The sequence below is a fragment of the Euprymna scolopes genome, chromosome 40 (genome assembly GCF_053919585.1).
Source record: "Euprymna scolopes isolate OS-2025 chromosome 40, ASM5391958v1, whole genome shotgun sequence".
In the NCBI taxonomy this organism is placed as follows: Eukaryota; Metazoa; Mollusca; class Cephalopoda; order Sepiida; family Sepiolidae; genus Euprymna; species Euprymna scolopes.
The window spans coordinates 16,988,019-17,060,107 of record NC_136521.1 but is presented as its reverse complement, the minus strand read 5'-3'; the positions used below and the strand labels follow the sequence as shown (position 1 = coordinate 17,060,107).

Genomic DNA, 72,089 nt, shown 5'->3' with positions numbered 1-72,089 from the left:
GTTCTCCAGCAGTTTGGAAAGCAAGATTCATTAAGGCATTTGTTGTAAAGTTTTGAGAGAACTGGAGCTACTTCGGCGGAACGCTTTCATAGTAGCACAGCCGAGATGAGATCAGGTCCACATGCTTTTGAATTGTCAAGATTTTTTATGATAGCATGCACCAGAGAAGAGGTGATTTTCAGATCGTTTAGTGTGGTCTGTCCGCAAAGGAAATCAGGGAGGGGGTGATTAACAGGGTCCAGTGTGGAGTTTGAGGCAAAACGAGTGGCAAGCATGTTAGCCTTTTCGGTTGCTAAGCAAACAACCTCATGATTGTTGAATAGTGGAAGAATTGTTGATTGCCCATTATTTACTACACTGTTGTAGATTTTGCAGAAGTCACAGATTCCTAATTTCTGTGCTTTGATGCGTTTTTTGGTGGTTTCAGTAAATTCTTTCTTATAGTTATTTCTGGCTTCTATATACTTCTGTCTGTTTGACCTGGACTTATGTTGGCTAAATCTGCGGTATGCATGCTGCCTTTGCGCGATGTCTGCTGCACAAGTAAAAGTAAACCATTCAAGAGAGTGGGGCTTGCTATAAAATTTCCGCGTGGGAACATGTGCTTCAATTTCTGTTTTGAACCATTCAGTGGTCTCATTTGCGCACTGTTCAGCAGGAATTGAAAAGATATTTCGCTATGTGGCGTCTCTGATGAGACCCCTGATGGCTTCCCAGTTAGCCTTTTTATAATATCTCGTTGTTTTGAGCAATGACTCTTCCGTTTTGGCTCTAGAGTTTAGGGCGATTTCAACTATTATCACTACATGATCAGCATTTCCAGGTGGGCTGTGGGCATTCGTAACACAATCATCAGAAACTGTGGTCAGAAACAGATCTAAAAGTGATGCGAGTTGTTCTTGCTGGTCTGGGAAACGGGTTGGAAACGTAACCATCTGTGATAGAGAATGAGATAGAGAGAAACTATGTGTTGTAATACCAGCTGCGTCCGTGTAAGTAGAAAATCTCAGCCTGTTGTTGTGGTGGACATTGTAGTCACCAAATACATGTACTTGTGCGCTAGTGTCGAGGCAAAGTGCTGTTTCTATGCTGTCAGAGACTTTGTTTATTATGGTGCAGTCCTGGGTTGAACACAGCGGTAGAGAAAATAACAGTAACTAATGTTATGTTGCATGTTAAGTCTAAAGCACATAAAGGCTTGGTCGTCCGATTCTAGTTTTATTTTTTTTTAATCAAGGGAGGGTGTTTCGAATATAGACTCATAGCCCGATGGAACAAGCTGAAATTAATAAACTTTCTCTGCATAAGTGTGTTACTGGTTTAAATAAAAAAAAAACTAGGTATAAAGATTTAAATTGAATCTTAATACTTTTTCGGAAAACAAAAAAAAATACTTGGGTTGTGTAAACGAATCCTATTGCTTATTACTCAAGAATAATGTTTTTGTGTAATTTTTATTTATAGCATATTGTATTCATGTTGAGAAAAACTAAACTACTAGTCTCTCTCAGAATAAAAAAGTCCAAATACCGGAAGTGATCTTATACCATCTCTCTAAATACGAATCCCTAAACAATTCTGTAATATAAACTTTTATCAATTAGTTGTGTCATTATATTTTCTCCGAACACTTATACCTTTCTTTACTTAAACCGTGAAACTTTCATGAGTTTGCATAAACAACAGTTTAGGAATTAATTCGTCTTTGTGATTGCTTTAATTCGTTTATGCCACGTTGCTTTACGATAATACTTCCCGTATATATATATATATATATATATATATATATATATATATATATATATATATATATCAACATTTTAATAACAAGCGTGCTAGACCCTTAGGTTATTTTAGTTATTCGTTTTCAGGTGTTCACTTATTAAGTATGAAAAGTGCACTCACTTTTATCCATATTCTGTTTCTTCTCGTTTAGCTTAGTACTAAACGGTATAGCTTGAGATGGTATTACGGGTCAAGAGAGGTTGGTTGCTTCCTTAATTTAGCTTAGTTATTTATGCTAGCCTATTCCTCGAAATTTTCCGGTGGGTATAGTTATCAATTCGTAAGAGGTGTGTCGGGTTTTAATAAGTATAGTTATTAATTTGACGTGTATCGGGAATACTTTGTATCCTTTCATTTCTTCCATTTAAGGACACCAATCGCATCATTGAACCCAAACGTTAACTAAGTCGTCTAAGTAGAGGGCCTTGGGAACGGAATATTATGTACTCGTTTACATGTATATGGTCTGGAAAACCTATCCTTGTAACAAAGCATATAAACCTATAAAATATATTTATAGTCTAGTATTAAGCAAAAGATAAACAACTGAAATAAAAGAATGACAATCATCGAAATTAAGTTTATATATAGATTTGAAAACCATTTCTAGCTGTAATTACTTCAGACTTATACAGACACATTGACCCTGGATGGTCTCAGACAGAAACAGGAGCATCTCGCCTGTTAAAGATAACATCTGTATAGCTCTAGGTTTTATAAACCTAACCCCTAACACCAACAGGAAAATGAATAAAGTCACCGATAAATAAGTAAATAAACAAATACTAAAATGAATAAACTAACAAATTCACACCAAATTCAACCCTGTTCTCCGTGAATCTTCACACTCAGAATAAAAAATTAAAAAAATAAAAAAAATTAAAAAAAAAGCCTTCTTTTGCTGAGAATTAATTTTCGCTCTTCATTTTGAATTCTGTTTTCGGAAATAAAGGTTGTTGCCTGATGAGGTCTCTAGTTGGTAAATACTGGTAGACCGAAACATGCTCATGACTGTAGCAACAAACTACTGCTTATGTAAAGACAAATGTAACTTGCTCTACTTCTGTATTGAGCACTCTCGTATGAACCTCGTTATATTTCACTGGTTAACCTACCTTTGGAAAATAGCAACCTCAAATTATTATATATATATATATATATATATATATATATATATATATATACTCGTGTTTTTTCATTCAAAAGTAATGGACTAATGAATTCAACGAGGTTGTTAGATAGTGCTCAATAAAAAGAGCTGATAATACTTGTTTATTGTTATATAAACATGGTTACATCCTGCTGCTACAAATAGCCACTTGTTTCAATCAAACAACAGATATCATCAGGCAGCGACTTGGCTATTCAAAAGTTCAATGAATAAAGTTATTCATTGAACTTTTGAATAGTCAAGTCGCTGCCTGATGATATCTGTTGTTTGATTGAAACAAGTGGCTATTTGTAGCAGCAGGATGTAACCATGTTTATATAACAATAAACAAGTATATATATATATATATATATATATATATATATATATATATATATATATATATATATATATATGAGAAAACGAGAGCGTCAAATAATGTCAAATATACAACACGGACGATACAGAGTGTTATCCACGTAAAAAAGTATCAGAGAAACTGCACTGATAAATTTTTAACAGTTGCATTTATTTAACTCCCTGGTGTTTCGCATATAAAACTAATTAATCAGAATCGCTGTTATTTCTCTTTTTTACAGGCTAATATTTGATTGCTGAACTTCTTTCAAACAAAGGTCAAATATCAACGTAGGAATACGCTTATCAAAATATCGTTGAACTTATTCATAAAATCTCCTCATGAATACCTGCGTAGCTTACTTTCCACAAATATATTTTTACGTATTGACCACTGTTGAAGTAATTACAGTAAGTTGTTACACAATATATCATATCACTGTATAATAGTGTACACGTATGAATAAAATAATATAGATGCGTATGTGTACCAGTGTGTCATATAAATATGTAATATTATACGTATATGAATAGAACAATATATGTGTGTACGTGCACGTTTGTGAGTATGTGTGCCGATGTATAATATCACCCTATATTATCATAGATTAATATAAAAAAAGTATAAATGAAGTATATATATGTTAATAAGAAAAAATTGCTAATTCAATAATATTTCACCCTTTATTCATACTAATGTTTTAATCTATGAAGATCGATGTAACTAAAGAACATATACAAATAAATGACAAAATGTCTATATTCCAAATTTCAAGATGTTGCCCAATCTTGCCGTTCATTTATTTCAGCATGTTAAAATGTTCGATTCTTGACAACACCTGTCTCGTAGCGCAGAGTCATTCATGTAATTATGATGTAAGTTGTTGAATTTATTCTGCCTTTGAAATTTGGAAAATATACTTTTCATAATATATATATATATATATATATATATATATATATATATATATATAAAAAAGAGAATGTGTGTGTCTGTGTGTGTGTACATTTCCCTACGCAATAACTCTGTCAATTTTCAGTCTACAAACTCGAAATTTGATATATAGGGTACCGAGATTCGGGAAAATTTTCGTGATCGGTTTCCAGTTAGAAATTTTGCTGTTAAGGGGAAAGTTCAACGATTTGACCTTTGGGAACTCTACCAAACTCCTCCGACAATTTTGGGTCTAAACACTTGAAATTTTAGATATAGGTTCCCTGGACATGGATCGAACTTAATAACTTAATTTGAGCCCAAAACAATAAATGGAAAGGGTAATAAAAGGGGTCAAAGTTTAAAAATTTGACCGCTTCTTTTTTTTTTTCTCAACATACACCTCCAAACATCCGAGCAACGCCAGGCTGAAATGCTAGTATATATATATATATATATATATATATATATATATATATATATATATATATATATAAGAACAAGTAGTTAATAAAACATGTTAAAAACACTTCGGAAAAGAGTTAAAAACATATTTAATTTTTAAAAGGAAACACTAAATAAATGGATAGTCCTTATTCCGCGGAGTTTCGAAAAAATACTTTCCTTCTCATCAGAGGGTAGGATTTAGCAAAATACGGGATCGGATTTTGCTTGCAAAAGTATTAAATGAAACTACAAGTAAGTCATAGATCTTACTTGATAACAAAAAGTGAAGCAGATGGAATAGGGTGATTAAAAAAGTGATTTCACGTGAATGGATAGTTTGGTGAAAGGTAAAATTTCCAATGACGGTAAAATCCAAAGATGCAGAATATATTTATTTAGTGTTCCCCTTTTAAAATTAAATATGTTTTAAACCTTTCCCAAAGTGTTTTTAACATGTTTTATTAACTACTTGTTCTTATTATAAGCTCTATCTCCTATTTGGTTTTATCGAGCTTTTACATCTGGTTGAGATTACTTTATAAATATTAATTCTTTTATATTTATAATTTACTTTAGTTTCACCATCTTGGACCATTTTGGTAAACTAAACTGTAATTCTTATTTCATATTATATATATATATATATATATATATATATATATATATATATATATATATATATATATAAATGGAACGTCTGGTTTATTCAAAATCGATAAACTAGAAATTTACAAGTCCGTTTGTAAACATATTTTGAAACAATGACTCTATCTAACCTAACTGTGTTTTTGAATATTAAAAATTAAAAAATATTACCATATTAAAAAAAAATCTTTTTTTCGACACCGTCACTTTCCGTCACTTTCCGTTTTTGGCCAGAACATTGAGTGTAAATACTTCCGGTTTGTTCCACGCGTTCATAAGTATACAATTAACCTGTAGCAGAATTAGCAGTAAACAAAATGAGAAATAGAGAGCTTACCTCGGATACGTCTGTTTTGGGCTGAGCGGAAGAGAGAGTTCCAAGATGGCGTCCATGGGCTTTTATTCGCGTTTACCCAATGTAAGTATCGTTGAATCACGTCTGCTCTCGCGCGATTATGCAAATACGTCGTTCCCGGCCGCTATAAAGAAACTACCTCAACTTGAAGAACCACCAGAACCATTAAAATCTTTGCTTGCTGGATATACTGCTGAATCAAAGCATTTTCTATCGCACATCAGGAAATACAACTCATGCTTCCAAATGACGTCGTTCGGCGCAGAAATCATTACAGCACAATTCATGCCAACTTTTAAAGTTAAGGGACAGATTTACCATAAAGTTGGATCTCCAACTATAGATGAGGTGGCAATTGTTATAGTTGGAGATCAATTTCAACCGAGGGATATTGTCCTTCATAAGAGAAATGATCAATTGACAAACGTTGCAGAAACTCATCGATGCTATGATGCTCTGCAATATCCAATCATTTTCTGGAATGGTGCTGATGGATACCATTTCAATGTTAACATGATAAATCCAGTTACTGGTGAGGAAACAAATAAAAAATGCAGCGCAATGAACTATTATTCATACCGATTAATGATTCGGAGAAAATGAAACCAATAACATTCTGAAATGTTGCCAATTGTTCCACCAATACATCGTAGACATGTACGCAAAAATTGAATCTGAACGTTTGCTATTCATACGTTTGAATCAGTCCAAACTTAGCTATGAAGAATATGTTCACTTGTGGGATGCAGTTCAAATTGATGGTAATACTACAAACGTTTGAAGACTAACAATTTTGCCGTCTTCATATATTGGTAGTCCACATCATATGCATGAGTACACTCATGATGCTTTTTAATATGTTCGTCAGTATGGCCGTCCTGACCTGTTCATTACATTCACATGCAATCCTACCTGGAATGATATACAGCAACTATTACTTCCTGGACAATCATCAGTGGATAAGCATAATAATGCAGCACGTGTTTTCCGACAAAAGCTGAAATCGCTAATAGATTTCATTGTTAAGCATAAAGTATTTGGGCCTGTGTGCTGCTTGATGTATTCAGTGGAGTGGCAAAAGAAAGGATTACCACGCTCACACATACTAATCTGGCTCTATAACAAAATCCTGACATTGATAAAGATTTGCATGAAGTTGTGACAAAACATACGATACATGGACCTTGTGGTATATTAAATCCAAATTCACCATGCATGAACGATGGAAAATGCTCTAAGCGATATTCTCGGGCATTATTATCAGACACAGTTACAGGAAATGATGGATATCCTTTATACAGGAGAAGATCTACAGATAATGGCGGTAAATTAGCAATCATACAAATGCGCAATGATGATATTGAAGTTTTTTTTTTTTTACATAGGCATCACCACATTATCAAGGCCCAGAGGCCACTCAAGGATAAGGGTTAAAAAGTGTACAGTAGAAATTGGACAATATACTAATCATTAGTAATGAAAATTTGGTAAATTTGATAACTTATATGGAACGGCTCATCAAGAACTTATTTACTTTAGACTTGAACACAACCATATTGTAGTCAGCCGGAAAGCAGGAAAACGGAAGACAATTCCACAGGCGTGCAGTTCTAAGAAAGAAACTTTGTTCATGGAATCTACGATTATGTTTAGGCACAGATAAAGAGTGGGGGGGAATTATTGATAGTGTTTACAGCTAGACGAGTGTTTCTTGTGAAAGTTTGGCGAGGGGGTACCATAGATTTAAGCTCAGTCGAACACTTTCCATGAAAATAACGATACATCAGAGACAAACTCGCAACATCTCTTCTGTGAGATAGAGGTTGCAAGGAGGAGAAAAGGACATCTTCTACGAGGATACGAAGTCTATTTTGAACTCTTTCAAGGCAGGACAAGTCCTTTCTAGCAGCTCCTGCCCAGATGTGGCAACAGTATTCCATCCTTGGACGTACCTGGCTCTTATATAGATAGAGAATAGCATCAGCAGTGAGATATTTACCGGATCGATAGAAAGATCCCACCATTTTTCCAGCGGCCTTGGCAACAGATTTGATGTACGTGTTCCATTTAAGATCAGGAGTAATGGTCAAGCCCAGAAGCTTGTCAAAACTTGAGGCCTCCTGAAGACGAGAGCCATTCATTTCAATTGATGCCAAATGTGGATTAGAATGTGGATGATGTAAAGAGAGAAGTCGATAACCGGTGGGCTGTTCCATATTCACCTTTGCTTTCAAAAGCCTACAAATCGCACATTAATGTGGAATACTGTAACTCAGTTAAGTCCATCAAATACATTTGCAAGTATGTGAATAAAGTCAACGATATGGCAGTTTTTGGTGTGAAAACTCAAGGCAATGATAGGAATGCAAACATACATATCGATGAAATTTCACAGTTTCAAGCTGGAAGATACATAAGCAGTAATGAAGCTGTATGGCGAATTCTTTCATTTCTCATACTATTGTTCACTTATCAGTATATTTAGACAATGGACAACGTGTTTACTTTACAGCTTCAAATGTGCAATAGATAGCTCTTAATCCCCCGGCGACAACATTAACGCCTTTTTTTCACGTTATGTCAAAATGACACCTTTGCATCAACACTGCTCTATTTGGAAGTGCCCATGTATTACACATGGAATAGGAGTAGGAAATTATTTGAACAATGCAAACGAGTTGATAGAGTAGACGGGCACCCTGGTATTTACAAAGAAAACACAATAGGCCGACTTTATACTATTCATCCCAAACAAGATGAATGTTTTTTCCTTCGCATGCTATTGGTAAATGTCCCTGGTCCAACATCTTTCCAGCACTTAAAAATTGTCAATGTTGTTACACATGCCACTTTTCGCAGTGCATGTCAAGCACTGAATTTATTGGAGAATGACGGACACTGGGATGAATGCATTAATGATGCATGTTACACATCGCATCCAATTCAAATTCGTGCATTGTTTGCCATCATATTGACAACTTGCTCCCCTTCATCTCCATTAGAGTTATGGGAGAAATATAAATCACACATGGCCGAAGACATTTTGCATCAAAAACGCAATGAAACTGAAAATACCTATTGGATTTTACATCAGAAATTTACAATGAGGCATTGACATGGATTGAAAATTTGTGCTTAGAAATTGCAAACAAAGTTCTAAGTCAATTGGGATTGACGTCACCGAATCGATCTGCTGCGACTTTGTTTGATGTAGAATTGCGTCGGGAACAAACTTACAACACAGGTGATCTTTTGTTGTACATTCATTCAAATATTACAAAACTAACTATTGAGCAAAAACACATTTACAACGAAGTAATGGAAACAGTCAATAATGGGGTGGGAGAAATTTTCTTCTTAGATGCGCCGGGAGGAACTGGTAAAACCTTCTTAAATTAATTTTGGCAATCATTCGATCATATTCTGACATAGCCTTAGCTCTTGCATCATGTGAAATAACTGCAACATTACTGTCAAGTGGTAGAACTGCTCATTCAGCTTTGAAACTACCATTGAATGTGCAATTTATGGAAACTCCATTGTGCAACATTTCCAAAACATGGAGTATGGGACAGTTATAGCAGAAATGTAAACTTATTGTTTGGGATGAACGCACAATCGCACACAAATAAATCACTGGAGGCTCTTGATCGATCATTGCAGGACTTGCGTGGTAATGACCGACTCTTTGGGAATGCAGTATTATTACTAGCTGGCGATTTCAGGCAAACACTACCTATAATTCCTCGATCAACACCAGCAGATGAAATAAATACTCTCATAAAATATTCCACTTTTTGGCAATATGTGAGAACATTCCATTTGATTAGAAATATGCGTGTCCAGCTGCAAAACGATCACTCAGCAGAGTTATTTTCAAATCAATTACTTTCTTGCAAATGTAGCATTTTTTTCTTCTTATAAGGGCAATCCGATTCCCAATGTCTTTCTGCGCATTTCTTACAGTTATATCTAGGAAGAGACTTGTTATATTCTTTACTATAATTATAATTATTATATTTGGAATATCTCGTTCCGTTTTCACTGCTTTTATTTGTATAGTTCTTAGTTGGTGTGTATGGTTTTCTAACCTTTCTTACATATGCCACTCCGGATTCTTCTATCTTTTTTGAATCCATTTTTAGTGTAATGGCCCTTTCACAATCCTCTGCTAATTTCCGAAGTGTTAAATCTTGCTCAGATTCCAGCTTAGACAACACTTGTCTGCGTATTTCTGCATTTTTCGTGGAGACTAACCCTTGTGCGAAGATTAGGCATTTGAAATCTTCTGGTGTTAGTTCCGCTAACTTAAAATTATCACAGTTTTTATTGACAACTGATGCGTATGTCAAATAATCTTGGTTGTCCATCTTCCTTAGATTCATACACAACCATCTCTTATGAAAAAGAGATATATCGGATTAAATAATTCTTTTAGTAATTTTACAGCTTCCATGAAATCTAATTCCGTAGTTTTTTTATGTAGTATATAATCTACGAACTTGCTGTGTTCTCTTACACCCAACTTCCTGAGTAAAAGGCTCACTTTCTGGCTATTTGGCCAACTTTTGCAGTCCAGTTGAAAGACATCCTCGTATCTTGTATAGTATGCTTCAAAAGTCTTTTCTTCCTCCGGCACATAATTAAATGTGTCCATGCTATTAAATATAGTTGTATGCGAGAAATTAGTACTGTCGACATTTTCTCGATTAGTCTTTAATAGTTCCAGTGTTTTAGCAAAACGTTCATTTTGCCTTTCTTCATATTCAAATTGTAATTTCTTCTGCCTTTCTTCTTGTTCAAGTTGTAATTTCTTTTGCCTTTCTTCTTGTTCCATTTGCCATTTCAATAATTTCTCCTCTCTACGTGCATCTAGCTCGGATTGCGCCTTTTGTTGCGTCTGCAAAAATTGCATTAACATTCTAGATAAATCTTCCATGTTTTTTTTTTGCGTGACGTTTTACTGTCTTATATCCGTTATCCAGTGACAACTTTAGTTAAAAAAAAATCTTTCCTTGATATTAGTTTAACCGTGGTATTTTTTTTTTAAAATACCGAAGAGAAAAATTTGGTTTACCAAAAAGTCTTTAGTTGGTATTTACAGCAATTTAGGAAATCCACTGGTCAACTTTTTTTCTTCGTATGTTACTTTCCTTGTAATTTAGTATTACGAATCTGTTCTTCGTAATTTAGTAATACGAATCTGTTCGTCGTTTTACAAAAAATCACTTTTACAGTTTGTTATTTTTTTTAGATGGATTCCACGGGAAACGGCGTAAATCGTTGCTTTTTTTTTGCCACGTTCGAGTTTTTTTTTCTTTGAGACTGCAATTAAATGTTTTGGTTTGTCTCTTTTTTTCGACTAGTATTTTAGTAAATAAAATACTATTAATCGAGGTTACTTTTTTTTTTAACCTGAATGTAGTTTTTGTTCTTGGAATTTGGGAAACAACCGTTTCTTCCTTTTAGTGTTGTACTTCGCGAGGAAAATATTTTACAGTTTTCTAATGTTCGCTGAATTATTCATTTTTTCCGCTTGAGTCGAACTTCTCTTTAGCGTAAAATCCGTTTTTACGACTATTTCGTTCGTCAAAACTTGTATTCCTTAGAAAGGTCAACCGTTGCGTTGTACTTTATTTTTTAGTGAGTTCTTTCCATTTCTTCGTCAAACTGTTATATTTGACGTTCATCCTCGTCGTCACAGTTTGCAGGTTGAAACAAGTAACGTAGAAAGCAATATAAATGACGACTCAACAAACAAAGGTAGATCAAATAAGAAGTGTATTAGGAAAAGGTATATTTACAGGATATTTACATAATGGTGTCAAATAAGAGAGTCTTTGCTGGAGAAACATATCTGCTCTCGGCGGCCTTCGGTGGCTTCTGGTGAACACACACTAAGACTAACTGAGTCTTCCTATTTATGTGTAATTACTATCCACATATGCAAATGAATATGTGCCACCACAACACAAACCATGGTACACTGGGGAAAGAGGTGGCTGGTTACTTTTAATGCATCTAAAACCAAGCTTTTATCCTTACATCTTCAACGCTCTGATCCCCATCTGGTATCAATTGAAATGAATGGCTCTCGTCTTGGTGACGTTTTATGCTTTGACAAGCTTCTGGGCTTGACCTTAACTCCTAATCTGAAATGCAACACATATATAAAATCCGTTGCCAAGGCCGCTGGAAAAATGAGAAGAAATGGTGGAATACTTCTACCGCTCCAGTAGATATCTCACTGTGGATGTAATTCTCTATTTATATAAGAACCAGGTACTTCTAAGGATTTAGTACTGTTGCCACATCTGGGCAGAGGCTGCTGGAAATGACGTATCCTGCCTTGATAAGGTTCAAAATGGACTTCATAGCCTAGATGCCCTTTTCCCTTCCCTGCAACCTATTTTTCACAGAAGAGTTGTTGCGAGGCTGTCTCTGCTTTATCGTTATTTTCATGGCAAGTGCTCGTCTATCTATGGTCCCCTTCGCCAAACTTTCACGAGAAACACTCTTCTAGCTTAAAACAGTATCAATAATTTCGCCTACTCTTTATCTGTGCCTAAACCTAAACGTAGATTCCATGAACATAGCTTCTCTCTAAGAACTGCACGCCTGTGGAGCTGTCTTCCGTTTTCCTGCTTTCCAGCTGACTACAATATGATTGTCTTCAAGTCCAACGTAAACAAGGTCTTGATGAACCGTTCCATTTCACTTAACAAATTTACCGAATTTTTATTACTAATGATTGCTATATTTTCCAATTTACTACTGTACACTGTTTAAACCTTATCCTCAAGTGGCCTCTAGGTATTTATAATGACGATGTCTATGTAACAATAAAAACAAAGAAAAGGTCAAGGTTAAGTTAAGGCAACAAACGAAAATAGATACAAATAGAAATTCTAGGAAAACAGTTTATTTTCAAAAATACACACAGCTACATACCAAGGATCGTTTCATCAATGCTCATATCGTTTTTGCCTACATTAATCTCCAGCATGCGTGTTTCTTCCCACCGTGCGCTACTTTACTTGGTTCTTTTTGTATATATTTATAGAAGTGAGAATCTGTATGGAGGGGCACTTCTCAACATATATCCTCTACGAAATTTGGATCTACTGACATGAAATTTTGTATATAGGATATTCAAACATGGAAAACTTTTTAATTGTTTTTCACATAGAAAAAAGTTTGCTAAGGGGGCAAAATTAAAAAATTGGTACATGAGAGAGGTCAAATTTTTATCTGTTTGCTGTTTCACAAATGCGCATGCGTGAATAGTTCACATTACAGATTACGTATGTTAAAAATAAGTTGTTTGAAAACATTTCTTTAAGATCGTGTCAGGCTGATCTAATAGTTATCGTACTTGACTTGAAACTGTGCTGCATAAATAATTATACCCGTTTATAACCGCCTGGCGGCGACGTGACGCGAGTGGAAGAACTTAATGATTAGAAAGCGAAAGTGTTTGCTACCGTCTTTGTGAGATTACATACGTGAGAGATACATTTTTCCGGAAAAAAATGTCATATTTTTAAACGGTGATTGCTCGCGAAGGACGTTTTATGAAGTCTTTAGGTTTTCGTTTCCATCTCAGTTCGTGTATTTTTTCTTTTTTACTTACAAGAACTGAACTGTTTAGAGAAAACATAATACTCGCATGCACATGTACCAGTTTCTTTCCGTTTTTTTTCTAACTTTCTTTATTTTAAAGGAATTTAACGTTACGTTTAATACCTTCAGTATGTCTGCTTATAATAAATGAGAATTCCGCATTAATTAACATATAATATATATGCGTATTTTATGACCGGGCAAAGCCGGCCAACCTCCTAGTAAGTAAATAAAAACTTGGTCTACAGGTAGGCATTAAAATATAATATCTGTTCTCTCCCCAAAAGAGGATAGATATTTGTCATAATGAAGCAATTTTTATTTTTCCCATCCGGCGTGATATTTGGGGGTGGGTGATAAATATCCTTCTTAGTAAAACGACATTGTCACACATGTCGTCCTCATGAGAAAACAGTGAAAAAAAAGCAGTTGTAATATTTATTCTTTAATCACCAAACCATTTGCTTGCGCGCGTTTCATCGTCAGGATCGCTGTTTTCTTGAAGGAAAAAAAACTCGTAATTCTTCAAACACGAGTTGTGTTCCATTATAGTATAAATCCGATCATATGGATTTTTTTTTATTTTTTCAATTTCGTCTTTTGTTCTTTTGAAAAAGTCCGTTTATGCAAATTATGTTAATCTTTGCAATATCACTTTTAGCGGAGTGTCTTTATTGTGTTTAGTGAATCGAAAAATGGTGTTGCTAAAAGAAAGTGGTTTAAAAGGCACAAAATAAATATGATCTAAATTTGGATAAGAACCGAAAGTATCAGTTTTGGAGAATCATGAATGTAAAAAGTGTCGAAATAAAAATGTTAGCTCGGACAAAACATAGTCGTCATCTAAACAAGCAAAGTAAAAGCTAGCTAAGGCAGAACGATAACTTGAGTTTATAAGCATGTACTTTTTAACTAGAAAAATGTAAAAGAAAGTTATCGTCTTTCACTTGCTAAAATATATCTAGTCCCTATTATTATATATATATATATATATATATATATATATATATATATATATATAATTTGATTGGAGAAATTCCCCTCTGGACAAAAACACCGTAGGTTTACAACAGCAGATGGCACATAATAATTTATTATATTATTAGCTAATATCTTATGTAACTATAGAACGACATTTTAGACAAATTAATTCGATATCATAAAACCCTAGATTTAATCCTAGGAGTAACATCATCACTATTGCAAAGATCTACAATAGAAGTTGTTGTTATTTACTCCTTCTAAAAATACGTACTCTTCCCGCTCCCAGTGATGGCCAAGTAAAAGTATACACAGTACAACTTCATTAACTGCATCATACACTTACAAATACCTATTCGAAAATAATTATTTCTTCCTACTTTCAGTCCGGGTATTCTCATTGGCTGAAAACATAAAAAATTGTTATTCCGGATTGCACATCCTGATACTAAAAACGGACACTTAAAATCTTCACCAACATGGCCTCTACGTCTACGCGAATCACTATCTTCCTGAATGTTAAAGTAAATAAAATATTCTAGAAATCTCATAATCATAACTATACGAAGTTACACCCCCACATTTAGCTACACACACATTATCGCCGCACATTTTCTATTTACAAAAAAGTGCTTTCTTATCCTTGCATTTTCACTGTTATTGACCATTCTTTTTTTTCTTCAAAAAATAATACTCTTTTTGAATGTTTAAGCAAATAAAAATATTCTAGAAATCTCACAACTATACGAAGTTACACCATCACATTAAACTACACACAGATTATCGCCGCACATTGTTTGCAGAAAAAAAACAAAAAAACTTTCCGATCGTCGTATTTTCGCGAGGTTACACACAAATGTTTATATTACCTTTCCGTAACATTTACTTTTTCCTTTCCACAAAAGTATTCGCAATAAAACTTTGGAAATAAGTTACCCGATCTTCTGTCTCAACTGCTAACACCTCCTTTTTTATGTTTTGGTTTAATCGCTCAGTATTATTATCATACTTAATGAACGCATTATACTTAACTAGATTAACTTTTTATGCCTCGTTTCAGCGTCCTAAATTATGATGACAAATTGAACGACAAATAAACAAGAGCTTTCTTTTCTTTATGTCTGTTTCAGCGTCCTAAATTAAGAAGGCAAAATGATCGCATCTTAGTAAAAAAGACGGACTTTCTTTTATTATGTATGTTCAGCGTCCTAAATTATGCTGACAAAATGAACTTTCTTTTTGGAAGCTTTGGTTTGAGCGTCATATTTTATAACATGATTAATTGATGGAAACTCTTCACACTCGTAAGATGGGGTATCTATTGCGAGAGCCGTTCTTAGTATGAAGATGTTGCGGGTGATCAGAGGAAGTTGGAGGCGTCCGTTCTGAAAGCTGTTCTTACAATGAGGAGCTTGTTGGATGGGCAACAACAACAACAACAACAGCATTGGCAACAGCAACAAGAACAACAACAACAACAGCAACAGCAACAACAACAACAACAATAACAACAGCAACAACAACAACGACAACAACAACAACAGCAACAACAAACACAACAACAGCAACAGCAACAACAAGAACAACAACAACACCAGCAATAACAACAACAACAACAACAACAGCAACAACAACAACAAAAACAACAACAACAACAACAGCATCAGCAACAACAACAACAACAACCACAGCAACATCAACAACGACAGCAACAACAACAGCAACAGCAACAGCAACAACAAAAACAACAACAACAACAACAGCAACAGCAACAACAACATCAACAGCAACAACAAAAACAACAATAACAACAACAACAGCAGCAGCAGCAGCAACAACAACAACAACAACAACAGTACTTCATCCTTTTATGAGGGGGGCTACTAATTATACAGGGTGTGGGGGGATACATTTTTAATTTAGATCCACCTACACACTTTCCTTTGAAATGTTTTCCTCTATGCTGATTAATTTATATTTCGCAGATGCAAGTAGTTTTCGCCATATAAAGCCTGTATTATGCACTATGTACATCACTGACCGCCAGATTAGTACGCACGAGGATCAAATGTAATTATATCCGACCGACACTGCCACCGCATAACTAACTTCATTGTTTATAGTATTTGCGCTTGGAGATCTTGACACCGACTATCAAAGTCAAATTTGTGGCAAATATTTTGACAGCCACCCCCAATACAAAGATGAAGTGTCTATTCCGAAAGCCGTTCTTAAGATGAGAATGCTGCCGGTGACCAATCCCAAATCCGTTCCTAATATGAGCAGGTTGGGGGTGTCTATTCCAAAATCTTTCTTAACATAGGGAGGTTGGGTGTTCAGCAGCAGCAGCAGCAGCAGGTACAGCAGAACAACAGCAAAAGCAGCAGCAGCAACAACAACAACAACAGCAGCAGCAACAACAACCGTACTTAAAATTTTTCTACGCGACAAGAGGGGGGCATGCTCCCACCGGGTAACGCCGGCTAGCGGATCCTGCAAGTTGTTTATAAAGATGGCGACAATATCTTTTCTGTCCAATTTTCATTTCGGTGGTTAACAAATGACACTTGTTTTGCTTTTATATTATGCAAATAAATAAACGTGAAAGTTTTTTTTTCACTAATTCTAACTATACTAACATTAATACAGTCTATACTAACATTAATATAGTTTATGCTTATTTAATTCAGTGTAATATACTTTCTTCCGTCAGAATGCATGCCTCCCAGGCATTCTATCCACTCCTGAGGGAGCGTAAAAGTGATTTATTTCTTATGATACGTTCCGCCCAGAATCACCTTCTCCTTATTGTGTGCAGGTACAGCGCACTATCTTATCATAGGGCGGGCGTTCCTTCGTAACAATAATAATAAAAATAAGTCATGAACTCTTTTGAGTATTTTTAGAAAATTGCAAAACGATATTGCTAAAAAAGAATGTGATCTAAACAACACAAAAATAACCGCATTGGGATAATATCAGTTCTTGTAGATCAATGTCGTCATCTGTGCGAGCATTCAACTTAAGTTAGCGAAGTTTACTCTTCAGAGTCCAAAATAAAAATGCTTAAACTTGTTCTTGCTCGACTGATTCGACAAAATCAAATAAAAGCATATAAAATATATTCGAAGACAACGAAGTGCATTACCATTTTGATCCATCCTCAATACATATACTAGCAGGACTTGTGGGAATTCCACAGCGAACCCATTCATATGTAATATATTGACGTTGGCATTCTGTAGATGTTCAGCGTGATTGGAGACGCTCTGATATTATTGTAGATATTTTGCTAAAACTGCAAAAGTGTTTATTTAAGTTAACAAGGACGCCCAGCACAGACCGGTCGTAAAATACGCTTAAATATCATATTTTAATTCTTGCAGATTTCGTATATATTATTATAACGTTAATGTTCTAACGATTTTTTATATATTATACAGTGGGGATTTCAAAAATAAAAAAAATATCTCTATATAACTTGGGCGCATAAGCTTGAATTGAAAGCGCAACCAAAACTTATGAATATATGTATAAATAATTTTTATTTTTTAATTTTATTTTTTATTTTTTAATTTTTATTTATTTATTTAATGTTTATTTATTATTTATTTTCTATTTATTTATTTATTAATTAATTTATTTTCCATTTATTGTCTTCTAACAACTCTTGCTGACATTTTTTCAAGTGATGACCTGTACATTTCAGTTGACATATATTATGTTGCCCTATATACTTTTTTCGCGTCTTTAACATTTCCTGTCTGGGTCATTTTGACTTTTGTCTCTCTATTTACTATTTAGCTCTATCACCATTTTTTTCTTCTTATTTGTATTCGTCTCAGCAGTAGAGTGCAAAGCATATCTTATTTTTCTTTTATTAATATTATGTGAAGTTTTTCCTTTATTCCTTGTACACATTTTTGTGAATTATTCCATGGATTTCTGCCTTTGGATTATTATGGACTATCTTCTTCCAATTACGAGATTTCCTTGAATTTTACTTGTACAAATGGAAATTTTTTTAACTTTCTTTAAGTTACATATTTGGATTTTACCGTCACTGGATTATTTATCTTCCACCAGACTACCCATTCATGTGTAATCACCCTTTTCTTCACCATATTCCCTCTGCTTCACTTTTTTGTTATCAAGTAAGATCTTTGACTTACTTGTTGTTTCATCAAATACTTCTGCATGCTAAATCCGATCCCGCATTTTGCTAATTCCTACCCTCTGATGAGAAGGAAAGTATTTCTTCGAAACTCCGCGGATTAAGGACTATCCACTTATCTAGTGTTTCCTTTTCAGATTAAATATATTTTTTAACTCATTTCAAAGTGTTTTTTAACATGTTTTATTAACTGTTTGTTCGTATATATATATATATATATATATATATATATATATATATATATATATGGGTGTGTGTTTATGTGTGTATGTATATATGCATATATATATATATATATATATATATATATATATATAGCTTGAGTTCCCTCAGCTATAATCGAAACCGAAACCAACACTTATGAAGAATTCTTAATAAAATTATTTATAAAAAGAATAGAATACTGGAGTGCTATCAGCTATAATCGAAACTGAAACTAAAATTATGACGAATTCTGGGTAAAATTGTTTATTACAAGGAATGAAATCCATAACAATTAAAGGACTCGGGTGTAAGTGTAACAGAAAATATATAAATGACAAAAACGCTATCGTATTAATATATAGATAAGAGATTTTTCTTTAATAAACAGTTGATCCACGACAACAGCTAACACTTATTGTTCTCAGCTTTTTCCCCCCATCTATCGGATTCACTGTCTCTATCTCAACTCACGCATACTCACAATTGTAAACATACATTCGCTCATACGACCGCTCACACATACAAACTATTAATGAATATTTTCTAGGTGTCATATGTTCATAAAAAACAAATGTATAAAGTTATTTTAAATATTACTATCACTGGACATTAAACATTCTACAATGAAAATTAATAAACATTTATTCTTATTAATAAGTTTTAATCAAATGTAATTTGTGTAATTAAATAAATTTTAGTCGAATATATATTTTTTTACACGGTGGTCACCACTTATCAAGGCCCGGAAGCCACTCAGGAATAAGTGTTATTGCAAGTACAGTACGTTAGTGTGGAGATTTAATGAAGTGTTTACTTAAGGGGGAAGTTCATTAGAAATTTGTTAACGTTGGACTTAAAGACATCCAGGTTGTAGTCAGGTGGGAAGCAGGCAGACGGAACAGAGTTCCACAGGCGTGCAGTTCTAAGAAAGAAGCTTTGTTCATGGAATCTACGTTTTGACTTAGGCACAGATAAAGAGTGAGGAAATTTTTTCACAGTGGATTCAGCTAGACGGGTGTTTTTAAGAGAGGATTTTTGCAGAACTCTGTATAATTAACATCTCTTTAATTATCGACTTAAGATTTTCAGAACGACGGACACATTCACGGCTCCTTAATTATCGACTCAGATTTCTGCTATATATGAACTAATGAACCCTACTTGAGTTACAAGGTCTGTAAAAATATTAACGAAACATTCTATGTAAATTCATATTTTAAACATGTAGAAAGTATCTTTTATGTGAATTTTCTGCTTTTGAACTCGTTATTTTGTGTTGCCAGAAAATATTTCTTTCCCACATTCAAGTATTAATAACAGTTTCTATTAAAAACGTCTCTTTAAAATTGACGCTTACCAAAATTTTCCTCTCTCAAAACAGAATCCCTAATATGGAGTCTCTCAGCAACTAAACGCTCAGACAAATCGATTCCATTAAAATAAAAGAGCACACAGCTTGTTAACACCAGATAAGATGAAAACACAGCAATTACGAGGAAGGAAACTCTCCCATGATTAGTGCGTAATATATCAAATTGTAGAGTTTGGTATGATACCGGAATTTGCAATTGCTATAACCAAATGAATTGTGTTACAAGTGGAATATTTTGCAGGTGTAGTTGCACAATATTTGGTAAAGATACACGTCATAATCATGGTGACATACTGGTGCTCACCGGATCAATGAAATTAAGCAACGATGATCCTGGCTAGATGTGTGACCATTTGGGAATAATAGACGCTCTAAGTGCTCTCTGCTTATCTCGGCATTGTTTTCAGTCATCCTGTACTTATATTCTTGCAGCTGGAATTAAAACAATTTCGACTCAGGATGTGGTTGGAGTTTGTGCATCTCTTGCCACAAAAATTTCCCGCGCAGACGCCTTTCAATGGGTATGCTTGGTCTATCAAAACAGATCGGATCCTTGTACTGACTAAATACTGGAACCTCGTTGGAAAGTTATCGTCACATTTTAACCAATTTATGTTCCTGGAGGTATGCAAATTATCAAGTTCCAAAATTAGCAAATACCATTCACTTCACCGGTTTTGTGAATTATGATTCATCCTGTATGACGTCATGCAGCTGAAGCGGCTTAACATTTTATCCCTTTTAAACTCGCACGGATTTTAAGAACTACAACAAATCCTTTATGACAACTTTTATCGCCTTTTGCTTCATGCTTTGTGACGTCACCCTTCTTTTCCAACCACAAGGTTATTTTTTTTGCAAAGGTCAACGTTGAGCTCAACAAGGCAGGACGATTATCGACAAATTGAAATCGACCAATCTGTCATCTGTTTAAAGGATTTCTAGAATCGCTCCGCTGCAGATCCGATCCGATAGCGAAGGCACAGCGTGGCAAGTGGAGCAATAAAAATCGTCATACCTATTTGGACATCAAAAAGTGCTGCAGCGACTATCATCTCGCAAAAGCTTTGTCACTATCACAGACCTCGGACGAACAGCACCAGCGTCCTTCCGCCTGCATTGGTGAAATGAGTTAATCAAAGACAATAAGTTTCTTCCGGTACCAAGAGAAGACCCCCAGAAGGTTCTGAACTGCTCCGGAAAGAGTGGGTAAGACTCAACCAAGCCCACGAAACAACTTGCACAAGTGGGGCTATATATAGGACGCTCGGTTTCCCTGCAGCACCGACATGCAGACTATCGCATATATCCTCACAGACTGTTACCTTAAGCGAGGCATGCTCCGATGTGACCTTAGGGATGCTTCGGACATTGCTCGACGATGGGGTGAAACGCTATGATGATGACCTTATCCATTGTCAAGTAAATATATAAATTTTTAAAAGTGTTCTGATTTAAAATGAATAGTAAAATATGCACAAGTCTGTATTTTGAAACCGGATGTACAGGACACTAGAAACGCTGGCTTCCCAACGACTCTGTTGACACTTTAGCACCTTCTGTGTATGAGAAGAAAATTTCAGTCTCAATTTTTAAGAAGTCGTGGAAGAATTAGAATTAAAAATTGAATATAATCCGAATAAAAGCAGAGTTTATAAAATTTGCATCCCAAAATTTATTAACATCATTATTGCTGTTTTATAGGAGGCAACCGTTTAAACTACAGTATATCATAATATCCGTGACGTCCTTTACATAATATATTTTAATAACTCGTTAAATACACCTGATTCTATATATGGTTTGTCTTTCTTTAATGTTCTAATTGAGATTTCACTCTATTTAAACAAAGGTAGAAAATATCTAATATAAGCAACTCTGTGCACAGGTAGCACTTTCACTTACTGGTAGATGCACACATCGATGGGTGACCAAAAGTTTATCCCTTAAATCTTTCATGCGTGACCCCAAGCGTCATACCTTAGTATACTGCTTTAGCTACCTCTCCAAACCACGTGAAAGAATGTTATTGACATTATTGACATTCCATGGCGAAACAATCAACTGAAACTTCCGTTTCTAAGCGACCCACATCTTAATCAGCAAGTCTACCAGAGATTTCTCGACGTATTCTTTTTCATAAATATTTTGGGCTTAGTTTTGGGTCTGCTACTTGTACTTATAAAATATTTTTGCTACGAAAACAAACAGATGCCAAACTCAGATTCAAGTTATTAGGATTTGCAAGTGTCTAACGGAATGTGTGAATCTGGCAACAAATCGAATGAGATGGATTACGTTATTAAATAAGTGTAAATTGTTTCATAAATTATCTCAGTAGTTTTTTATTTGTTATTCTAACTTCAATTGTTACTCTATAAACAATAATCCTAAGATGTAGAGACCAAACCTCTAAAATGAGAGAGAGAGAGAGAGTGAGAGAGAGAGAGAGAGAGAGAGAGAGAGAGAGAGAGAGAGAGAGTAGGGTACAACTAAAAGAATACTTCTTTTCTTTATCTATTTAGAGATGTGTCTCTCGACAGTTTTGGGGATTTCCTTTTAGGGTATTTTGTAATGAAATAAGTAGTTTAGAGATGAATCTGACCGAGAGAAATATTTTCAGTGTAAAAGGTTTTGTGTTTAATTGGATATGAGAATATGAGACACGTTATACGGTAAACAAAACAAAACAATGAATTCAAGAGGCATATATTCTCAAAATAGATATTTTATACAGTGCCATCAAAAAGAAAGTCCGTACTTTTAAATTTTTCAAAAGCTGCAAAGTTAAGCTAAATTTAATGTAACTGCTTAAACAAACTATCCCTCATTTGATTCGCCTTTTATTCCTCTATAATATTACCCGTTCATATTTGACTTTTAGTTGAAATATTCTAGTGTTCATATATTATATTTTATATTTCAATTAAAAGTCAAATATGAACAGGTAATATTATAGAAGAATAAAAGGCCAATCAAATGAGGTATAGTTTGTTTAAACAGTTACATTAAATTTAGCTTTAATTTGCAGGTTTTGAAAAAATTACAAGTGCTGACTTTCTTTTTGCCGCCTGTGTATATGTTTAAAAATGGAAGTTTACAGCAATAAGGAAAACATAGAATGTTTCTGAACATTTTAGAGTTTTTGTAAAAGTAAATGACATACATTAACTGAGACATTGAAGAAGTCTTTATTGATTAATTACGAAATTTGCTTTACCGGGATCAGGATAATCGTAATTAAAACTTCTCTACTCATTTATATAAATTATAATCCATTGGAAGTTGTTTATAAGGGTCAATGTTAATTTGATTTTTTATTACAAAGAGAGTTAAGGGAGAAAGATTGGAAATGTTTCAATGAGAAAAGTTAATACAGATTAGCAGACGATCATGAATCAATAAGATGTTTGTCTGTGTGTTTGTGCTAATGTTTGTGTGTGTGTGTGAGTAGAGAAACATATGGCAGATGAGCGCATAGTGACACCGATCTGTGGTATCGAGTCAACTGGGCTCCACTGATTTATTGAAGAAAATTTGGCTTTTAAAAGGATATAGGTGGCTGCCAGAAAGACCATTACAAATAAATTCATAAAGTTTTCTGACTGATCTGAAATATACTTATTTGTTATGTTTACGGATAGTGTATGCGCAGACAATGTGTGTACAAACGAGTTTACGTGTTTTTATATTAGACGTCGATGTGTAAACATCGGCCGCTACATGCATGTGCCTAGCGTACACGAGATTTCTACGGAGACGGATTTTTGAAAATCCTCCCGACCTATTGTGCACAAAATAATAGATTGTACAAATGATAAATGTTATTACATCCATAGTGTTAGTTGTCTTTAGCTTGCTGTTATTCTAATTGCATTTATTCTTATCAAGTTGATATAGAACTTAAAACGGTGACACCAATAGTTTACACCTTTGATCCTTATTTTATACTGCTGAACTCGAACTACCATGTAAAATGGATCTTTATGTATGAAGTCAGTCAATATAAATATTCTTGCCATTTTCTACTTCTACAAAGAATGCTAGCAATCTTCTGGCATTCAAAATAATAACCTGATTTAAATTTCTATTTTTTCACTTTCCGTCGGTATGTAATATCTATGGATTTTTTAAATCCAAAACAAGGTATGTTGCTACTTGGATGCAAGATGTTACTATTTGAAATCATATTTAGCTGGAGACTGGGTTGCGTTTGGCAGTCTCATCACATTTCTATTTAAACTCATGCAGTTGAGAACAGTCGGGGAGGCAGGAAACAGGGACGGGATTCCAAAGTCTAGCAGTCTAAGGGATAGCTCTATCAAAGTAAGAAGGCTTTCCGATATCTAAAGACTTCTACAGTGAAAAGTGACATTTTGCTGCTTGTAGGATTACCGGGAATATGTACGTCAAGGAGGCCAATGTGCTATGCCTTTGTCATGGCATATTCCATTAATCTACTTGTAAAAACAGGCAGAGTGATGCAACATGGCGGCGATGGACAAAGGTTAGAGCTTGGTTTCTGGGAACTTATTACATTTTAGACACTTTTTTGGGTCTTGTCTAAGAGAGAGAGAGAGAGAGAGAGAGAGAGAGAGAGAGAGAGAGAGAGAGAGAGAGAGAGAGACTTATAGTAGATATACCTAGGATTAGCAGCAGTACTCCATGCGTGGGCGAATTGTGACTTTGTAAATATATAGTTTACTCTCTGGTATGAGTAATTTTCTAGCACGGTACAGGGAGCCCACCTTCTTTGCAGTAGCCTTCGTAATAATGAAACAATTAGTCAAAAATATATATTTGGATATTGAACGGAGTAGCAGAATAGACTGTTCTCAATGATAAAACTCCTCTATATTGGTCACTATTTTAAATTGTTATATTTCCATGAGGAAAACACAAAATTGGCAATGTTTTATTTAATAGTTATTTCAAATCTCATATCAGATAATGTCAGTAATTTTCTATTTATATCATTTGGATCTATCGGACTACTTTCTTCCTCTTGATTTTACAACATTTCAGTCGATGTAACCTCCGACTTTCTTCCGGTGTATCTTGTTAAACTCGGGAATATTTCTGTTGAACTCGGAAGTGTGGACGGAATTCCGAACGGAACCTTTTATTTACTTCACGGGGGTAGCATGTCCTCGTTCCGTCAGCCATAACTAGATGGAGGTCCTAAGCAATTCGCAATTGCATTTTTCGGTTACTAACACTAAGAATTGAACCTTCAACCTTCAGTATAATATCACTTTTACAATTCATTTTTCCAAGTACTCTAACCACTACGCCACGGGTCCTTGCGGACACATGCTAATTCCGTGAAGTAAATCAATTTTGGTTGATTGTTTTTATTTTACGGCATATCAACGCTTTTCCGTTTATTTAATGCCGAATCCAGTGATTTTGAAGAAAAAGTTTTGAATAGTATATATATATATATATATATATATATATATATATATATATATATATATACATTCATGTCAGTTTCTATTTAACCCATAGTTGCGATCCTAACAGGTACTACAACTCCGGGTCAGAGTGGACCTTGGAGGAATGGCAATTAAGAGGTGGTTCCCCACTTCCCAAAGCCCGCAAGCTGGGGCCTCACCATCGAATATAGTTTATGGTCATATCCAGGACTGTGAAATAAATAAAGCTTTCCGTTGGAAATTCCGTCCAAATTCCCTGGTTCAACAGAAACATTTCCGAGTGTGACAAGATACATCAACCGAAACGTTGTGAAAATGACACTGAAGATAAGAACAGTAGTCCGAAGAATCGAAATAATGCGAATAACGGATACTTATCTGAAAAAATCAGAAACGTAATATTGTTATTTTAAAAATATTACAGCGATTTGAAATCAATTTACACGTAATTGTTTTCAACGTAGAGATCATTATCACTAATTCAGTTAAAATATCTGAAAAAAAAAGGCATTTATTTACATCTTACGTCGACAAGGTCATTTATGCATGGTGATCTATTTTCTTATCAGCGCTCATCGTAGACTGAGAATAGACTAAAAATACCCGTGTCGTTGACTAGAAAATGGCTGACCAGATTAAATTATATACTCTGTAACGTCATATGTTTGGTTTCCATTAATAATTATTATTTTATTCCTCGTTGGCGGAGGAGAATCTTACCAAATCTAACATTTCATTGAAACTACAATGCCACGCACCACACAATTATTTCCAGATTAAATAACTAGAAATAAAGTGCATTAAAACAACACAAAACCCCCTCAAAACAAAGCAAACTATTATTCTTCTGAAGAATTTGTACTTTTCGAGTTCGTAAGATTGGAATGAAATTAAATTCTGCCAAGTGGGGAATATTGAATGGGCGTCCTTGGACAGATACGCGCTTACCTGTTCATTATCGCTGACAACTTGATTAACCTGAGGGTATAAATAGGACCTAGATTGGTTGTTCGTCCTCAAAAAAGACTTTCAGTCACTGGAATCACAACAGCTCGTTCACATTTTAGTTAACGATAACCCGATAACTACTCCACCATGCCTAACTACACCCTCCATTACTTCAATGGCCGCGGCCGTGCCGAGTGCATGCGTATGATGTTCCATATGGCCGGCATCAAATACATGGATAAGAGATACGAATTCTGCGACTGGGATCGTTGCAGGAATGGTAATTATTTATTGAAAATTTTATTTATTTTTAATTTCTTTGATGTAGATATAGAAAAATATCATATCGGAATATATATTCTTACATTTAATCAAATAATGATTTCGATTCGTCTGGACTTAGATTGGCTAACGTATGTGTATACAATTTACTGAATACAAGGAGAAGTTTTCGATGAAGCAGCATATTGGTTAACATCAACGAGAATCTTATTAATTAGCCTAAGCTTCATAAAAGTATCTTCATAATAGTAGAATACACTGTTCAATTAGACCAAGCTTAATAATACTGTAAATAGAATAGTAGAGTGGACTGTTAACTGCAGGAGAGAAATAAATCACCGTAAAACTAATATTCGTCTTTGAAATAAAGGACATAAAGTTATGATTATAAATGTGATCCTGTTTTAATTAATGAGTATTAAACTCTCCAAATGAATCATTGTTCAATGCATATAACTACTTCAACTTCAGCGCGACCATAGCCGAGATTGAACTCACTATATGAGTAGTGTAATTCAAATCTTGTCGGTAGCTGAATGCTTGATACTTCGCTAGGGCTATCAAAGGTATTTTTTATCGTGACCCCATCAATAGACGGAGTGCCTACCACGGCTTAAAAAAGTCCCATATACCCTCAAGAGAAGGATAGACCGCGCCAGTTTCTCAACCTGGTATTTTACCTCACGGTACATACAGTTCCTCGCCTGCCCAAATGGTGACCTAACTAGTATTGGCCAGGCTCAAAGTTGCTTAACTTAGGTGATCTGACGAGAACCGGTGTGTCAACGTAATTGTGCCGTATATTATATACGGCATATAATTACAGATTAATTCGGTGTCATTTCCACATGTGGTCCAGTTGGGACAGTTAATTAACTAAGATAGTGCTGAATAAATGAGGCATTATAAGTTATCCACACGTGGAGGTGTTCATTGGTCTTGCATCTAGAATCAAAGGGTTTTGGTACTGCACTTTTCTGTCCTCGGCAGATGAGAGGGAGATACATTTATATTTGTGTGTTTCTTATTTATTTTGAATGTTATAATACTATAATACAAACGGGCATTCTTTATAAATCTACATCCACAGATAGGTAAGAAAATAAGAACGATTTGCGTCAAAGCATAATGTTGAATGGTTGTATAGTTGCTAATGGTGACACGAAAATGGTTCTGCTTAACAAGCCAACAACCCGAACAAACAAGTTCCTTTTCTATGAACCATTCAGTCCGGGAGTCTATATATTTCTTCAGATATTAATGAAACTGAAAATATAAACAAATTGCACGAAAACGTTATTTCTATATCAAAGAAAGTAAAAATGTTCTTTGTAATTGTATTCATTTCGTGAATGATATGGATTTTTAATGTAAACTGAAAGAAACAAGTTAAACAATTTTTACTTGACCTTATAAGAGACTTGACTCCGCGTAGAGAAAAATGTGAAGTCCTATGAACATGAAAGCAACCCGCAGACCAAACAAATTAGTATTCCACTTTTATACCCGAGGATTTTCGATAAATGGTGATGTAATATATATATATATATATATATATATATATATATATATATATATATATATATATGTATATATATATTTATATATATACATATATATAAAAATATATATCTGTATATTAATATGTATATATATGCATATTAATATGTATACATACATATATGTATATATATATACATATGTATCTACATACATATATATGTATATGTATATATACATATATATGTATGTACACACACACACACACACACACACATATATATATATATATATATATATATATATATATATATATATATATTCATTTTCCATCCATCCAAATAGAAGCACTATTTTAGCTGTCTTCAAATTTTCCAAACTCCAATTTCTTACGTTTTCTTTTTTAACTTGGACTATTGAGGTGAACGTCTGGTGTTGTTTATTTACCTGCAACTTATAACCTCCATTACACTGGACTTTTTCTTTATATACAGTTGTTTGTTGTTTTGTTTTTCTGACTTTATCTTGAACTCTGAATGCACTGTTCGCACAAAATGTTTACCATATTCATATTCTTATGTTTTTTAATTTTTCTGACTAACACCCATATAACTTCAGTTTCATCCTATTCAGTAACCAGCAAATACATAGACATGCTAATTTTTAGCGTGACTATCTTATTAGTTTTTTTCTAACAGTGTTTCCTCTGACGAGAAGAATTAGCATTCTTTGAAACTCCGCGGATAAAAAAAAATTCCTAGCCCCCCCCCCTCGCAAACTATTTGTAAATTTCTACTTTATAACTCTGTTCTGATTATCATATATATATATATATATATATATATATATATATATATATATATATATATATATATATATATATATGCCGGTTGTAATATTGGCTTCGTAGATGTAAATCCAATTAAACTCGCGTGATTATTAAAGAGTGCTCAATGCAGGACAGAGCTGGTATATAATATATTTATTGTACAAACATTATTGGCTACATATGTCCATGGAAACATGTATGCACATATGTAACCAATAATGTTTGTACAATAATGAGTCTATATATGTATATATACATATATATATATATATATATATATATATATATATATATATGTGTGTGTGTGTGTGTGTGTCTGCTTATTGTACACGCACGCGCACATATATATACAAGTAGATTATAAATAATCTATATAATATTCTGCTTGTTTTTTCATTTCGAAGTTTACACTTTGAAAAAAGTCCGAAATTAGGTTTTCAAAATACCAATTTGTCAGCCCTGAACCAGAATAAGAGTGTGACCTCCTGTTGGTGTTGACCCGTTTTCGAATATTATTATAATAATAAAATATAATCGAAAAAATATATTTTTACTTTTATTTATAAAACAAATATTTGCCCCCCCCAATATTAGCTTTATCAAAAAATATCAGCAGATGGAATATATTTCTCATGTCAGTGTAATTTCTGCGAGCCCTGCTTGTAAATAAATAACACAATAACAGTAATATTTCCTAAACGTAAAAAGAAATCCGACCCCGTCATTCTTTTCGCAAACGCTGTGAGTGACGCATACGAATGTCTATGAGGAATAAGTTGTAAAAGAGATCCATAAATAGTTTACATCATTTTATATATTTCAGATTTCCCCTGCAACTATCTACCCTGTCTGCAGATGGACAATGGCTACATGATGCCCGAGACAATGGCCATTTGCAGGTATATGGCCCGTGAATTCAGTAAGTACATACTGCTCTGTCATATATATCTCGCTAGTAATTTTCCCAAGTGATAAGATTTTTTAAAGATTAAAATTGATTTTTCACAAATTCTTCATCATAATTTAATCTTCATAAAATAATGTTGAATTAGAAAAGTAAATCAATGAATAGTGAGTTCACACAACTTTACGTCTGAGAGAGTAACTTTTGCTATTTACAGATTTCTACCCTAATAACTCCATGGACATGATGAGGTGTGACTACATCAGCGACTGCTTCTATGAAATCATGAATGATTACTGTAGGTATTACCACTGGAAGAACGGAAACTTCAGGGTGAGTTTATTTTATTGAGATCGAAATCTTCTATACATAATCAGAACAAATTGATAATCAAAGATATTTGGTGAAATGATCCTTGAAAAACTTTGGTAACACGTGGATTCCCGAGAAAGATACAGTCCCGCTAATGTTTACTTCGCTAAAATCACAATGACAAATGTATACCGATTAACTTTTATCCTCGAGTTGCCTTGGACCTTTATAAGTGGTGAACCCATGGAAAAAAAGATACAAAAAGCAAACAAAACTATATACTTATGCTTGCACGCACACACACACACACACACACACATCTATCTATATATCTATAAAAGTGAACGTGTCTGTGTCTGTGTGTCTGTGTACATTTTTTACGCAATAACTATGTCAATTTTAAATCTACAGACCCGAAATTTGATATACAGGGTATTGAGATTTGGGAAAATCGATGTGATCGGTTTCCGGCCAGAAATTCAGTTGTTCAACGATTTGACCTTTGAGAACTCTACCAAACTCCTCCGACAATTTTGGGTCTAAACACTTGAAATTTAAGATATAGGTCCCTTGGACATGAATCTAACGTAATAACTTTATTTGAACCTAAAACAGTAAATTTTAAGGGTTCATAATAGGGGTCAAATTAAAAAAATTGCCCTTTTTTTTTTTTTTTTTTTGCTCAGCATACACCTCCAAACACCCGGGCAACGCCGGGCACCCATGCTAGTATATATATATATATATATATATATATATATATATATATATATATATATTAGTGAAATTATTTTTTATCGATTAAAGCGTTGTTCAAAATTTTTAATTTAAAAGTTTAAATATCCGTACAACGCAGTTTTTTTTAAATGAACGTTTACTTGTCCATAATAACTTTAATTTCGGCAATAGATATCTACCCAAACTAATATATATATGTAAGGCCTGTTAGAATGCATTCTTTCTTTATTTATGCCTTTATATTCATTTATTTACGCCTGAATGAATTAAGATTAAGTGGCAGAGATTCAGATTCTATTCATATCTTTCTATGTAAAATAATTAAATTAAATCAAAGCCCTTTTAGTCGAGTTACTATAGAATTTTCAATCAGTCTTTATGTATACTGATCATTTATGTTTCTTAATGTACCTCTTTCTTTTCCCACAGTACAACATGAACGACTGGGGATTCGGTGGTGACAGCATGTGTGGCAATTACGATGTAAGTTTCATTTCAATTTTTTTTAATATTTAAATCGAATTGATGTGGTTCCAAGATGGTTGAAAGGGAAAAGTTCCAGTGCAAGTTTAATATATGCACCTATTTTTTTTTCAGAACTACATGTATTGGAGATACATGAACACTTTCAACAGGATCATGCCTTTCATGGAGAGGACTCTGTGTATGCGCAATGGCGGAAACCAATGGTTCATGGGAGACCAGGTTCGTAATTACTTCATTCAAATAATTACTTCATATATATATATATATATATATATATATATATATATATATATAAATATATATATATATATATATATATATATATATATATATTTATATATATACACGATGGTCGTTTCAAAAATAAAGACTCCTTTTTTGTATAACTTAAAAGTTGAAGAGCTACGAAAACGGGCGCGATTTCATTACAACGAGGGACATTTATTCATTTTCCTATATAGCCACCACAATCCTCGATGCACTTTCACAAGCGATGAATGCTAGCTGTGCATGGGCGGTCAAAACAAGTTTTTGTCATACGAACGTCTTTCGCAAACTAAACCGTCTTATTTTTTAACTAAAAAGTTGAAAATATACGAAAATGGAACGATGCAGTTGTCGTCCTAATAAAAACAACACTACCGCTTTATTTTAAAACTTTTATTGAAAAATCAAGTCAGAAAATATGATTATGTAGTAGAGCTGACATATATTCAATGTACCCGACTTCAGCCTTAATCACCGCCTCGACATTGGTCAGGAACTGAGAGCATGCCTTTTCCTCAAGCACCGGCGGGAGCTCGGCGAGTACTCGGCGAGTACTCGGCGAGTACTCGGCGAGTACTCGGCGAATACTCGGCGGATGGCAGCCATTAGGCTGGCTTCTGTGTTTATGTTGGTAGTGTTTATGTTGGTGGTGTTCCTGATGTTTTACCAAAGGAAATAGTTCAGCGGGTAAAGGTCGGAGGGGGAAGGGGCCAGTGAGAGAAGAGTACAAAGTCGAAACACTCCTGAAGTCAAGCCTGGATCCCTTTGGATTTGTGGGCCAGCACAGAGTCCTGCCGCCACACCAAGAGCCCGCCAGTGTCTATGTGATTACACCAGGTGATCAGCAAACTCTTCAGCACATCCAGGTACACTTTGGTGTTGACTTTCAAACCGAATCCAAAGATATGAAGTGGCGTTATGTGGCTCTCACTTGAAATCACACTAAAACCATTACCTTGGTAAAAAACTTTGTTTTTATAACCCTGGGCACGTACATGTTATTCATGACAATCTTTGTCATAACTTGAATCGGTAGAGAGCATGAGTGGTATAGCGGCGCATCTCCGATCTCGATCGATTATATTGTGTCAATTCAAAGACACATAGAAAGCTCCTACCGCTGTTGGTATTTGTTCATAACTGGCCAACTAGTAGTTGGTCTGCAACAACAAAAAAACCCCGGTTTCCATCAATTGGAACTGGAATCATATCGTCTTTTCTAGGGCGATAATTTTATCGTTTCACCCGTATATATGTTGGGATTGCGTGTTTGTATCTGTGTGTAAATAAAAAAATAATATATATGTATATATAAATACTATTATTTAAAAGGAACTTTGTGTGTGTCAGTTCGTTTCCTATGGATTCCGAAGTAGTGTTACCGATTTTTTCTGTAATTTCACACTTTATGTATCTGTTAGTATTCTTATATAGATTTTGTATCGAGAATGTTTTCGATAAGTATCGATAATCAACAATCAAAAAAATTATATGAAAGAAGTAAGAACCGATTTTGATGATTTTAACACCGCATACAGCGTAACATCACAAGTTTATTTGAGACTGCAAGAAGGCTCGTGAAGTTTCCCTCCAGTGCACCGCGATGGGCCCAAAATACAGCAGGGAATCAATTGATTTGATTAAAGAATTTGCGATTTCAGTAATTCGATGACAATAACAATATGGGATTGTAAAACATTCGTTGATTATTATTCAATCTTTGGCAAATTCAGGTTAACCTATTAGAATATATATATATATATATATATATATATATATTATTCTTTATGTAAATACAGTCATATCTTGCTACTATGTGCTGACCGTTTCAATCATGATTAATCTCATCAGGCGAGCGGATTAAAAAAATAAAAAATTGAAAAAGGGTTCAAGACCATTTTTTTTTTTATTTAACCTTGCTAAACGCCAGTCATGACGAAGTATATTTTCTCTACTCTTAAATTGAAAATTGGTCTTGAACAAATTTTTGGGGAGATTTTTTACATCTTCTTGCCTGATGAGATCAATTACGATTGAAACGGTCTGCACATCGTAGCAAGATATGACTGTATTTACATAAAGAATAATAAAAAATATATATAATTGCTCTATTTGATTGAACGATCCATTTTGAACGATCCATTCAACGATCCATTTTGAAATTCAATTATTCTTAATTTTTGGATATCTTTCTACCTGGGATATATATATATATATATATATATATATATATATATATATATATATATATATGCACACACACACACACACACATATATATATATATATATATATCTATCTATATATATACGTGTGTATGTTTATTGTGAAGTATTGTGTTTTAGGCTCCTTATGTATGAGCTACTAAATTAATTTAACAATATTAACCCATATTTCTTTCTCCTTCCAGATGATGTGGTGTGACATGATGTTCTACTGTTGCATGGAAATGATGTACAATTCCTACCCCAACATGTTCAGCAACTACCCAAGAATGATGGGTCTGTACAACCGTTTCTACAACTGCCCAAGAATGGCCGGTTACTTTAAGAGCCGCTGTAATTCTATGTGGTAAACTTGATCCAGGATTGGAAACCACATTTAAATAAAAAGCCAATTGTGATTAAAAGAATGTATCAATGAAACATTACGAAAGATGAATATAAGGTGTTTATGTTTGGCAATTTTGTAATAAAATAATTTTCTTTTTATAAAATCATTTATTTTTGTTTTCTATATTTATATTGTTATGCACATACGACACATGTTATTAGATGCGATGCTCTATCTTCATTAGCCACCAAGCAAGGAAGGTAAAACAGTTTTTGTTGATAAACCCGTACTGCCAATCCTGTTGTCACCAGCAGCTTTTGCCACTAGACAGCGTATAAAACCAATATCTGTAAATCTTTTCGGATCCATAATATTTTAGTGCAACGTGTATTTTCAACCAACAATGATGTAATCAACGCTTGCCGTTTGATGTTACGTAAACGCGGTAAATTGTAATTTCTGGAAAGTGTTTTTATCTTAGCTTATATGCATATAGTTTGTCTGCATGTGTGTTGCAGAATCACAGTGAAACGGTTTATCAAAGGGTCAAACTAAATGTAGGTTCGGTTGGAATCAGCGCGTTCGATACGATTACCTTATCGATATTCAACATCCTTCAATCGGTTTAAAACTTATTATTCATAATTCAAAGAAGGTAAAAATACAATTAAAAATATATTTGTTGTTTTAAAGCTCATTATTCAAATTGTAAAGAAGGTAAAAATTCAATGTAAAATACTTTAGTCATTTCATATTTTCTAAAGATACATTATCTGAAAGTACTTCTTTCAAACCCCTGGCTTAAGGGTCACAGGAGTTACAACAGATACATTAAGGGCATTGCCAAGGCCGGTGCAAAGAAGGCGGACTCTCATTACCATGCTAGAAAGTTACTTATGCATGAAAGTATCCTGTATCTCTAAAAGGCCACCATTCGTCTATGTATGGAGCACTGCTATCACACTTTGGCTGGTGCGTCTGCTACTAGTTTCTCGCTTCTGGGCAGGGTTAGAAAATAAGTCTCCAACCTGATAGGTTCTAAACTCTCATCAAAGCTACAACCTCTGCCCCATCGACGAAATGTTGCATTCCTCTTTCTCTTCTACAATATTTTAATGATGAAAACTCCGACGAACTACAAGCACTTGTCCGCCTCCCACGTAAATATCCCGACACGCCCGCCAAGCAGCATAGCCCCACCCTTACACAGTAAAGATCCATAGATGTAAGAAAGCCTTTGACTCTAATAGTTTCTTCTCCAGAACTGCTAGACTTTAGAACTCCCTTCCGGGTTTCTGCTTTCCCAACTGTACTGACGTGCAGAAGTTCAAGTGTAATGTGAACAGACATCTCGCTGCTCAACTCCCTATATAGTATCCTTGAACTTATGTCTCCGATAGTCGCCCCCGAACATCACAGTGGCACTGTACCTTGTTTGGGGGTGAAAATGGAATGAAAAAGTCCCAAGGGATATCCATGTATATTTTGTGAAGCAATTAAAATAATGCGTAGTTTATAAAAACTATTATCCAGTCGATAAACGTGTAGGTTCAAAAAAGAAAATATATCCCTTTGCTCAGTAGCCGTGTGGATTATTCGTTCCTCTTTAGATTAAATATTTTATATCACTTTTTCTTGGGTTTCACATATCACAGTCGACAATTGTTTATTTTGTCTGTTCAATTATTTCCTGGTCGATATCGATTATCGTCATAAATTTGAATGATCAACTCTTTATTTTATTAGTTCATTGGATTTTGGATTTTATTTTATTATTTCATTGGATTCAAAGTAAAACATTATGGTCATTTATAACAGGCATATCGCGGCATCACAGTTAAGGAGTTTTTTTTGTAAAGTAAAACTAATCTGAAACAGATCTGATATGAATACGTTCGACTCCTTTTACTCATGGATATCAGCAGTTCTTGAACCCTTTTTAAAACTTTAAATTCAAAATTAAATTACGTAAAAATTAGATTAGATGCAGATGTTTCGCTATATTTTAGTTTCATGTTTTCCATTCTTAACCGATCTTACAAGTCATAGGTTAATAAAAGAAAAGGAATTGTTCTCATCTTATCAGTGGCTGTGTGGAAAAAGCTTTCGGATTCACTTCCAATATGTTTATGGTAGTTAAATGCGTGCGGCTTATTTCTTTTGCATGCATTCGATTGCGTAATTATTAGTAATGATTCGGTTGGATAAAACAAGCATATACAAACTCGCGTAGAAATACATCAATCAATTCTTATACTTCTGAGCATGCGCAACCTTTCCTAATTTAAACCTATACATTTTCGCCGGAATTACGATTATTTTCCTCTCGTAATGTACCTATTTACTATGTCTCCCCACGGGACAGAATTAGACACCAGGGTCGTTTTTTAACGTGGAGAAAAGGTACAAAAAATAAAAATTGTCTCAGTCGTGAAGGATTTCTCCTCCACCGAAAGAGAACAAGAAATAGAAGTGCAGCATCCGAAGAACAGATACTACACTTTGATCTTGACCACAATAAGATTTTGGTCGTTTGAACTGATGCGCATAAGAGATACGTTTTAAGCAACCTTAACGTTAACAGGTAATTTAACTCGTTCATATGTAAATAAAAAGTCATGGCAATAATTAAATTACGTCTTTTTGAAAAAATGTAAAATTTAGTTTAAAATATTATCAAAATCTATTATATAAAGTAAAGTTGCATTCCTATCTGTTAGTCCGTCTCCGGATAAAACTAAAAAACTACTAAATATACACTTACAAAAATTGCATCAGCAGATAACTGATTACCTCTGCGTGATAATATAAAAAAGATATTTGATATTCATTAACTCGCTCTGGCATATGAAATAAATCAATGCATGCGAGTGGGGCAGATAAATATTTTCAGATGTTTTCTTTAATTCTTATTGATAGCTGTTATAAAAACAATACTAAAACTAGGTCCAACAGTCATTAAGTTGCTGCTGACTTTTCATTTTTTTCTTTTTTTAATTTCTATTATATAAAAACAGAAAAAAAGAGAGAAAGATGAAGAGATTAGTGATAAACATTCGGTAACTGACGATGTGTGGGAAACAAGAGGGGGTGGATGAATGATATAAAAATTTCAAAGAAAGCGAGAGAGAGAGAGAGAGAGAGATCGTTTTTTTTTTAAAATAAGGTTATTATGCACAATTTCTTAATCATCTGTTTTATTAGTCATGCTCCCGAGCAACGGCGAGTATCATTGTGAACATTAAAAAAAGCTTAGTAATTGTTGTTGTCTGAAAAGGTCATAAAGAAAACAAAGAAACGGACAGAGTTTAGAAGGACGCTATTTGTATTTACAATAATACAGAATACATCGCGAATATGGCGTACTGTGAGATACACTAGGTGTATCAGAAAATTCGTGAAAAATATTGAATAATTCCACCCCTGTCTTTCCAAGCTTATAACTACTCGAAAATGTAATTCAAACCCTAATATTTTTCAATTAAAGGAGTAAGGACAAAGGTTTCATAAAAAAAACAAAAACAAACAACGTGTTTAAAAAAAAGGTTTTAAACTTCGGACTTTACAGATAAATTTCTAAAAAACACTACTTTTTTGTTTTAAATTTGAATATATTATTTATTGATCTTTATGATATATAACATTTTCGTTAGTAAATTAATGATTTACTTTTTAATAGACATTTCAAAATGGGGGGCGTGAATTAATTCGAGCCCTTGTCTTTCCAAGCTTATAACTACTCGAAAAATGTAATTCAAACCCTTATTTTTTTTAATTAAAGAAGGAAGGACCAAGGTTTCATTAAAAAAAACAAAAAACAAACAAAACAAAACAAAAAAAAAACAGCGTGGTTTAAAAAAAAAGCTTTTAAACTTCAAAATTTACAGGCAAATTTCTAAAAAAAAACACTACTTTTTTGTTTTAAATTTGAATATATTATTCATTGATCTTCAATTTGTGATATATGACACTTTGGTGAGTAAATTAATTATTTACTTTTTAATAGACATTTTAAAATGGGGGGGGGCGTGAATTAAAAAAAACGTTTGTCTAAAATATTATATTCGGTTTATTGGAAAGAGCAAAAAATTTCACATTGACCCTGAAAATATTGTAAAAATAGAATCAATAGAAAAATTTAGATAAATTTTTAAAGTATAAAAATTGAAAAATTTGAACTCGTAAACTTCAATTAATTTCATTACTGTTTTTTTTTTAAATAAAAAAATATTTCTATTACTTTTTATACAACTTTAATAGTTTATTTTGGAAGTATAATCCATAAAGAAAATAACTCACTTTTAAAATAGAAATTACAAGTTTTTTATATTTTATTCGCAGTTTCGTGTTAGGGGTGTCAAAAATTCCTACAAAAATTCTGATGCACCTAGAGATACACAATAATTATAACGAAGCTATTGGTTGTATCCAACAGTATCGGTATTTCACTGCATGCAATTGACCAAGCTGTACGCGAAGGGACGTCAACAAAAGAAAAGAAGATTAAGAAAAGGGGGGAGATTTTGAATCACGTAGCAGCAACAACTATCGGGAAACACGAGCCGGCGGAGATAGTCGTGCAACCCCTTGGGAGCACGAGAGACTAAAAATATATCTCGAGACGACAGAGTTTTGTTAACCTCATGCCAGACAAGAGGAAGTGTAATTATATAAAATTCTACTTTTGTTTGGTCATAAAACGATGTATTTTCTTTAAACTACAAAAAAAAAAAAAAAAAAAAATTCGAATCGATTTTCTTTCCTTTTATTTTCGATTGGTGGATGTGAGTGAAAATATAACATAATGACCACGTTGTTTGTTTATCATTTGGTACCGTTAAGACAAAGTCTTTTGCGTAAAAAACGATTCAATATGAAAATATAAATAAATAAAGATTACCACTAAAGAATATGTAGTCGCAAAGGAAGACAAAATAACAATCCAAACCAAGAAGTAATACTTGGAGAAAGAAAAATGAAATGCACCGATCTGTGAGTACTATCGTCCCTTTTTTCTGCTGTATTTTCGAAAATTTTCTTCAGATTTGTCAGTTACGTCAGTTATGTGCGGACAGAGGTAGAAAAAGGAAAATAGTAAAAAAAAAAAAATACTTAGTAAATAAATTGTATACGAAAATGAACCAGGAACAGTTCCTTATCGAATTAATGGCGAGTTCGAGTAGGAAATTTACGAAAGCAGTTCGTGTTGTGGTTGCTTCGGTGCAGACTAGCTAACACTTGGACGGCTTGCCTGCCATGTGTGATAAAGACGGACACATATATGAAAGGTGAACAGAGTAGAAAGATTTCTTTTTGTTCGCAAGTTTGTCTGAGCAAGATGTACCGACCCTTCATGTTCCTTGGAGACCTTAGTTCACCGTCAATATTATCTTTAATGGAAAAGCAAAGTTCTTTTATTACGAATCGGTTATACAATATTATAAGGGAAATAGTTTCATGCGCATTTTACATATCAAATAGCTTGTTTGATTTTAAATACGAATTCAGAATAAAACATGTAGACTTGAACATATATCTATTATTTGGATTCATCGGACTACTGTTCTCATCTTGATGGTAATTTTCACAACGTTTCGGTCGACGTAACCTCCAACCTTCTTCAGATGTATCTTGTCGAACTAGAGAATGATTCTGTCGAACTCGACTATTTTGGACGGAATTTCGAGCGGAACACTTTATTTACTTCACGGGGGTAGCGTGCTCTTGTTCTGTCAGCCATGACTGGATAGAGGTCCTGAGTAATTCGTAATTGTATTAGGGATTGAACCCTCAACCTTCAGAAGTATATCACTTTTTTACAATTGATTTTTTCAAGTACTCTAACCACTGTGCCACATGTCCTTACGGACAATTCTAGTACGGATTTTGGGAGCCGTAACCCTTTTTTTTAGCTGGAAATATCACTATTTATTACTAATTACTACTATATATTAATGTATACCTATATATATCTCTCTCTATATATATTAATGTTTTTACTTATTACTTGTATAAATTATCGGTACTCTTGCATAATTTGACCCGAATTCTCGTAAATTCCTGTCAAGCATGGATCGGGCGAGACCGGCAATCATCGGTGTCAGCCGCGAGTGTTGTTCAAATGTAGAAAGAAACGCCAACTCGACTTTTTATTTTATTTTTATTTTTTCCGTTATGTTTTTAGTAATTTTCAAGGGGTCGGGGGTGACTTTTTGTTTTCGGATTAGTTATTTATTTATTATTTATTTATTCATTTTTTTAATTGAATTTTTGGGAGTTTGATTAGCCAAAGAAAAAGATCTATCTAAATGGAAGCAAACGACATTCGAATTGGAAGAAAGCGACTAAACCAACAACAAAAATAAACTGACAAATATATTTTCAAACTCGCCAAACAGAAAAATAACAGGCGAGAAAATAAATCTATACATGTTAGAAAAAGAAATGAAAACAGCGATACAGGAGAAGAAATTGCTGTCCTCCAAAAATGAGGTGCAAAAAACACACATGTTTACTTAAAAAAAGATCGTGTGTAAAGGATGGTTTCTCCTGGAGATGTACAAATGGACAGTGCCACCAAAAGAACTTCACTGAACAACAAGTCTTGAAAAAAATATGGTTACAAAAACAAAACAAAACAAAAAACTTGTACTTACAACTAACTGTTATATGGTAAAAAAAATCTTTTCTCGGAGAAAAAAAAACAAAAAAAAACTTTCTGTTGATAAATATTTATGCCAGAAAAAATAAATTAAATACTAAAATGAAATAAACATATTTTCATTTTTCAAGGTACTTTTTTTTGTTATTTTTTATTATTTGCATTTTTAGTTTTTCCTTTTTTTTTCATTAGTCTGCGTCTGTAAGAACACGCGCGGCTGACCCCGATGATTGCCGGTCTCGCCCGATCCATGCTTGACAGGAATTGACGAGAATTCTGGTCAAATTATGCAAGAGTACCAAATTATCTATTGTTTATAATTACTGGTTGAGCATATTTATATATTTTTGTAAATTTTATTTGAACTATTAAATGATATCCAATCCTAAACTGAGAATACTAAATATTTTCAGTTTTATTTAAATCCTTAATTTCAAAGAAAGAAGAAAAAGGACTCATCCAATTCTTAGCATTATAATGCTGAGTAGTTTTTATTTATTATCTATTTATTTGTAAGAATTTAAACAGTGTCTGAGTCTTCTATTTTTCGGTATTTTGTTACTTGGATAAATCTTATGCCGAATACAGAAATATTAATATTTAAAGATCTTTAATTTAAAAAATGATGGTAAGCAAAATTGGTTTGCGGTCAAGTAAGACACTTGACGATAACGGAACATTATTCTTCAATTCTAAAATTGAAGCTCTTTATGAGGACAAAACATGACAGTTGTCTCGACGCTGTTGTAAAACAATAAGTGTCCACTAAGAATTTAAGACACAATCACCGGATACAGAAATGGGGGATGTGGATAACAACGAATTTGTTCGTAGACAGTATGAATGTTGAGTTGCCGAGAGAATTCGGACAACGAATCAGATATCCAGTGATAGAACGTCAGTTAGCTATGAGAGATGAAATGGCGTGGAAGTTAGTGACGAGAATTCTAAAAATTCGGGTTACGAACAAAGGAGCTTAGAGGATAACGAAATTTAGAGAAGTTTGATGGGCGGACGGTCGAAGATTGCTAATAAAGGGCAACCTCTATAACGCGGAACGGTACTTGAATATGACAAAACAGTACAATGCAATAATTGTTGTATAATGTGTTGATATCCGATTAAGTCAAGGGTAGAGATAACGCCTCTGGCCCTTTTAAGTTAATTTTCTATCAAACGAGCAGAAGAAAGTTTAATATTATGACTGATATAATGGGCAGGAAAAATTGAAGGTTGCGGAGGAAAATTAGACAAGATTCATTTTAGAAAAACTTACACGACTGAAACAAAAGAAAATGTAACAAACTAATCTTGGAATACAATTCACAGAAAAACAAGTCTATTATTAAAACTGTCGAGATAAGCAAGGAACTGACTTTATTACTAAAATAAAAATACTCTGTTTAAGTTTGAGGAGTTACCGACGCCAGACAAGCATTTTTCAACGGAACAGATTTTGTTTTCCTTCGATTTATGATACCATCGTTTACACGAGTAGGGTTACTTGGTTGAACTATATATATATATATATATATATATATATATATATATATATATATATATATATAACTACTTAATTTACTCACATAAAATTATTATACGAAAGTATAGATTTATGCGTAAACTTTAAGTATTTACTTCAAAACTGCTCAATACGTAGGTAGAGCTAGTTAGTAAGTTATAAAATGTATATAGCGATTAAGCTACACTGAATATTCCGCGTTTCATCCACTCTAGGACTCTTCAGGCTTATGCGCGAATTCTGTGGTTGTTTGTCGTTTTTATATGCTCATCTTCTATAGAGCACACACACAAAGGAACAGGTCAACCAGAGGTCACATTGGCCTTTGTCCGATAAGTGCATGCTCATTGGCTGATAGGAAGGGCGCGGTGGATACTAGAAAGCTGATTTGTTAACTAAAATCTCAATAGAAGATACGCATATAAAAACGACAAACAACCACAGAAATCGCGCATAAGCTTGAAGAGTCCTAGAGTGGATGAAACGCGGAATATTCAGTGTAGCTTAATCGCCATATACATTTTATAACTTACTATATATATATATATATATATATATATATATATATATATATATATATATATATATACGGTAGAAACATCAACGGGCAGGATGGCGTCGGTTATAACCGTCTGGCATGGGGTTCGTTTTGACGGTATTGCGGGCAGAGTTATATCATGATTGTTGAACACAGGAACTATTGGGCTGAAATTGAACGCTGCATAGAATAGGCTAAGAAGACATTTTGGATGTAAAAATATATTTTTTTATTTTTAACAATTAAAACTAGCATTTAACTTTAAAACCCATTCTCGACCGCCCGTCGACGACCGGCGTAAAACAACTATATGTGTCGCTAGCATGCTACCACCTGTTTCCAACGGAGTCCAACGCCTCGACTGTTTAAAACAATAAAATTCTAATTCAATTCTTCTCCCTTTCTTTCATTTCATTGAAGGAAATAGAAAGAGAGTGAAAGAACAGAGAGAAAGAGAAAGAGAGACATTCATACATAACACTGTAATATTGTTTTCTTTATATAGGTCTCGATGACAAGTTCTATTGGGTTCGACCTTTCGAATCTGGGGTCTCACACCGTTTGGATTTAGTTGAATATTATAAACAACTGTCGCTCTTGGATCGAGTCATACTTGATTGACAACAGTTACTGAAGCCGTCATGTTTTCTTCAATAAAAAAACCTTTCCGGGCAGGCATAAATTTAAAAAAAAAGTTTATCGATGTAGAAGCTCCCAGCTCCCCGAAAAGCGAGCTTTTTCATTGTGCCACAGATTTAGTTGGCTTTGTAACATCTTGTTAACATTCCAAACTTTAATCTTTAATTTTTAATTCGCGTTATTGTTTTGTTGGTTTTCAGTTTTTTATTGTATTATTTTATTACTTCGAAGTAAAGTTTTAAAAAATTCTTGTAAAATATTTTTTAGTATGAAAAGGTATGTAATGCGTATATAGCTGCAGTGGTATCTTGACGTATGCAAATGACTAAGCCGTGGAGCGAGGTAACGCCACACCGATGTAAGAGAAGGAAAATGAAAGCGGACAGAGTTATAGAACCACGTGGCGGCGACAGCGATCTAAAAGCAGATGCTGGCGTAAGATAGTCGTGTAACGCCGTGGCGTTTAATAGAATGGAAAAGACGAGACGACAGAGTTTTGTTAACCATATATATATATATATATATATATATATATATATATATATATATATATATATATATATATATATGATATATTTATGATAGAAACGAAGGGAACTGTATAAACATGATGCCGCTACGTGTGAACATCGAAAAAAAAGTAAAATTCTATTTCTTTTGCTGTTTTGAGACTGTCTTTTTTCATTTTTATAAAGGCCAAGAGACCACTCGAGGATAAGGGTCAAAGAATGTGCAGTGGACAATTGGACAATAAAGTAGTCGTAAGTAATAGAAATTCGGTAAATTTGTTAACTTATATGGAACGGCTCATTAAAAACTTGTTTACGATAGACTTGAAGACAACGATATCGTAGTCAGCTGGAAAGCAGGAAAACGGAAGACAATTCCATAGGTGTGCTGTTCTAAGAAAGAAGCTTTGTTCATGGAATCTATGTTTAGGCTTAGGCACAGATAAAGAGGGGGGAATATTATTAATAGTGTTTTCTGCTAGACGGGTGTTTCTTGTGAAAGTTCGGTTAGGAGGGACTATAGATTAGAGCTCAGTCGAGCACTTGACATGAAAATAACAATAAAGTAGAAACAGACTCACAACATCTCTTCTGTGAGAAAGAGGTTGCAGGGAAGAGAAAATGACATCCCCTACGGGGCTATGAAATCTATTTTGAACTCTATCAAGGCAGGCCAAGTCTTTTCTAGCAGGTCCTGTCCAGATGTGGAAACAGTACTCCATCATTGGACGTACTTGGCTCTTATATAGATACAGAATTGCATCAGCAGTGAGATATCTTCTGGAGCGGTAGAAGGATCCTACCATTTTCTCAGCGACTTTGGCAACAGACTTTATGTACATGTTCCATTTCAGGTCAGGAGTAAAGGTTAAGCCCAGAAGCTTGTTAAAACATGACGCCTCCCCTAGAAGAGAGCCATTCATTTCAATTGATGCCAGATTTATGATGTAAGGATAAAAGCTTGGTTTAAGATGCATTAAAAGTAACAAGCCACCTCTTTCCCCATTGTACCACGTGCTCAAGATCAGAGGAGAGAGAATCGGAGAGAACTTGGTCGTTTACGGTCTTAGATGTGCTACCATAGATAGCAGTGTCGTCAGCATAAATATCAACGAACGATATAAGGATGTGATTTGGAAGATCATTAATGTAAATTAAGAAGAGAGTTGGGCCCAGGATAGATACCTGAGGGACTCCAGCATAATACTGTGAGCTGCTGATTTCTACCCATCAACCACTACTCTTATGAGCCTATTAGAGAAAAATGATTTAATAATTGAGAATACATTTCGAGTCTCTCCATTATACCTGCTTGGTCTGATTAAAACTGTAACGGCCACGTTACACACTAAACTATCTCTCACTATGAGATGTTTGAAAGTGGGATGAATGAGCCCGTGCCCCTATAGAAAGATCATGTAGGCCCTGCAAAAATAAGCCTGATTAACGCCGTCAGATTTCCTAGTGAGGGCGCCATAGATAAGCAGGATACTTATTCCAGGCAAGAGCCTTGAGGCAAGGTCAGTTTGGGTGGACGTTCTAAGACTATCCAGAACATTTGCCTCAGTCCGACAGTTAAAAGGCATCCGAAATGTCCCAGTCAATGAACTGATTGTCGAAGCCGGAACGTCGACTGACATACTATGAAATGTACACCAAGAGTTGTTACCTCTCAATATATTTACCGTTCGGATCATATTGAGTAAGAGTGAGTCCCCATAATACGACAGCCTTTTTGCACCTTAAATAGCTCTTAATATCTGTTCTGATTCGGATAAATATTACGCGTGTCGGTGAAATTTCTCTTCTTTCCCGACCGTTGCTGTTCAGATCCGGTTTAAAATGAGTCAAATATCTTACTCTACTGGTAATATGTCACTAGTGTTATATGAGTGATCATTTTTTAACTGGTTTTACGTGATTGTTATAAGTTTCCTCGGATCTAGTAGGATATACACAATACTGCTAATCCTTTACAAGTTGATTGAAGGTCTGCGTTTCTTCAGTAATGTTATGTACTCGCCGGGCAACGCCAGGTAGAAAACATTTATTCAGTTATCGGTTTATCTATTTATCTGTCTATCTATCTAGCGGAGTAAATAATAGATTGAATCGTGAGACACGATATTTGAGCGAGCATTCATGTACAGAAAGGTCAATGGGTTATGCTGTGACATGAATCAAACTTTGTGACTGATCAAGTTGCACTGGAACGCATACAAACGGGGACTGGATCTGACGTGTTATGGGTTCTGGTTTGAATAAGCTGAGTTAATTTTAGTGAGTTCTTTCTTAGACGCCGAAGAGACAAGATGGGGTAAACAGGCTACCCATAAAGGGCGAGAGTTTTCAAATGGAAGCACAAGCAAAGACCGTCATTTCATTCACTCCACTATGCTGTAACGAAACGCCTGGGATTAGATAAAGAAAAAATATATAAACAACGACACTTTGTCTTGGGTTCCTGTCTTGCATGCGTCTTTGTTGTAACAGAACAATTTCCACTAAGTTGGCGAATCTCCCAGAGGCCCAGCAGTAGACAGGTATGTCGTTATGTATATGTTGCTATATGTTCTGACACATACGCATCCACATTCAGTGACAAGATAAGCACAGCTATTTAGACAAACATAAACACTAGGCGATCACTACCTGATAAAAAGAGTTAAACAAGACCGTTAAAATAAAATTCAGTTAATCTGGTATTAATACATTTATACAAAGAAACTTCGCATTTGTCAATCCTACTTGCGGTTTGGGTTAGTATTGTTTTTTCTTGTGTTTTTCTCAACGCTTCAACCTTTATAATGCCTATTTCTAAATGACTTTCTCTTAGTGCTTCCCCGTTTTTAGTTTTTGTTTAATTAAAAAATTTTCTCGCATTAGCTCTGGTATGTCTCGAAGTTGTCTCGAATTATTTGCGTTATTTTTCCTTGATTTTCTGTATTCGCTGTATTTAATATTTGGCTGTTTTGCATAGACAGCTGAATTTTGAAGGGATTCGTATAGTACATTTTCGTTTCTTGGATTTTCAATTTACATATTTTATGATGAAAAATGTTTGCTAATAAATTATCAATGTTAAAGTTATTCATCGAGTCTGCATCAAATAAATTCTTGGAATTCTTGAGCGCGTAAAATGTTACTTTTAAATAATTCCGTTCAAATTAACTGGTAAAAATAATTTGCTAATAGCGTTAATTTTATGCTAGTCACCGTGCGATGTAACGTTAGAGCTTTATGCCAAGTTTGTTTAAAAGTCTATTCGGCAAGCTCAGTGTCTAACGGTAATTTTCATTATTTCACTGTATACTTTTACTATTAATACATTTGCGTAAATTTTCGTCTAACTTTCATTGTATGTTGTCTATCTAATTCTACTTTTTGTTTTGCGTTTGCTTCTAAAATGCGAGATTTTATGACCAAGCTTACCGCATTTTTGAAAAATTTTATTCCAAAAAAGACAAATATCTTTCCCAGTGTAATTCTTCACATATCAATCGGGAATAATTTCTTTAGTTTTTGTATAGTTTCTTCGTTTTAGAAATATGGGTAACAATTTTATTATCTCTCTTTTTAAGATTAGTAATTATTTGATTTTTACTGAAATGTAGTTTGACATATTCTTTTTTTTGTTTTTAAGGAAATAATTTTTGGATTCATACTTTACTTTGCTGATGTATGCTAATCCCTATCCAATGGCTTATTTAAATTGCTTCTCTCGCTTACACCCCTTTGGCAATCGTCCGCAAGTTACTGTAGAGTGCGACTAGGCTCGTTTACAAATTTCACTAGAACTATTTTTTTACATAGGCATCATCACTTATCAAGGCCCAGAGGTCACTCGAGTATAAAGGTTAAAGAGTATACAGTAGTCAATTGGACAATATATGAATCATTAGTAATGGAAATTAGGTAAATGTGTTAACTTAAGTAGAACGGTGCATCAAAAACTTGTTTACGTTAGACTTAAAAACAGCCATATTATAATCAGCTGGAAAACAGACAAACGGAAGACAGTTCCACAGGCGTGCAGTTCTAAGAAAGAAACTTTGTTCATTGAAGAAACGTTTTTGTCTAATTGTTCATGGAATCTACGTCTTTGTCTGATTCTAGCATTCTTTGCTGACACTTAACCTTGAGAGAATATGATACAATTAAAATAATCTTCCTATGCTTTTGCACATTAAAAGTCGTTATAGTACTTGTTTGCGATCGACTTACAACTATCTGTTTGCAGACCCATTTCACTACGGTTTAGATGGCATTTTCTTACGATTCTGTGATTGACTTAGATTTATGAATACCATGGTCTAGAGTGTTGTATCATCAGCAAATATACCCATTTCGAACACAATGTTATGGTCCTGGATATGACCTTAAACTATGTCAAGTGGTGAAGCTCCAGCTTGCAGACTTTGGGGAGTGTGAAGCAACCCTTTAATTTCCATTGCTCCCAGGTCCACTCTGACCCGGAGTGGTAGTACCTGTTAGGGTCCCAACTATGGATTAAATAGAACCGACTTCACAACAACAAATATATGCTATTAAAAAATATTTTCTTCAAAATCTTTGGATTCAGCATTAAATAACCTGAAAAGGTTGATATGCCGTAAAACAAAAACAACCAACCAACACAATGTTATCAAGGAGGTCATTTATAATTATCAAGAATAATAATGGTCCAAGGATAAACCCCTGAGGCACTTCCACATTAATATTATACTGTTTGGATTTACGTGCAGCAATGACAACCTGACAACCTGGATGGTCATATTGTCTAAGGTAAATCTAATTTATTTAGTATACGCCCAGTTATACTACGCGATTTAATGTTCATTAGCAGCCCTTTGCACTAGACTTACTAAAGGCCTTGGTATATAAAGGACTTTGCCCGCCATATCCAGTGCATGGCTATACTTTCAGAGATTACTGTTTAAATATGTGCAGTAGAATTCATGTTATTTTCTGTTAGGTATATATATAGAGACCTCCAGCTTAAAGCAACCAAAATTTTCTTCAAACTTTGAGTCGTAAAAAAATCAAGTTTGTTGTCTTCATTCTTATATACTGATCATTAGAACTACTGTTCTGATCTTGAATTGTATTTTCACAACGTTTCGGATGATGTAACCGCCAATGTCCTTCCGTCATAATAAAATAATAATCAGACCTAAATGGCAGTCTTCTGGTTGTTGAAGGTTAAATCCTCAGTGCGGGCGACACAAAGAATAAAATTGTCCATTACTTATAATGTGCTAATGATTTATAGATGACGCCAGATAACCAAATAAACAAAGGATTTAAATCGATATACACGTAGAGAAAAGGAGAGATCAGTTCGTTACTCAACGTATTAGCGAACAAGGAGGGCGAGTTAACAGAGTGTAGATTATACGAGTGTGCCAACTCTGAAAAGGCATCCAGCATGGAGATAAATGATTATATCCAAATATAATTCACTTCTTGGCGTTTCCTTTTTCGAGAGAAAAGCATATTTAATTGCAGGAAGCACAAAAGAAACTTTCAAAAGTAGCGTCATCTATAATTCATTCTTTTTTGTTTAGCAACATTCCTTTTTATGTTAGTTATGTTAGTTAATTATGTTAGTTATATTATGTTATGTTAGTTATGATGTTGTGTTATGTTAGTTAGTTATGTTAGTTATGTTATGTTAGTTAGTTATGTTAGCTAGTTATGCTATGTTAGTTAGTTATGTTAGTTAGTTATGTTATGTTAGTCAGTTATGTTAGTTAGTTATGTTAGTTATGTTAGTTAGTTAGTTATGTTAGTCATGTTATGAAAACTAAAATTCCTTTTCATTAATTTAAACTTCCTGGTACTTATTTTAACATCAATATTTTATCTTTAAATACTATAATCTGCTTTGATTAATTCTTTCTGTTATTCAAACATTCTTTTTATTATCAAAATATTGGTACTAAACACTGATTATCGCCCATGATCAAGCTATTCGGCTTTGTTCGAGTGTGACGTGACCGTCTCCGGGAGTGGTAGGGCTCCCCATTTGTGTGGGGGGGTGTTGAAACTCCCGAAACACTGGAGAATGCAGGGCAGATATGCTTGTTTTATTTGTTAAGTATTATTGTATGCCCGGGCATCGGCATCCAACTCTGCTGAGGATTATGAATTTCATTATTTTTATGAAACCGGCATATAAATTTTATTGTTTGGTGGAAAACTGGCAACATATGTCACCTCCAGAATAGATAACAGAAATTGAGGATATGAACATGACCTTTTGGGGGCCTGGAAAATCGGCAGACTGCAGGGACACACGAAGGGAATCGGGGATTTCCCTTAGATGACGTACTTACTGGTGATTGGTTAGCCAGACCTATCTCTGACATGAATACACAAGCGAGTCCTCACGCTAAAATCGTCAGTTAGAGCTCAGTTGGAGTTGAGATTTGAGCGACTCTAATACTAATTGAAGAGTGGGTGCCACCACTCTCTTTTCGATCATCACCACTGCAAAACTGAGAGTAATTAAGTCTAATTGGGACTCAGTAGTGTTTTGTCAAAACCAACATTTGAACAATTGTATATAAGTTATATTTTGTATATCTAACTTGAATTAACCAGTACAATAAAGATATCTGAGTCTGTCTTTCTTTTGCGTGCATGAAAATGTATTCATTTCTAGTGTGACAGACAGACGAAGCAGCGACCTACCAACCCGAAGGTAAAGTGATTCCAACCAGATTTACAGAGTCTCCTGCGAAGAACGAGCACAGGTCACATTGGGGCCCCTGACAAGGTTTGACTCATATGTGCTAAAGGAGATCCCCATTAGGGATCGCTGAGGGTTCACATGGGACCAACAGCACAGCACCTTGAGCAATCTAATATATATATATATATATATATATATATATATATATATAAGACGACAAAAAGAAAGTCTGCAGTTGTAATTTTTTCAAAATCTGTAAATTTAAGCTAAATTTAATGTAACAGTTTAAACAAACTATACCTCATTTGATTCGCCTTTTATTCTTCTATTATTTTACCTGTTCATATTTGACATTTTATCGAAATATTCTAGTGTTTACGTCAATTTAAAAAATAACTTCAAATTAAGGAGGCAAAAAGAAAGTCAGCACAACGGAAAATTGTTATTTAAATGTAACTTTAGGACATTAATGCAACACAAATACAACAAGAACACAATGAACTAGTTAATATTTAGTAGCATATCCCTTCTGCAATTTGACAGCCTGCAATCTTTTGGGAATTTCTTGAATTAGACTGCAGCAATACTCCGGGGAAAGGGCATCCCACTTTTCTTTAATTTTTGTCCAGAGTTCTTCCAACTTTGAAATTTTATTATTACATAGCTGTTGCTTGATGTAATGCCATACATTTTCGATAGGATTGAGGTCTGGAGATTGTGCAGGCCAATCCAAACACGGAATATCATGCTTTTCCAGGAACCTCTTGGCATTGCCAGCTGTGTGAATGGAACATTATCCATCATGAAAATGGGACTATCATCCAAATTCCGACCAAAGTAGGGTAGAAAATGCTCAGTCAACATATTAATGCACTTGGTCGATTAATTCGACATTGCAAACGAACTATAGACCCTGGACCATTGGTACTTACAATGCCCAACACCAAAACTGAACCTCCACCACGTTGCAGCGTTGAAACTGAGCACCTAGGATTAAATTCTTCGTCTTTCCTCCGACGGACGTACTGCCTACCATCACTGCCTAGCCTATTGAACTTGCTTTCGTCGCTAAAAAACACTTTTGACCAATATGAAGAGTCATGACCTTTATTGCATCTGACGAAGTCTAGACGGCGCTTTCTGTTCTTTACAGAAATCATTGGCTTGCGTATTGCAACAAATCCTCGCAAATTAAATTCCTTTAATCTGTTCTTGACATAAGAAAGAGAGCACTTTTTAACAAGATTGCACTGTTGTTGGATTTGGGAAGCTGTTTCAAATCTGTTTCTTAGGCTGTGGATCTTAATAGCATTGTCTTCCCTGTTAGAAATAACACTACTATGATGAGATTTAGGGGCATCACGAACACTGCCGGTGTTTTGGTGCTTTTGCACAGTCATTCGTACCGTTTTCTCATCACATGTCAGTCTGCGGACGATTTCTCGATTAGATAAACCAGAAAGGTGGAGATTAATGAGCGCCTCACGATCACTAATAGAAAGTCGTGGCATATGGACTAAATGTTATGTTTTATAACCTGGAACAACAACAATTACGATTAGAGAAGCTTTGTTGGTGGATATTTTAAAGTGATTTAGGGGCAATAATTTAAGCTGGTTTTATGCGAATTTGTTGCTGCGGACTTTCTTTTTGCCTCCTCAATTTGAAGTAATTTTTTTTAATTGACGTGAACACTCGAATATTTCAATTAAAAGTATAATATGAACAGGTAAAATTATGGAGGAATAAAAGGCGAATAAAAACTTTAGTCACAGTGAAAATAATTTTTCTCTAGTGAAGGAAGAACCTCGTATGCACTCCAAAAGTTGAAGAGCTAGAAAGACGCGTGTTGTATCCTTAAAACAAGCAACCACTTGAGCTCAAGAATTTTATTTTCTACATAGTAACCACTGTTCTCAATGTACTTTTGCTAGTAACTAAATCACGCGGCTCTGCTTCTGACGTACGTCCATGACATGAGTTGCTTACTTAACGTCTCACATCATTAGTATCTGCAACAGGAGACACAATTTTAGGTCATAAATGCATAAGTTTATGCATCATAACAATGTAATTTGCAATTCCTTCTTATTTATTCGGGCGGAATAAATTTTAGGAGACATTACTTTTGGAGTGCACTCTGTGTATTTGATTGAAATTAGATTAAAGTAAGACATACGTATTTACATTTTCAAAAATATATTATTCATATAATTTAGCTGCATATAATTTAGTAGCATGTTGACATTCGGCACATAGAGGATAACATAAGGATCATTTTCATTGTCTTTCTTAGAATATTTTTACATATAATTTAAGCTTTATAACTTATATATAACTTTATATACATGAAGTTTTGAAGAGTTTTGTTCTCTCATATCATCCTTAGATGTGCGCTTAAGTGACCCGGAAACATATGGCGATAAATCATACATAAGACACTTTTTTTACACAGGGATCACCACTTATCAAGGCCCGGAAGCCACTCAGGGATAAGGGTTATTGCAAGTACATTACGTTAGTGTGGTTGGTTGGTTGTTTTGTTTTACGGCATATCAACCCTTTTCGGGTTATTAAATGCGGAATCTGGTGATTTTGAAGAACGATTTTTTAATATAGTATATTTGTTTTTTAAGTTGTATTCTATTTAACCAATAGTTGGGACCCTAACATAGTGGACCTGGGAGCAATGGCAATTAAAGGGTGGCTCCACACTCCTTAAGGCCTGCAAGCTGGGGCCCTCACCATCGGATATAGTTTAAGGTCATATCCAGGACTGACGTTAGTGTGGAGATTTGATGAAGTGTTTACTTAAGGGGGCGGTTCATTAGGAATTTGTTAACGTTTAACTTGAAAACATCTAAGTTGTATTCATAACACTTCATTCTTGGTACAGGGTGGCACCTAAAATGAAGAGTATTTTGCCTGACTTGTTGTACTCTAGTATTTAAACACTCCAGAAACACACGTTGTATGCGGGAAGTCGCAAGACAAAGAAAAGAATTTGACCCACTTTTTTCCCAATTGAAACAACAGACATTTATTTACAGGTACTTCCAGAATAACGAATTGTCTCTTGTTCAAATGTCATCTTATATTTCAATGTGTGTCAAGCACGCGGCACCCAGTCGTTGTCCCGCCATGTTTAAGACACTCTTTCCCTAACAGCTCTCCGGGTACGTGTGTACCACGTCTATCTTTTTCTTAGTAACCTTTGTCTTTATTTTCTTCTTAGCTGTGCCGTTACCTCGCACACAGTTCGGTAATTTGCATACAGCTGTTACTAGCATACGCACGTATGTGCTTCGTTACATTTTGCCACGATCCTACATTGCAATTAATAATTTTAAGTAGTTGCTTCCTAAAATTCGTATCCAGTTATCCATTTCGACATTGTTTCGGCTATTACTCATCACATAACATAACAACAGTTTGCAACAAGTCTATAGTTACTTCTTTTAAGATATTCGCAGTAAGAACTTTATTACAATGAAAATGGTTTTTGGTATTAATGTACCTAGCGTCCGCTTCTTCCCACTTGTGGAAACATTTGTTCCGAGACTGCATCCCTGTTGATTACAACATGGTCTTCTTTAAATCTATGACAACAAATTATAGTCATTAATAATCCCCTAATTACCATATTAAGTTCGTAAAACTGATCAATGTTAGTACATTCATAGTATTAACCTCTTATGCCCTCAAGTGGATCTTAGCCTAAACAAATTATTACGTCAATGGTGGACACTCTTGGTCTTGACCTTATTCTTTTGAATGTGTACATTTTGTTTGAGAATTACTCGAATGAAGATTGAACCTCGGTCTGCTAACCTATTAGCAAGCCCTCTAACAATTATGGCAAAAAGAACATATACACATTAATTAGATTGCAAAAAAAAAATAAATATTTCAACTGTTTTCTACAAAATATGTCGATGGAATCATATTTCTTCAAATAAAATTTATTTAAGAATTATTTAAATTTATATTTTTTAACTTTCCGTTTGATATTCAGTAAAATAATTAGGTTTATATGTCGTAAAATAAAACAACCTGTCTATGTTTAAATATGGAATAGAATAGTAGAGTAGACTTCGAAAGATTAAAGTTGTTTTTAGGGATTGTTCAACTTTCAAACGCATACATTTACATTCTAAATTGATCGTTTTCAATGAGGCAGACACAACATGGGTTTCGAATTAATTTCAAACTTCACGTGAAATAATATATATTCTTCTTTATATTAGTTGTTATTTAAAGTGTGTTTCTTTCAACAATTTACCGCAATTATTTGTGCGTGCATATAATTAATACACACTCAGCTAAATCATCTCTAAAACAGGTTATTTACTTACATGTTTTCGACAGCAAGAGAATACGAAAGGTCGTTTATGCGGTAGGTTTGTGTGTGGTGCCTCCAGCGACGAATTAACGTTCATGTCTCATTGAAAATAACCTAAAAGTACCTACAACACTGACTTACAAAGAAAGTAGTCAAACATATCCAATCAAGAAATATATTCGTTTTATTCATAACATTAGAACAAACTATTATATTCTCTCAAACGTGCGATTATTGACCTCAATCGATTGACCTTAGTCCTTTATTCCTTATCAGGAGAAAATAATTTGATTGGATCTAACAGTACATCGAAACGTTTCTGTTTTGCTCCATGTGATTGTATCCTGGTTAAATAAGTAGTACATAATTACATTGAAGCAAATCAAAGTCAAACTATAATTATTCTCAAGAATGTGTACTCTTAGAGTTCGTAAGATCGGAATAAAATTAAGTTCTATCAGGTGAGGAATATTGAATAGGCGTCCTTGGGCAGGTAACCGTCTACCTGATCATTAGCGCTAACAATTTGATTAACCTGAGAGTATAAATACGAGTCTAGTTTGTCTCTTCGTCCTCAGAGAAAACTTGCAGTCACACAAACCACAACAGCTTGTTCTCCTTTTGGTAGTCACCAAGTCGAAAACCACTCCACCATGCCTAACTACACCCTCCATTACTTCAATGGCCGCGGACGTGCCGAGTGCATGCGCATGATGTTCCATATGGCTGGCGTTAAATACATGGACAAGAGATACGAATTCTCCGACTGGGATCGTTGCAGGAATGGTAAGGAATTGTTATTAACGTTATTTTTTTAATTGTTTGGCATTTCACAATAAAAATAAAAATAGAAAAGCGGAAGTTAAACATTAGTCAGATTTATTAGGACTTAGATGGGTAACCATGTATACATGATAACTTCTAAATGTAAGAAAGAGGGAGTTTGAAGATTTGCTTCCTTATAAATTCGAGAGAGTCTCTTCAACATCTTGGTGTGCATAGAATAGCGTACTGTTAAACTTTTGTAGGGTAATAAATCACCGAGTTCTAATATTTACATACATACATACATGATTGATGATTGCAACATCTTGTCAGACGAGTACCACTCCCTCAGACATTTAAAATCCATGAGTCCAAATGCCTAAGGGAGTATCTATACAAAGATGATGTTGCAGAGTCTTAGCTTTGTACGACAGCTAAGTCTCTCTCTCGGTTCAAAATGTTGAGATCCAGCAACAAGCAAAAGCAAGATAGCCAGCAACAAATTAAACTGCAGACCAGCTTAATGCGGGTACTGGTCTCCCGCTTTATGGTTTTTTAAATCAGAGATTTACTTCTCCTAGAAAGGTTTCCTTCACCACGGCTTACGTGTGTGTATACTAGCACCGTGTACATACATGCATACATACATACATACATACATACATACATACATACATATCTATCTACATGTATATAACACACACACACACGCGCACACACACATATATATATATATGTGTGTGTGTATGTGTGTGTGAGTGTTAGGGCGATTAATTAGAATCGAAATTGGGAGTCGGTACAATTAGAACTTATTTTTGAAGTATCAGAATCGATATTGGATTCATAATAAAAATTGTTTCTACTTTTTGATGCCAAAAACGATTCTTTTGACGTTTTTCTTTATTGAAAATTGTATTTTTCATTGATTAATATTCCAATGAGCAATATTATTTTGATATTAAACTAAAGTAAAAAAAAAACTGCTGATAATTTTATTCATTGCTATATCATTGACTTATCAATAGAAACATATAATGAAGCATTACAGTTAAACCCCGAATTGTTCGTATTGGTTTGTTCTTAGATGAGTTAGCATTTTCTGAAACCATCTATCGAATATAAAGAAGCGGGTCGAATGCAGAATCATCTTCTGTAAGACTATCAAGAAAGGCGTTAATTCGCTAAAGCTTAACTGCAGTGTGAATGGAATAGTAGTGTAGCCTTGGTAGGCAAACCAGCATTCACTTTTGATCTGATATTAATGAAATTTAAACTTTAAATATAAAAATACAATCAATGTTACGAAAAAAACTCGTCTGAAACCACTATCAATAATTTCTCACATTCTATATCTGTGCCTAAACCTCAACGTAGATTCCATGAACAAAGCTTCTTCTTTAGAAATGCACGCCTGTGGAACTCTGTTCCATTTACCTGCTTTCCGCCTGGCTACAATATGGTCGTCAAGTCCAATGTAAAAAAGTTCTTGGTGAGCCCTTAAGTTATCAAATTTACCAATTTTCAACTAATAACAATTACTATGACATTTTCCTATTGACTACTGTACAATCATTAACCCTTCTCCTTGTCATTGATAAGTGGTTACACCTTCGTAAAAATATATATGCCACCATCGCAATGGGGACTTTACTTTCAAAATGTATTAAAAAAAATGACCAATAACTTTCTGCTACACGATTAAAATTTGTATTTACATTTGTAAAAATCAAATAAGTATATTTTATATTCTGGAGTATCTTGAAAACCTTGTTTAAAAGTTTTCGGTTCACGAGCATGTTTAACTAAAAATTAAAAAAAATTGTGGAATGATGTTTATCGTTTTTGATCAAGAGAAAGCAAAGCTCAATAACGTCTATGCATTATATCCAAACTTTTCATTACTAATATTTTTATAATTCTGAAATATATATATATATATATATATATATATATATATATATATATATATATATATATATATATATATATATATAAATAAGTTTTATTTTCCGATGACATTTAATCGTTTGGAAAACACTAATAGACTGCCTCGCCGCAATGGAATATTTATTCCACAAAATTATAACGGTTAACGCATGTGTTAATTTATCTAAAGTTAGCTTCAAGTATGTCTAGGTTAGATTTGCGTACCGTACTGAGCAGTTTTTAGGTAAAAATAGCACGTATTAAGCTTGGAAAGTTCTAAATAAGGGAGTAGTTCAAAGTGTATTATATTTTTACTGCAGTAAAAGGATCACCGATGCACGGAAATATGATATATTTTTGATGTTGACTGTAAACAAGTGAGAGTTAGTTTGGAAAGGGGTTGCATAGTCCAAGTTGCAGTTTTTTTAAAAATTCAATCACCAATCATCTTACAATCTAAAGTTTAGGTTAATACTATGCCATAACGTTTGCCGCACACATTCACCTGAAAAGACTCATTATGGGATTTCACTTTCACCGTAAATAGAGACTAGAACTTTCAATCGATGACGCAGTATTTCCGTCTGAATTATACACGTGGATGTAGGTCATCTTTGCATGAGGTTTCGACTCCATAAAAAGTTTAATCGGTCAGGTTGTTTCGAATCAATCAACATTTATTTTATTCCCGACAATCCACCGTGTTTATTTCTCTCGGTCATGTGGCTTCGAATTAACCGACATTTATTTGATTTTCGACAATCAATCATATTGTTACTCCAGGTCAGGTGCGTGTCTGTGTCAAGGACTTTTATTTCTGGCGAAAGTTAAGCTACATTTTCGACTTTTGGTTTCAAATAAACCAACAATTATTTTATTTTCGACAGTGTATCTGATATGCCTTGTATAATGCTAAGCAAACGTTCAATAAACACCTGTTCAAGTTGGTGTCGGTTTATAAATATGAGTATATGCTCATATGTAAATTATACTTAATTTGCATATCACTACATCTCCCTATAAAGGAGAGGCTTTATGCCACGAGTACTTCTTGTACGTCTTTTCGTGCCCTCCTAAACATCTTCCTTTATCTTTCTCCTTTTCTTTGGAGATCTGAATCTATCACGCCTTTCCCTATAATCGCAGTGTTCCTCCTGCATATTCTGATCTTCCTCTTCTGCCTTGTCTCATTCTACCTTTTCTACCACGGCCCTCTCTACTTCCTCCACAGTCTCATTCTTCAGCAACTCTTCTGTTACATCAATAATGGGCAGCTCTGAATGCATTTCCTCACCCGACTGTTCTCCTTGGGATCTTATTTGGTTAGCATGAGCTAAAACACGGTTCCCTTTTTTATTTATTTAATATTGCAGTATTATGTCCTTTCTGCATGATAAATTCTGCTGTCTTGGCTTCTGTATTCCTATTTCTTTTGTACCACATCTTTTGATTTGTGGCATATGAGTTAAAGGGAATATTAATTGTCTGCCCATTAAGGCAGATGGACTTTCTGGCCTGCCTGCATGCGGAATTCTTCTATAACTTTGTAATAATCTTGGTAGGAAAGCATCGATTTTCTCCTGTTGCACGCATGATTTATGCCCTTCTTTACGGCCTAGACCATCTTTTTTTTGCTATCCCGTTGTTTTGAGGGTGGTAGGGAGGGCTCTTGTAAGGTCTGCATCCTATTTTTCTTAACCATTCATGCAAATCAGCATCCGTAAATTCTGGCGCGTTATCCGTCATCGATGTTCTCGATATCTCATTTCTCGAAAATATTACTTGTAATATTTGTTTTACGGTGGTACCTTTTTATCAGGTACTCTCACCACTTCAGGCCAACCTGAATATGTATCTACTAATATTAATAACAGTCCTATCTCATTGACAGAGGCATGATCCATGTGTACTATGCTCCACTGTTCTGCTTTTCGGGCCACACATGTATTTTCTTGTGCTTAAAATTCCAGAGTTCTGTGCATTTTGTGCATCTTTTTACGTCTTGAGTACCCCGGTCACCATGCTCCCAATTTAATTCTTCTTTGCGTAGCTGCCACTCCACAATGTACGTCACCATGTACACTTTATATACCCCGTCTCCTCTGTATTTCTGGGGGGAACTACCAAGTCTCCATTACATATTACCCCGTTTTCTATAGTCAGTTCATGTCTTATTTCTTTGAATGGTCTTTCAGCCATTGAACAATTTCCCCAGTGATTCTCTTTTATCCTCAACACTATTCTGTTTAACACTGGGTCATTTGTAGTTTCAGTAGCCATTTTATCTTCAGATATTACATCGGTTTCTACAAGATGCAGGAATGTGTCTTCAAATTCCGTGTCATTCTGTCCTTATCATCTCCATAAAACCTCAATCTAGATAAGGAATCAACGTGCGGTATCATATTCCCTTTAACATGCTCAATGTCAAAGTTGAATGCCATGAGTCTGATCGCCCAACGTAATGTTCCGGACGTTGTAACTTTCGGTAGTTCTTTTCTTCTGTTGAAAATAAATTCCAGTGGTCTGTGATCACTTTTCAACAATAGTTTTTTTCCATCAAGAACTGTCTTGCTCTGTCCGTTGTCCACACTATGGCTAGTGCCTCACTTTCTATATTAGAATAATTGTGTAATAAATCCTCTTCTGACGCTTTTATTTGTAATCCCTGTGTCAAATGATCTGTATAGCTATATTAGGATTAATTTGTTGTAGATAAGACTTATTCCTTATAATTACAAATGTTTTTATTCATTCCAGATTTCCCTTGTAATTACCTCCCCTGTCTGCAGATGGATAATGGTTACATGATGCCCGAGACTATGGCCATTTGCAGGTACATGGCCCGTGAATTCAGTAAGTGTTTTATACAAGTCTCTCCATTTTCTTTAAAAGAGAAAATAATACTTAAGATTTAAAAGTTTTTCGTCACGAATTCTTTTTTACAATTCAACCCCCATAAGCCATGTTAAATGTTTTAAAATCAGTTTTTATTAGAAACTGATTAAATTTAATTGTTTTTCATGTTATTTATTTTGTAAGTTTTCATTTTTTATATTTATAGACTTCTACCCCAATAACGCCATGGACATGATGAGGTGTGACTACATCAGCGACTGCTTCTATGAAATCATGCACGACTACATGAGGTATTACCATTGGAAGAACGGAAACTTCAGGGTGAGACAATTATTATTAGTTAGCAATTCTTGCCGAAATATTTCAACTCATAATAAAAAAATCGATTACTAAAGGTGTTAAACTAAAATGATTCGATATAAATTGACGATATATATATATATATATATATATATATATATATATATATATATATATATATATATATTCTTCCGAATAGATTTATCCAACAATCAGCTGGTATGGAAATCTGTGATTATAAGATTTACAAAATATTACTGGTCGTTATATTCTATGTATTATCCCAACTAAATAGGAATTGCTCAATATATAGGATAGAGCAAATAAAGCTCAATATACAGGATAGAGCAAATAAATATCTATTTGATAATATTTTCTCCTCTGAAGAGATGGTAGGCATCGAAACCCTATAGGATAAGAAGATAAAATTTCTAAAATCTTCTTTGTCTTACTTGGAATAATAAAAAAATCCTTGATTTGAATAAAGTTTCTTTTTAAAATTTCATTGAATCACTACAATTTGCTATATATATATATATATATATATATATATATATATATATATATATATATATTTATATATATATATATATATTGAATATAAAAATATAAAGATTGATAATTGTAAATTATATACCAGCTTCAAAAGGAAAAACAAACTGATTTTAAAACTGATTCATAATTTACAATCATTAATCTTTATACCAAATATTAATATTATAGCTCTAGGATAAATATACCTATTGAGTTTCTTATATATCTACATTAATATGAGCATTGTTTTTTTTTAAGTATTAATACATTGAAGTAAACTTTGCTCTTTTGATAGGTATAACCACGAAAATAAATACTTTTTGCTTCAAGGTTTTTGCCGATTGTACATTTACTTTTTGTACCCTCAAATATCTCACACTCTAGCTCGCCAGATTTGAACTCTTGTATATACTGGTTACGGGTCGATGGTGAGGAAAACTCCGATGCTTGCTTCCAGGACAGTGTTGACTCTTTTAAAACCTCCATAAATCGAGCATTCAACAGTATCAAAAAGTCAGCTGTCAAGGTCTGTCGTGCGTTTAGGGCTCGTATTGAGCAAGTTTTGGACGCAGAAAGTAGACACATGTAATAAAATGTTTTGCATTTGTTTGTATTTATAAAGCAGTTAATAAACATCTTTTACTACCCTGTCTTTATCAAGGTTAATAGTTTGAGATCTCAAACTGCCAATTTACCGTTTATATCCTGTATTCCATATAAATATATATATATATATATATATATATATATATATATATATATTTGTTTATTGTTATATAAACATGCTCACATCCCGCTGCTACAAATAGCAACTTGTTTCAATCAAACAACAGATATCATCAGGCAGCGACTTGACTATTCAAAAGTTCAATGAATAATCCATTATTTATTGAATTTTTGAATAGTCAAGTCGCTGCCTGATGATATCTGTTGTTTGATTGAAACAAGTGGCTATTTGTAGCAGTGGGATGTGAGCATGTTTATATAACAATAAACAAGTATTATCAGCTCTTTTTATTGAGCACTATCTAACAACCTCGTTGAATTCATTAGTCCATTACTTTTGAATATAAAAAAACCCGAGTATATATATATATACATATATATGTATATATGTACATATATATATATATGTATATATATATATATACATATATATATATATATATATATATATATATATGAATACCAAATTTAAAATTTAGCATAATTTACTTGAACATTTTTACTGAATTAAATATTATTTTGCAGTATAAAAATAGAAACTTAACAATAAACTGAAGATATTTATTTTGCTAAACATAATGCATTAAAACAACAAAATAATAAAAAAAGGCTGATAATCGTATTCTTACATCGCTCATTTATTGCGAAGAACAGAAACTTACTGTAAAATTTTCTGTTCTTGATGATGAAACACTACACGAGTAGAGATCGCTTCGAAAATCAAGACTATTCCTCAAAAATACAGCACTACTTTGACGTAAATCTCTAAAATACCGCGTTGTATTAATTAACAGATTCAGATTCTACTAGTTTTTATTGTTAATAGAAAAGTAGTGTTATGACGATATATCAGAATCGGAAATCAGAAAAATCGGAAGTATTTGGTGTATCAGAATCGTTATTAGAATCAGAAAAATTAGCCTATTTTACAATTCCATAAACGATTCTTTTTTGGTTTTTGTTTACAACTTCATATGCCACTGCTCATGCTTATGATGTAATGATAAATAAATTTTTGTTGTAAATTACGAGTAAAACTAACATTTATAGATAGTAATAATAATAATAATAATAAAAATAATAATAATAATAATAATAATAATAATAATAAAAATTAAGCCGGCAAGAAATATGTTAAAATGTCACGGTAAAATGGCACAAATGAAAAATGATGCAAATCTCACAATTAGTTTTTCAATTCGATATTCTCAATCAAATTCGAGGAAAAGATTAACGAAACAAATAATTATAAAGATTGATTTGTGAAATGTACATCTCACTTCTCCTAAAATATATGCACGAATTATATGTTTTTTTCCCGGTAATCCGAAAATGAAACAAAGGCGCTATAACTAAATATTAAGAATTTTGAAAAAAAACAAAAAACATCTAAATTGGTAATTACATCGACATCGGGAATTTAGACCATAAACAGTAATGATATCTTAATCTAGAAATGATATCTTAATCTAGAAATGTTATCTTAAAGAAATGATATCTTAATCTAGAAATCTAGAAAATCTAGAACTCTAGAAAATATTAGAATCGTCCCCTCACTAATACATAGTTTGAATAAATCAAAACGGAAATTATTCTAAATAGTTTTTCACTTCTCTTTTCTTTTTACAGTACAACATGAACGACTGGGGATTTGGTGGTGACAGCATGTGCAGCAACTACGATGTAAGTTGCACTTTGTCATATCATATTTATATTATATTATATGCATTTTTTTTAAATATTTCAATCGAATAATTACTCTTCTAGAAATTGTTTAATAATCTAACCCCAGTTTCTAAAGGATAATATTTAATGCGTGTTCATTTCTGCTTTCAGAACTACATGTACTGGAGATACATGAACACCTTTAACAGGATCATGCCCTTCATGGAAAGGACTCTGTGCATGCGCAATGGCGGAAACATGTGGTTCATGGGAGATCAGGTTTGTATTTATTTTAGTCTAAACATTTAGTATAATGTCAGTAACGGCAGGTTTGAGGTTTTTAACTTTTAAATTCAGATGAACATATCTCGGCTCAAACAAAAATTTATTGATCAAAATAAGCACTATCAGAACTAATACATTTTAATCAACACAAAAAAGTGCTTTTATGCCAGTAACGTAACAAGCTCTTGCGTTCTGGTGGCGATGAAGTCGTTGAAGGAGTTTTTAATATCGCTTAGGATTTTGAAGAATTTCTGACATAGAAAGTTGTCAATGGGCTTGAAAAAGTGGTTGTCACTAGGTGAGAGGTCTGGAGAGTATGGCGCATGAAGAAAAGTTTCGTAGCCCAATTCGTTCAACTTCTGGAGGCTGGTTTTGCAACGTGCGATCGGGCATTGTCGTGGAAGATAATTGGGCCTTTTCTGGGTGTTGTTATCGGAGTATCTGATGCATTTTATCCATTTGTTAACAATACTTCTCCGCCGTAATGATTTCGCCTGCATTCACACAACTGCAATGAAGGAGGCCGGTCACAGACAACCAAACAGTCAGCATGACCTTCTTTTAGTGCAACTCTTATTTTGAGAAGTGTCGTGAAGCTTCGTCGGCGTCTAACCACTGAGCTGAGCGTCGCCGGTTGTCGCAATAAACCCACTTTTCATCGCAAGTCACAACGCGGTAAACAAAACAGGTCGTTCTTGTTGCATAAAAGAAGGGAAGATAACACCTCATGACGGCGTTTCCTTTGGTTGTTGTTCAATTCGTGAGGCACACATTGATCAAGTTTTCTTGTCTTTCCAATCTCTCTCAAATAGTTGGAAATCGTTGTATACGTTACGTTGAATACAGAAGCAAGTTCTCGAATAGTTGTGCGTGGATTGGCTTTAACTATGGCTTTGAATAAATCGTTGTCAACATCCGATTGCCGACTACTGTACTCATCATCTTTAAGACTCTCATCGCCGCCAGGAAATTTCTTAAGGCACCATTATGCTGTGCGTTAAGTAGTGGTTTCTAGTCCAATCGCTTCGTTGATATCGCTAACAGTTTCGACGGCTTTTCGACCTAGTTTTAATTGAAATAAAAAAATTAGGCAGATTTGCTTTTTTACATCTTGTATAAAACGTTCTGAAAAAATGACATAATTGTTTTAAAACGAGTGTAATTCGAACGATTGGACAAAGCTAAAACGCTATTTAAAATGATATAAACGGTAAAAGTATTATAACGGAAACTTATAAAATACATCATTTGAAATCGAAATTTAAAATTCCGAAAAAAAACTGGTCAGCCTAATATATATATATATATATATATATAATATATATATATATATATTATATATATATTATATATATATATATTATATATATATTATATATATATATATATATATATATATATATATATATCACGACTGGGGAATGATAGAAAAAGAAAAAAAAGGCGGGGAATCATATCTAAAACATCTCTCTACAATTCGCCAAAAAGGTCTAGGGTATTCACAAACCGTTTCTGCCTGCAGAGAGAGAGTTTGAGGCGTGCAATGGGGACAAATTCGAGAGTTTTCAAATGACTACTCGATCTGCCTCGAAATAAAATCGAAAAAAGTCGTCCTTATATATCTGCTCACATTCTGGGTTATCCAATGAATTATTTCCAATTGTGGAATCTCAATTATTGTGGGTGGGGTTGAGGAGAATTTTATCTTTATTTTTATTTTGAAAACCTGAAGAAACATGTTGTCCAATTCTTGTTTCAAAATGAACACTGGTTCGCCCGACATAGATAGCATTATACGGACATTGGAATTTATACAGGGTGAACAGAAAGTCCTTGGACCAATTCAAAAGTGGTTTAATAATAGAAAATTACAAAAATATGAATTAAACATGAATGAAAATTATAAGTTAGGAAACCAAGAATAAATTCAAATTATTTATTTTCAATGTGATGTCCCTTCCTTTCGATTAGACGTTCAATTCTCTGTCTGAAGTTACCAACCGAGGCACGCAGCGTTTCCTGAGGTATTTTAGCCAATTCACTCAGAAGAGATGTCTTCAAAGTATCAACACTTGGATGAGCAACAGAACAGACCTTTGCCTCTAACAAAGACCACGCCGAAAAATCCATGGGATTCAAACCAGGCGATGCAGGAGGCCAAATCTCCTTACTCCAGAATCTTGGAAAATGACGTTGGCACCAGTCCTAAGTTTTTCTGGAGGTGTGGGATGGTACTCCATCTTGTTGAAAGGTGAAAGGCTGATCTTTGAAGTGTTTCTTCATCTCTTCAAATGCTGGAACCAAAATATCGTTAATGTAGCGATCTGTGTTGATCTTAACCCCCTGCTCCACGAAAATCAGGGGCGACTTCCAAGATTTGGAGACTGCAGCCCACACCATGAGGGAAGACGGCTTTTGTCGGCGGAAACTATTCTCACGGAGTCATCAATGTCTGCTGAAGATTTTGCGTAAACTCTGTCGTTCTTTATTGTTAACAGTCGCTTCAATTGTGAAGAGTTTTTCATCAGAAAAAACGATCTCTCGCTCTGTCGTGCCAGCCTTCAGTTCTCCAAGAAGAAGCTTTGCTCTTTCAAGTCTCTTGTGCTTTTGGGCAGGTGTGAGGTACTGTCTCTTTCTCATCTTGTAGGGGAACAACTGGAGATTGTTTTTTACGATGGTTCTCATCGAGGTCACGCTCACATTCATGTCTTTAGCCATTTGTCTTGCAGATCTCTTCGGGTTCCTCCTTACCCTCTCTCAGACAACTTTAATCACCTTCTTTGTTCGAGCAGTGCGAGGTCTTCCACTCCTAGGACGGTCTTCAGATGTACCAAGTTCCTTAAATCTGTTCACAACATGGTACACGGTGGATTTAGCCACTTTCAAGAGCTTAATAATCTCTGAGTTTGTCCTTCCCGCGCAATGAAGCTGAATTATGGCCTCTCGTTTGCTCATTTTTCTGAAAGTTTAAACAAAATTATTTTTATATTTTTGTTGAAAATAATTAGATCAATAGTTAGACTAAATACTTACTTTATTCGAAAAGAGAAAAAGTGATTTTAACAATATTTAATTTTAAAACTAAAAATGGTCCAAGGACTTTCTGTTCACCCTGTATATAATATTGCTAAGTTTAGTGTGAGGTAAACCGTCCTTTTTGAAAGAAGACAATGCAACCTGATGTATCAACGTATAACTTCGTGATTTTAGGAGTAAAAGAACACCGTTTAGTATAAAGACCGGTAAAGGTAGGTTTTCTATATATAGAAGTAAGAAAACCTCGTCTGGACCTTTCAATCAGCACGTCCAGAAATGGGAGAGAATTGTCCCTTTCTATCTCCAAAGTAAAAGATAAAGCGTGATGTAAGGCGTTAAGACGTTTAAAGAAATCTAAAGTCAAGTCCTGAGAAGAAAAAGCCGCCAACGTATCATCCACATAGCGAAAATATAAAGCAGGGGTGTTATGTGGTAATTTGAAAAGTTTTAATTCGTAATACTTTTATATATATATAAATATACACGCACACACACATATATATATTATGGTTGTATCGATGGTGTTGTCATATGTATATGTATTTGTGTATATATGAGTGTGTGCGCGCTGTTTATGCATGTAAGATTTTATTTTCATGAGAAGGTGGGTATATGAGAGATAAAAAGTGGGTACGTTACCAAGTACGTTTATACGCATTCACACTTATCGTCTCATCAATTTAGCCAGACAAATTTAATGTTTTCATCGAGTGTAGTAGTTTCTGGTTTATTACATGTTCGGTTGATTAGTAAGTAACCTATTAACGAAACATTACAGGACACCGTTAGCACACATCTTCCAGAAAGTTTCACTCTTTAAGCATATCCAAGGGGCCATTTCAGTTATTACATCATCATTAGAGATCTGTTCCGTGTAACGTTTGATAGACATGTGATTCTAAAAGCTTTCTTTCATTTCAACTCGACAAACGTGACGTCGGTCGCAATCTCGACCAGTGACTTTTCTTCTATACATTAACAGTGTTTGAATCACACCATAACTGTACATATCATCTTTACCTGATATTTGTCGTGGTAATTATTTTATTTACTAAATTTCGTGACATTTCGATCTGTACTTAGTTCGACCCTTGTCAAGATTAACACTACTGCTTTAATTGCTATCCGAAGTTGGGCAATTCATAGTGTCACACACACACACACACACACACACACACACACACACACACACACACACACACACACACACACACACACACACACACACACACACACATATATATATATATACACACATATTATTTAACAGGTGTGAGTTCCGTTATAAAAGCGTTGAGTTTATTTTAATAAAATACATTACGTATCGGGTACGTTTGAAAGCCAAATCACAACGATATATTACAATAATAAACACATATTTTACTTGTTTGAAAATTATAATTTAAGTATATTTCGGAGTCAAACTCCCTCCTCAGTATTCGGTACATCTCTTTTCTTTCATGCTATGTTGTAACGTTGGAGAAAGAAATATAATATTGCGTTTTGATTTGGCTTTCAAACGTACCTGATATGTAATTTATTTTATATATCATTTATTTTGATTGTTTGTTTAAATGGTTTTACTTGCCATTTTCTTTAAAGTGAGTAATGCTTTAAGATATCTGTATTTAACACTGTTAACTCATATTTCTAACTCTTCATTTCCAGATGATGTGGTGTGACATGATGTTCTACTGTTGCATGGAGATGATGTACAATTCCTACCCCAACATGTTCAGCAACTACCCCAGAATGATGGGTCTCTACAATCGTTTCTACAACTACCCGAAGATGGCCGGCTACTTTAAGAACCGTTGCAACTCCTGCTGGTAAAGACATTCAATGGATTGAAAAGAATGCGTCCAAATAACAAAGTTTATTTTGATAAAAAGAACACCAACTTTTATAATATAGATGTTTTAAATGGTGAATATTAGTTTTTTGAGTTTTGAAATTTTTAAATAAAATCAAAATTATTTTAAAATGAAGTTGTTTGTTTCTATTTTTTAATTTCTCGTTGTTAGCATACAGCATATGATATGTTGTTAATATACAGCATATGATACGTCTAATTGTTATCAACTGCCAACTAAGTAAGTTAACATACATTTGCTAGCTAATACGGCATTTCTGATTTCAAAGCCACGGGAATCTTTTATCACCGGACAGCATAAAAGACGTGTTTCTTATGTGCGTGTTTATAATACTTTATTAAAAAGTGAGATAAATCCAAAAATTTAGCACAAAAAGTTAAGACACCAGAGGTAAAATCGTTTCGTGATAAGTGATTTCCGTTAATATAAATATGGAATGGAAATCGCTTACCACAAGACGAAATACGAAACCTTATGGAACATTTCTTTTTTTATTATGAAACAATAAAAAATAATAAACTTTTATTTTTATATTTGTATAAATTTTCTCTCATATTCAAAACCTATCTATATAGAAATATTTTATTTCAAAAAAGTAATTTAAACTTTCATAGTTTACATTTCTATAAACATTTTTTTAATATTTAAAATATATTCATGCAGAAATAATCTACGAAATTATTTTTTTTACATTTCTGTAAATAACTTGTATTTTTCATTCTTAGATAGAATCTCTTTCACAAATTTTATCATATTATTTTTTATGAATAATATATCATAAACAAAGTAATTGCCGTAAGATGCATAGTGTTGGCATATGAAACATGAAGTCGAACAGTGAAATTATAAACCCTCTCAGCAAAAACAACCTTCTCGGAGACAAGCAACCTAGTTTCTGTTCGATCTACAGCTGATCTATGGACGGGGATTTCCTCTCAAGATAAATAGAAGAGCCATTGCTCAAAGCAACGGGATATTATAAAAAGGCTATCTGGTAAGCCATCAGATATCTCATCAGAAACACCCATGGCGAAATATCTTTTCAATTCCTGCTGAACGGTGCGCAAATGAGACCACTGAATGGTTCAAAACAGAAATTGAAGCACATGTTCACACGCGAAAAATTATAGCAATCCCCACTGACCCCAATGGTTTACTTCTACATGTGCAGCTGCCATCGCGCAAAAGCAGCATGCGTACCGCAGATTTAACCGACATAAGTCCAATTCAAACAGACAGAAGTATATAGAAACCAGAAGTAACTGTAAGAAAGAAATAGTGAAAGCTGAGAGAGAATTTACTGAACCCTCCCCCCCAAAAAAAAACAAAACAAAAAAAAAACGCATCGAAGCACAGAAATTAGGAACCCGTGACTTCTGGAAAATCTACAACAGTGTAGTAAATAATGTGCAATCAACAATTCCCCCATTATCCAACAATCATGAGGTTATTTGCTCAGCAACCAAGAAGGCTAACATGCTTGCCAGTCGGTTTTCTTCCAACTCCACACTGGATCCTGCTAACTACCCCCTTCCTTGACTTTCCTTTGACGGACAGACGCCACACTAGACGATCTGAAAATCACCGCTGCTCAGGTGCATGCTACCATAAAAAATCTTGACATTTCAAAAGCATGTGGACTTTAACTCATCCCGGCTGTGCTATTAAAAAAGTGCTCCGCTGAAGTAGCTCCAATCCTTTCCAAACTTTACAAACTTAATGAATCTTGATTTCCTGCCTGCTGGAAAACTGCTTCTGTGGTACCAGTATTCAAGAATTCTGGCGAAAGAACTCACCCAGTAAATTACATCCCCATTAGCCTCCTCCCACGTTTTGCCAAAATATTTGAGTCCATAATTAACCAAGGTCTAGTCCATCACCTTACAGATGCTAAACTTCTGACCGACCAACAATATGGATTTAGGCAAGTCTGTTCCACAGCAGACATCCTAACTGCAATCTCCGAGCGTATATACCATTCACTTGAGAAAGTAGGGGAGGCTAGAGCGGTAGCTCTCTCTCTCTCTCTCTCTCTCTCTCTCTCTCTCTCTCTCTATATATATATATATATATATATATATATATATAAGGCTTTTGACAGCGTATGGCATGAAGGTCTTCTCAGAAAAATCAGACCATACGGTATCACTGGAAGAATACTTAACATAATTAAATACTTCTTAGACGAGAAAAAAAATCCAGGTTGTTCTCAATGGCCATACATCTAAACAATATGATATAAATGTGGGAGTGCCTCAGGAGTCTATCCTTGGACCTCTATTATTCCTAATATTCATAAATGACCTTCCTGATAAAATTGTCTGTGAGATGGGTATATATGCTGATGATACCACGCTCTATAACAGACACAACAGGAAAACTAATGAACACATATCTAAAGAAATGTCAGAAACATTAGAAGATGACCTCCAATCTTTAGTGGAATGGGTACAAAAATTGATGGTCACATTCAATTCTGCCAAGACTAAACTTGTTTCCTTCAATAACTACAAGAAACCTTCTCTACCACCAATAGCAATGACCAAAAACTCTTTATCTGAAAGTACATCTTTTAAACTCCTCGGCCTAACGTTCACAGGAAACATGAGTTGGAATAATTACATTGAAAGCATTGCCAGGAGCGCTGCGAAGAGCATTGCCAGGAGCGCTGCGAAGAAGGTAGGTTCTCTCTACCGTGCTAGAAAGCTACTAACACTCGAAAGTATTCTGTACCTCTATAAGGCCATCATTTTCCTATGTATAGAGTATTATTGTCATATTTGGGCCGGTGCATCTGCTACTAGTCTCTCACTCCTAGACAATGTTCAAAAGACCTGATAGGTCCTGAACTGTCATCTAAGCTTCAGTCTCTGTCCCATCGACGAAATGTAGCATACCTCTGCTTGTTCTACAAGTACTTAAACGGT

General features: G+C 34.2%; 1 protein-coding gene and 1 pseudogene across 2 annotated transcripts; both read left to right on the top strand.

Annotated features, from left to right (window-relative positions):
* The first annotated feature begins 26,560 nt into the window (after positions 1-26,560).
* On the top strand, positions 26,561-30,279 carry LOC145265323 (S-crystallin SL20-1 pseudogene; annotated as a pseudogene). Its single transcript, XR_013864634.1, has 3 exons — positions 26,561-26,693; positions 29,848-29,943; positions 30,146-30,279. The product of XR_013864634.1 is annotated as an S-crystallin SL20-1 pseudogene (transcript).
* Positions 30,280-55,845: 25,566 nt separating this feature from the next.
* LOC145265322 (S-crystallin SL20-1-like) lies at positions 55,846-69,121 on the top strand. Its single transcript, XM_080121093.1, has 6 exons — positions 55,846-55,978; positions 60,644-60,739; positions 60,948-61,063; positions 63,932-63,985; positions 64,139-64,246; positions 68,957-69,121. Exons 1-6 carry the CDS (start codon positions 55,846-55,848, stop codon positions 69,119-69,121), a joined length of 672 nt encoding a protein of 223 aa, XP_079977219.1.
* The last annotated feature ends 2,968 nt before the right edge of the window (positions 69,122-72,089 follow it).

Bases quoted from the DNA above. Each gene is read 5' to 3' on its own strand.
- LOC145265322 (XM_080121093.1), top strand. From the start codon at position 55,846: ATGCCTAACTACACCCTCCATTACTTCAATGGCCGCGGACGTGCCGAG. The intron at 60,740-60,947 runs GTAAGTGTTTTA...TTATATTTATAG, and splicing joins GTACATGGCCCGTGAATTCA to ACTTCTACCCCAATAACGCC. The intron at 64,247-68,956 runs GTTTGTATTTAT...CTTCATTTCCAG, and splicing joins TGTGGTTCATGGGAGATCAG to ATGATGTGGTGTGACATGAT.